This window comes from Schistocerca serialis, unplaced genomic scaffold (genome assembly GCF_023864345.2).
Source record: "Schistocerca serialis cubense isolate TAMUIC-IGC-003099 unplaced genomic scaffold, iqSchSeri2.2 HiC_scaffold_1351, whole genome shotgun sequence".
NCBI classification, from domain to species: Eukaryota; Metazoa; Arthropoda; class Insecta; order Orthoptera; family Acrididae; genus Schistocerca; species Schistocerca serialis.
In genome coordinates this window covers 3958600-4030688 of record NW_026047571.1, presented here as the reverse complement: position 1 = coordinate 4030688, position 72089 = coordinate 3958600, and the positions used below count along the sequence as shown (strand labels likewise).

Sequence of the window (72089 nt, the reverse complement as noted above, 5' to 3'; positions counted from 1 at the left end):
CGTAACTGAAATCGTCACAATTTACGCATTTCTCTCGGAAACGTTTACATTTATCGTCTGGCAACTAATGCGAGAGACGAGGTTTTCGGACGTACCACTCTGTATGAAGTAGAAGGTTCTAAGTTGTTGCAGTCACCAAGAAAGGATCACAGAAATTCAAGTTTTAGTTTTTGATAATTCAGTTTCTGGCCGGTTTTGCTGCCTTATTGTTGACCTAGGACCTTTAGATTTAGCATGAAACGAACTTTGGCAGCCACATTACACGAGAAAAAGGGAGAAGTGGTAATGCGTAGAAAAAACCGCAGAAAACCTAACGTTTTCTACATTTGTTTTCGAAATGACGTAAGTGAAAATCTTCACAATGGACGCATTTCTCTCGGAAACGTTTGCATTTATCTTCTGGCACCTAATGCCGCGTGATGAGGTTTGCGGTCGCACCACTCTGTACGAAGAAGGAGCTTCTAAGTTGTTGCAGTCACCAAGAAAGGGACTGAAAAATTCAAGTTTTAGTTTTTTAAAATTCAATTTTTGGCCGGTATTGCTGCCTTGTAGTTGACGTACGACCATAAGATTTTGCATGAACCGAACCCTGGCAGCCACATTACACGAGAAAAAGCGAGAAGTGGTAATGCGTAGTAAAAACCGCAGAAAACCTAACGTTTTCTACATTTGTTTTCCAAATGACGTAACTGAAAATCTTCACAATGGACGCATTTCTCTCGGAAACGTATACATTTATGGTCTTCCAACTAATGCCGCGTGACGAGGTTTGCGGTCGCACCACTCTGTACAAAGTAGAGGCTTCTAAGTTGTTGCAGTCACCAAGACAGGAGCACAGAAATTCAAGTTTTAGTTTTTGAAAATTCAATTTTTGGCCGGTTTTGCCGCTTGTAGTTGACCTAGGACGATAAGATATTACATGAACCGCACCCTGGCGGCCACGTTACACGAGAAAAAGCGAGAAGTGGTAATGCGTAGTAAAAACCGCAGAAAACCTAACGTTTTCTACATTTGTTTTCGAAATGACGTAACTGGATATCGTCACAATTTACGCATTTCTCTCGGAAACGTTTACATTTATCGTCTGGCAACTAATGCCGCGTGACGAGGTCGGCGGTCGCACCACTCTGTACGAAGTAGAAGCTTCTAAGTTGTTGCGGTAACCAAGAAAGGAGCACAGAAATTCTAGTTTTAGTTTTTGATTATTAAGTTTTTGGCCGGCTTTGCAGCCTTGTAGTTGACCTAGGACCTTAAGATTTTGCATGAACTGAACTCTGGCAGCCGCATTACACAAGAAAATGCGAGAAGTGGTAATGCGTAATAAAAATCGCAGAAAACCTAACGTTTTCTACATTTGTTTTCGAAATGACGTAACTGAAAATCGTCACAATTTACGCATTTCTCTCGAAAACGTTTACCTTTATCGTCTGGCAACTAATGCCTCGTGACAAGGTTTGCGATCGCACCACTCTGTACGAAGTAGAAGCTTCTAAGTTGTTGCAGTCTCCAAGAGATGGGCACAGAAATTCACGTTTTTGTTTTTGAAAATTCGGTTTTGGCCGCTTTTGCTGCCTTGTAGTTTACTTAAAACCTTAAGATTTTGCATGAACCGTACCCTGGCAGCCACATTACGCGAGAAAAGCCAGAAGTGGTAATGCGTAGTAAAAACACGCTTAAAACCTAACGTTTCCTACATTTCTTTTCGAAATGGCGTAACTGGATATCGTCACATTGGACGCGCTTCTCTCGGAAACGCTTACGTTTATCGTCTGGCAACTAATGCCGCGTGACGAGGTTCGCGGTCGCACCACTCTGTACGAAGTAGAAGCTTCTAAGTTGTTGCAGTCACCAAGAAAGGTGCACAGATTTCAAGATTTAGTTTTCGAAAATTCAGATTTTGGCCGCTTTTGCTGCCCTGTAGTTGACCTATTAGCTTAAGATTTTGCATGAACCGAACTCTGGCAGCCACATTACACGAGAAAAAGCGAGAAGTGGTAATGCGTAGTAAAAACCGCAGTAAAACCTAACTTTTTCTACATTTGTTTTCGAAATGATGGAACTAGAAATCGTCACATTGGACGCATTTATCTCGGAAACGTTTACATTTGTCGTCTGGCAACTAATGCCCCGTGACGAGGTTTGCGGTCGCACCACTCTGTACAGAAGCTTCTAAGTTGTTGCAGTCACCAAGAAAGGAGCACAGAAATTCAAGTTTTAGTTTTTGAAAATTCAGTTTCTGGCCGGTTTAGCTGACTTGTAGTTGACCTAGGACCTTTAGATTTTGCATGAACCGAACTTTGGCGGCCACATTACACGAGAAAAAACGAGAAGTATTAATGCGTAGTAAAATCCGCAGAAAACCTAACTTTTCCACATTCGTTTTCGAAATGACGTAAGTGGAAATCTTCACAATGGACGCATTTCTCTCTGAAACGTTTACATTTATCGACTGGCAATAAATGCCGCGTGACGAGGTCGGCGGTCGCACCACTCTGTACGAAGTAGAAGCTTCTAAGTTGTTGCAGTCATTAAGACAGGAGCACAGAAATTCAAGTTTTAGTTTTTGAAAATACAATTTTTGGCCGCTTTTGCAGCCTTCTATTTGACTTAGGACGTTAAAAATTGTATGAACCAAGCGATGGCAGCCACATTACACGAGAAAAAGCGAGAAGTGGTAAAGCGTAGTAATAACTGCAGAAAACCTAACGTTTTCTACATTAGTTTTCGAAATGACGTAACTGAAATCGTCACATTTGACGCATTTCTCTCCAAAACGTTCACATTTATCGTCTGGCAACTAATGCGCGAGAAGAGGTTTGCGGTCGTACCACTCTGTACGAAGTAGAAGCTTCTAAGTTGTTGCAGGCACCAAGAAAGGAGCACAGAAATTCAAGTTTTCGTTTTTGAAAATTCAATTTTTGGCCGGTTTTGCTGCCTTGTAGTTGACCTAGGACCTTTAGATTTAGCATGAAACGAACTTTGGCAGCCACATTACACGAGAAAAAGCGAGAAGTAGTAATGCGTAGTAAAAACCGCAGAAAACTAAACTTTTTCTACATTTGTTTTCGAAATGACGTAACTGGAAATCGTCACATTGGACGCATTTATCTCGGAAACGTTTACATTTGTCGTCTGGCAACTAATGCCACGTGACGAGGTTTGCGGTCGCACCACTCTGTACAAAGTAGAACCTTCTAAGTTGTTGCAGTCACCAAGAAAGGAACACAGAAATTCAAGTTTTAGTTTTTGAAAATTCAGTTTCGGGCCGGTTTAGCTGACTTGTATTTGACCTAATACCTTTAGATTTTGCATGATCCGAACTTTGGCAGCCACATTACACGAGAAAAAGCGAGAAGTGGTAATGCGTAGTAAAATCCGCTGAAAACCTAACGTTTTCTACATTTGTTTTCGAAATGACGTAGGTGAAAATCTTCACAATGGACGCATTTCTCTCGTAAACGTTTACATTTATCGTCTGGCAACTAATTTTGCGTGATGACGTTTGCGGTAGCACGACTATGTACGAAGTAGAAGCTTCTAATTAGTTTCAGTCACCAAGAAAGGAGCACAGCAATTCAAGTTTAGTTTTTGAAAATTCAGTTTTTGGCCGCTTTTGCTGCCTTGTAGTTAACCTAGGACCTTTAGATTTTGCATGAACCGAACCCTGGCAGCCACATTACACGAGAAAAAGCGAGAAGTGGTAATGGGTAGTAAAAACCGCAGAAAACCTAACGTTTTTCACACTTGCTTTCGAAATGACGCAACCCGAAAATCGTCACATTGGACACATTACTCTCAGAAAAGATTACATTTATCGTCTGGCAACTAATGCCTCGTGACAAGGTTTGCGATCGCACCACTCTGTACGAAGTAGAAGCATCTAAGTTGTTGCAGTGTCCAAGAGATGGGCACAGAAATTCAAATTTTGGTTTTTGAAAATTCAGTTTTTGGCCGCTTTTGCTGCCTTGTAGTTGACTTAAAACCTTAAGATTTTGCATGAACCGTACCCTGGCAGCCACATTACACGAGAAAAGCCAGAAGTGGTAATGCGTAGTAAAAACCGTTTAAAACCTAACGTTTCCTACATTTCATCTCGAAATGGCGTAACTGGATATCGTCACATTGGACGCGCTTCTCTCGGAAACGCTTACGTTTATCGTCTGGCAACTAATGCCGCGTGACGAGGTTTGCGGTCGCACCACTCTGTACGAAGTAGAAGCTTCTAAGTTGTTGCAGTCACCAAGAAAGGATCACAGAAATTCAAGATTTAGTTTTCGAAAATTCAGTTTTTGGCCGCTTTTGCTGCCCTGTAGTTGACCTATTAGCTTAAGATTTTGCATGAACCGAACTCTGGCAGCCACATTACACGAGAAAAAGCGAGAAGTGGTAATGCGTAGTAAAAACCGCAGAAAACATAACATTTTGTACACTTGTTTTCGAAATGACGTAACTGAAAATCGTCACAACGACGCAAATCTCTCGGTAACGTTTATATTTATCGTATGGCAACTAATGCCGCGGGTTGAGGTTTGCGGTCGCACCAATCTGTACGAAGTAGAAGCTACTAAGTTGTAGCAGTCACCAAGAAAGGAGCACAGAAATTCAAGTTTTAGTTTTTGAAAATTCAATTTTTGGCCGGTTTTGCTGCCTTGTAGTTGACCTAGGACAACAAGATTTTGCATGAACCAACTCTGGCAGCCATATTACACGAGAAAAAGCGAGAAGTGGTAATGCGTAGTAAAAACCGCAGAAAACCTAACTTTTTCTACATTTGTTTTCGAAATGATGTAACTAGAAATCGTCACAATGGACGCATTTATCTCGGAAACGTTTACATTTGTCGTCTGGCAACTAATGCCGCGTGACGAGGTTTGCGGTCGCACCACTCTGTACAGAGTAGAAGCTCCTAAGTTGTTGCAGTCACCAAGAAAGGAGCACAGAAACTCAAGTTTTAGATTTTGAAAATTCAGTTTCTGGCCGGTTTAGCTGACTTGTAGTTGACCTAGGACCTTTAGATTTTGCATGAACCGAACTTTGGCGGCCACATTACACGAGAAAAAACGAGAAGTGGTAATGCGTAGTAAAATCCGCAGAAAACCTAACTTTTTCCACATTTGTTTTCGAAATGACTTAAGTGGAAATCTTCACAATGGACGCATTTCTCTCTGAAACGTTTACATTTATCGACTGGCAATAAATGCCGCGTGACGAGATCGGCGGTCGCACCACTCTGTACGAAGTTGAAGCTTCTAAGTTGTTGCAGTCACCAAGAAAGGGGCACAGAAATTCAAGTTTTAGTTTATGAACATTCAGTTTTTGGCCTCTTTTGCAGCCTTTTATTTGACCTAGGACCTTAAGATTTTGCATGAAACGAACCCTGGCAGCCACATTACACGAGAAAAAGCGAGAAGTGGTAATGCGTAGTAAAAACAGCAGAAAACCTTACGTTTTCTACATATGTTTTCGAAATGACGTAACTGAAAACCGTCACAAAGGACGCATTTCTTTTGGAAACGTTTACATTTATCGTCTGGAAACTAATGCCGCGTGACGAGGTTTGCGGTCGCACCACTCTGTACAAAGTAGAGGCTTCTAAGTTGTTGCAGTCATTATGACAGGAGCACAGAAATTCAAGTTTTAGTTTTTGAAAATACAATTTTTGGCCGCTTTTGCAGCCTTCTATTTGACTTAGGACGTTAAAAATTGTATGAACCAAGCGATGGCAGCCACATTACACGAGAAAAAGCGAGAAGTGGTAAAGCGTAGTAATAACTGCCGAAAACCTAACGTTTTCTACATTAGTTTTCGAAATGACGTAACTGAAATCGTCACATTTGACGCATTTCTCTCGAAAACGTTCACATTTATCGTCTGGCAACTAATGCGCGAGAAGAAGTTTGCGGTCGTACCACTCTGTACGATGTAGAAGCTTCTAAGTTGTTGCAGTCACCAAGAAAGGAGCACAGAAATTCAAGTTTTAGTTTTTGAAAATTCAGTTTCTGGCCGGTTTAGCTGACTTGTATTTGACCTAATACCTTTAGATTTTGCATGATCCGAACTTTGGCAGCCACATTACACGAGAAAAAGCGAGAAGTGGTAATGCGTAGTAAAATCCGCAGAAAACCTAACGTTTTCTACATTTGTTTTCGAAATGACGTAAGTGAAAATCCTCACAATGGACGCATTTCTCTCGTAAACGTTTACATTTATCGTCTGGCAACTAATTTTGCGTGATGAGGTTTGCGGTAGCACGACTATGTACGAAGTAGAAGCTTCTAATTAGTTTCAGTCACCAAGAAAGGAGCACAGCCATTCAAGTTTAGTTTTTGAAAATTCAGTTTTTGGCCGCTTTTGCTGCCTTGTAGTTAACCTAGGACCTTTAGATTTTGCATGAACCGAACCCTGGCAGCCACATTACACGACAGAAAGCGAGAAGTGGTAATGGGTAGTAAAAACCGCAGAAAACCTAACGTTTTTCACATTTGCTTTCGAAATGACGCAACCCGAAAATCGTCACATTGGACGTATTACTCTCAGAAAAGATTATATTTATCGTCTGGCAACTAATGCCTCGTGACAAGGTTTGCGATCGCACCACTCTGTACGAAGTAGAAGCTTCTAAGTTGTTGCAGTCTCCAAGAGATGGGCACAGAAATTCAAGTTTTGGTTTTTGAAAATTCAGTTTTTGGCCGCTTTTGCTGCCTTGTAGTTGACTTAAAACCTTAAGATTTTGCATGAACCGTACCCTGGCAGCCACATTACACGAGAAAAGCCAGAAGTGGTAATGCGTAGTAAAAACCGCAGAAAGCCTAACGTTTTCAACATTTGTTTTCGAAATGACGTAACTGAAAATCTTCACAATGGACGCATTTCTTTCGGAAACGTTTACATTTATCGTCTGGCAACTAATGCCGCGTGATGAGGTTTGCGGTCGCACCACTCTGTACGAAGAAGGAGCTTCTAAGTTGTTGCAGTCACAAAGAAAGAGGCTGAGAAATTCAAGTTTTAGTTTTTGAAAATTCCATTTTTGACCGGTTTTGACGCCTTGTAGTTGACCTAGGACCATAAGATTTTACATGAACCGAACCCTGGCAGCCACATTACACGAGAAAAAGCGAGAAGTGGTAATGCGTAGTAAATACCGCAGAAAACCTAACGTTTTCTACATTTGTTTTCGAAATGACGTAACTGAAAATCGACACAATTTACGCATTTCTCTCGGAAACGTTTACCTTTATCGTCTGGCAACTAATGCCGCGTGACAAGGTTTGCTGTCGCACCACTCTGTACGAAGTAGAACTTCTAAGTTGTTGCAGTCACCAAGAAAGGGGCACAGAAATTCAAGTTTTAGTTTATGAACATTCAGTTTTTGGCCTCTTTTGCAGCCTTTTATTTGACCTAGGACCTTAAGATTTTGCATGAAACGAACCCTGGCAGCCACATTACACGACAAAAAGCGAGAAGTGGTAATGCGTAGTAAAAACAGCAGAAAACCTCACGTTTTCTACATATGTTTTCGAAATGACGTAACTGAAAATCGTCACAAAGGACGCATTTCTCTCGGAAACGTTTACATTTATCGTCTGGAAACTAATGCCGCGTGACGAGGTTTGCGGTCGCACCACTCTGTACAAAGTAGAGGCTTCTAAGTTGTTGCAGTCATTAAGACACGAGCACAGAAATTCAAGTTTTAGTTTTTGAAAATACAATTTTTGGCCGCTTTTGCAGCCTTCTATTTGACTTAGGACGTTAAAAATTGTATGAACCAAGCGATGGCAGCCACATTACACGAGAAAAAGCGAGAAGTGGTAAAGCGTAGTAATAACTGCAGAAAACCTAACGTTTTCTACATTAGTTTTCGAAATGACGTAACTGAAATCGTCACATTTGACGCATTTCTCTCCAAAACGTTCACATTTATCGTCTGGCAACTAATGCGCGAGAAGAGGTTTGCGGTCGTACCACTCTGTACGAAGTAGAAGCTTCTAAGTTGTTGCAGGCACCAAGAAAGGAGCACAGAAATTCAAGTTTTCGTTTTTGAAAATTCAATTTTTGGCCGGTTTTGCTGCCTTGTAGTTGACCTAGGACCTTTAGATTTAGCATGAAACGAACTTTGGCAGCCACATTACACGAGAAAAAGCGAGAAGTAGTAATGCGTAGTAAAAACCGCAGAAAACTAAACTTTTTCTACATTTGTTTTCGAAATGACGTAACTGGAAATCGTCACATTGGACGCATTTATCTCGGAAACGTTTACATTTGTCGTCTGGCAACTAATGCCACGTGACGAGGTTTGCGGTCGCACCACTCTGTACAAAGTAGAACCTTCTAAGTTGTTGCAGTCACCAAGAAAGGAGCACAGAAATTCATGTTTTAGTTTTTGAAAATTCAGTTTCTGGCCGGTTTAGCTGACTTGCATTTGACCTAATATCTTTAGATTTTGAATGATCCGAACTTTGGCAGCCACATTACACGAGAAAAAGCGAGAAGTGGTAATGCGTAGTAAAATCCGCAGAAAACCTAACGTTTTCTACATTTGTTTTCGAAATGACGTAAGTGAAAATCTTCGCAATGGACGCATTTCTCTCGTAAACGTTTACATTTATCATCTGGCAACTAATTTTGCGTGATGACGTTTGCGGTAGCACGACTATGTACGAAGTAGAAGCTTCTAATTAGTTTCAGTCACCAAGAAAGGAGCACAGCAATTCAAGTTTAGTTTTTGAAAATTCAGTTTTTGGCCGCTTTTGCTTCCTTGTAGTTAACCTAGGAGATTTAGATTTTGCATGAACCGAACCCTGGCAGCCACATTACACGAGAAAAAGCGAGAAGTGGTAATGGGTAGCAAAAACCGCAGCAAACCTAACGTTTTTCACATTTGCTTTCGAAATGACGCAACCCGAAAATCATCACATTGGACGCATTACTCTCAGAAAAGATTACATTTACCGTCTGGCAACTAATGCCTCGTGACAAGGTTTGCGATCGCACCACTCTGTACGAAGTAGAAGCTTCTAAGTTGTTGCAGTCTCCAAGAGATGGGCACAGAAATTCAAGTTTTGGTTTTTGAAAATTCAGTTTTTGGCCGCTTTTGCTGCCTTGTAGTTGACTTAAAACCTTACGATTTTGCATGAACCGTACCCTGGCAGCCACATTACACGAGAAAAGCCAGAAGTGGTAATGCGTAGTAAAAACCGCTTAAAACCTAACGTTTCCTACATTTCTTTTCGAAATGGCGTAACTGGATATAGTCACATTGGACGCGCTTCTCTCGGAAACGCTTACGTTTATCGTCTGGCAACTAATGCCGCGTGACGAGGTTTGCGGTCGCACCACTCTGTACGAAGTAGAAGCTTCTAAGTTGTTGCAGGCACCAAGAAAGGAGCACAGAAATTCAAGTTTTAGTTTTTGAAAATTCAATTTTTGGCCGGTTTTGCTGCCTTGTAGTTGACCTAGGACAACAAGATTTTGCATGAACCAACTCTGGCAGCCACATTACACGAGAAAAAGCGAGAAGAGGTAATGCGTAGTAAAAACCGCAGAAAACCTAACTTTTTCTACATTTGTTTTCGAAATGATGTAACTAGAAATCGTCACAATGGACGCATTTATCTCGGAAACGTTTACATTTGTCGTCTGGCAACTAATGCCGCGTGACGAGGTTTGCGGTCGCACCACTCTGTACAGAGTAGAAGCTTCTAAGTTGTTGCAGTCACCAAGAAAGGAGCACAGAAACTCAAGTTTTAGTTTTTGAAAATTCAGTTTCTGGCCGGTTTAGCTGACTTGTAGTTGACCTAGGACCTTTAGATTTTGCATGAACCGAACTTTGGCGGCCACATTACACGAGAAAAAACGAGAAGTGGTAATGCGTAGTAAAATCCGCAGAAAACCTAACTTTTTCCACATTCGTTTTCGAAATGACGTAAGTGGAAATCTTCACAATGGACGCATTTCTCTCTGAAACGTTTACATTTATCGACTGGCAATAAATGCCGCGTGACGAGGTCGGCGGTCGCACCACTCTGTACGAAGTTGAAGCTTCTAAGTTGTTGCAGTCACCAAGAAAGGAGCACAGAAATTCAAGTTTTAGTTTTTGATTATTAAGTTTTTGGCCGGTTTTGCTGCCTTGTAGTTGACCTAGGACCTTAAAATTTGGCATGAACTGAACTCTGGCAGCCGCATTACACAAGAAAGAGCGAGAAGTAGTAATGCGTAGTAAAAACCGCAGAAAACCTAACGTTTTCTACATTTGTTTTCGAAATGACGTAACTGAAAATCTTCACAATGGACGCATTTCTCTCGGAAACGTTTACATTTATCGTCTGGCAACTAATGCCGCGTGATGAGGTTTGCGGTCGCACCACTCTGTACGAAGAAGGAGCTTCTAAGTTGTTGCAGTCACAAAGAAAGGGGCTGAGAAATTCAAGTTTTAGTTTTTGAAAATTCCATTTTTGACCGATTTTGACGCCTTGTAGTTGACCTAGGACCATAAGATTTTACATGAACCGAACCCTGGCAGCCACATTACACGAGAAAAAGCGAGAAGTGGTAATGCGTAGTAAAAACCGCAGAAAACATAACGTTTTCTACATTTGTTTTCGAAATGACGTAACTGAAAATCGTCACAATTTACGCATTTCTCTCGTAAACGTTTACCTTTATCGTCTGGCAACTAATGCCGCGTGACAAGGTTTGCTGTCGCACCACTCTGTACGAAGTAGAACTTCTAAGTTGTTGCAGTCACCAAGAAAGGGGCACAGAAATTCAAGTTTTAGTTTATGAACATTCAGTTTTTGGCCTCTTTTGCAGCCTTTTATTTCACCTAGGACCTTGAGATTTTGCATGAAACGAACCCTGGCAGCCACATTACACGAGAAAAAGCGAGAAGTGGTAATGCGTAGTAAAAACAGCAGAAAACCTTACGTTTTCTACATATGTTTTCGAAATGACGTAACTGAAAATCGTCACAAAGGACGCATTTCTTTTGGAAACGTTTACATCTATCGTCTGGAAACTAATGCCGCGTGACGAGGTTTGCGGTCGCACCACTCTGTACAAAGTAGAGGCTTCTAAGTTGTTGCAGTCATTAAGACAGGAGCACAGAAATTCAAGTTTTAGTTTTTGAAAATACAATTTTTGGCCGCTTTTGCAGCCTTCTATTTGACTTAGGACGTTAAAAATTGTATGAACCAAGCGATGGCAGCCACATTACACGAGAAAAAGCGAGAAGTGGTAAAGCGTAGTAAAATCCGCAGAAAACCTAACGTTTTCTACATTTGTTTTCGAAATGACGTAGGTGAAAATCTTCACAATGGACGCATTTCTCTCGTAAACGTTTACATTTATCGTCTGGCAACTAATTTTGCGTGATGAGGTTTGCGGTAGCACGACTATGTACGAAGTAGAAGCATCTAATTACTTTCAGTCACCAAGAAAGGAGCACAGCCATTCAAGTTTAGTTTTTGAATATTCAGTTTTTGGCCGCTTTTGCTGCCTTGTAGTTAACCTAGGACCTTTAGATTTTGCATGAACCGAACCCTGGCAGCCACATTACACGACAAAAAGCGAGAAGTGGTAATGGGTAGTAAAAACCGCAGAAAACCTAACGTTTTTCACATTTGCTTTCGAAATGACGCAACCCGAAAATCGTCACATTGGACACATTACTCTCAGAAAAGATTACATTTATCGTCTGGCAACTAATGCCTCGTGACAAGGTTTGCGATCGCACCACTCTGTACGAAGTAGAAGCTTCTAAGTTGTTGCAGTCTCCAAGAGATGGGCACAGAAATTCAAGTTTTGGTTTTTGAAAATTCAGTTTTTGGCCGTTTTTGCTGCCTTGTAGTTGACTTAAAACCTTAAGATTTTGCATGAACCGTACCCTGGCAGCCACATTACACGAGAAAAGCCAGAAGTGGTAATGCGTAGTAAAAACCGCTTAAAACCTAACGTTTCCTACATTTCATCTCGAAATGGCGTAACTGGATATCGTCACATTGGACGCGCTTCTCTCGGAAACGCTTACGTTTATCGTCTGGCAACTAATGCCGCGTGACGAGGTTTGCGGTCGCACCACTCTGTACGAAGTAGAAGCTTCTAAGTTGTTGCAGTCACCAAGAAAGGAGCACAGAAATTCAAGATTTAGTTTTCGAAAATTCAGTTTTTGGCCGCTTTTGCTGCCCTGTAGTTGACCTATTAGCTTAAGATTTTGCATGAACCGAACTCTGGCAGCCACATTACACGAGAAAAAGCGAGAAGTGGTAATGCGTTGTAAAAACCGCAGAAAACATAACATTTTGTACACTTGTTTTCGAAATGACGTAACTGAAAATCGTCACAACGACGCAAATCTCTCGGTAACGTTTACATTTATCGTATGGCAACTAATGCCGCGGGATGAGGTTTGCGGTCGCACCAATCTGTACGAAGTAGAAGCTACTAAGTTGTTGCAGTCACCAAGAAAGGAGCACAGAAATTCAAGTTTTAGTTTTCGAAAATTCAATTTTTGGCCGGTTTTGCGTCCTTGTAGTTGACCTAGGACAACAAAATTTTGCATGAAACAACTCTGGCAGCCACATTACACGAGAAAAAGCGAGAAGTGGTAATGCGTAGTAAAAACCGCAGAAAACCTAACTTTTTCTACATTTGTTTTCGAAATGATGTAACTAGAAATCGTCACATTGGACGCATTTATCCCGGAAACGTTTACATTTATCGTCTGGCAACTAATGCCGCGTGACGAGGTTTGCGGTCGCACCACTCTGTACAGAGTAGAAGCTTCTAAGTTGTTGCAGTCACCAAGAAAGGAGCACAGAAATTCAAGTTTTAGTTTTTGAAAATTCAGTTTCTGGCCGGTTTAGCTGACTTGTAGTTGACCTAGGACCTTTAGATTTTGCATGAACCGAACTTTGGCGGCCACATTACACGAGAAAAAACGAGAAGTGGTAATGCGTATTAAAATCCGCAGAAAACCTAACTTTTTCCACATTCGTTTTCGAAATGACGTAAGTGAAAATCTTCACAATGGACGCATTTCTCTCTGAAACGTTTACATTTATCGACTAGCAATAAATGCCGCGTGACGAGGTCGGCGGTCGCACCACTCTGTACGAAGTAGAAGCTTCTAAGTTGTTGCAGTCACCAAGAAAGGAGCACAGAAATTCAAGTTTTAGTTTTTGAGTATTAAGTTTTTGGCCGGTTTTGCTGCCTTGTAGTTGACCTAGTACCTTAAGATTTTGCATGAACTGAACCCTGGCAGCCACATTACACGAGAAAAAGCGAGAAGTGGTAATGGGTAGTAAAAACCGCAGAAAACCTAACGTTTTTCACATTTGCTTTCGAAATGACGCAACCCGAAAATCGTCACATTGGACGCATTACTCTCAGAAAAGATTACATTTATCGTCTGGCAACTAATGCCTCGTGACAAGGTTTGCGATCGCACCACTCTGTACGACGTAGAAGCTTCTAAGTTGTTGCAGTCTCCAAGAGATGGGCACAGAAATTCAAGTTTTGGTTTTTGAAAATTCAGTTTTTGACCGCTTTTGCTGCCTTGTAGTTGACTTAAAACCTTAAGATTTTGCATGAACCGTACCCTGGCAGCCACATTACACGAGAAAAGCCAGAAGTGGTAATGCGTAGTAAAAACCGCTTAAAACCTAACGTTTCCTACATTTCTTCTCGAAATGGCGTAACTGGATATCGTCACATTGGACGCGCTTCTCTCGGAAACGCTTACGTTTATCGTCTGGCAACTAATGCCGCGTGACGAGGTTTGCGGTCGCACCACTCTGTACGAAGTAGAAGCTTCTAAGCTGTTGCAGTCACCAAGAAAGGAGCACAGAAATTCAAGATTTAGTTTTCTAAAATTCAGTTTTTGGCCGCTTTTGCTGCCCTGTAGTTGACCTATTAGCTTAAGATTTTGCATGAACCGAACTCTGGCAGCCACATTACACGAGAAAAAGCGAGAAGTGGTAATGCGTAGTAAAAGCCGCAGAAAACATAACATTTTGTACACTTGTTTTCGAAATGACGTAACTGAAAATCGTCACAACGACGCAAATCTCTCGGTAACGTTTACATTTATCGTATGGCAACTAATGCCGCGGGATGAGGTTTGCGGTCGCACCAATCTGTACGAAGTAGAAGCTACTAAGTTGTTGCAGTCACCAAGAAAGGAGAACAGAAATTCAAGTTTTAGTTTTTGAAAATTCAATTTTTGGCCGGTTTTGCTTCCTTGTAGTTGACCTAGGACAACAAAATTTTGCATGAACCAACTCTGGCAGCCACATTACACGAGAAAAAGCGAGAAGTGGTAATGCGTAGTAAAAACCGCAGAAAACCTAACTTTTTCTACATTTGTTTTCGAAATGATGTAACTAGAAATCGTCACATTGGACGCATTTATCCCGGAAACGTTTACATTTGTCGTCTGGCAACTAATGCCGCGTGACGAGGTTTGCGGTCGCACCACTCTGTACAGAGTAGAAGCTTCTAAGTTGTTGCAGTCACCAAGAAAGGAGCACAGAAATTCAAGTTTTAGTTTTTGAAAATTCAGTTTCGGCCGGTTTAGCGGACTTGTAGTTGACCTGGGACCTTTAGATTTTGCATGAACCGAACTTTGGCGGCCACATTACACGAGAAAAAACGAGAAGTGGTAATGCGTAGTAAAATCCGCAGAAAACCTAACTTTTTCCACATTCGTTTTCGAAATGACGTAAGTGAAAATCTTCACAATGGACGCATTTCTCTCTGAAACGTTTACATTTATCGACTGGCAATAAATGCCGCGTGACGAGGTCGGCGGTCGCACCACTCTGTACGAAGTAGAAGCTTCTAAGTTGTTGCAGTCACCAAGAAAGGAGCACAGAAATTCAAGTTGTAGTTTTTGAGTATTAAGTTTTTGGCCGGTTTTGCTGCCTTATAGTTGACCTAGGACCTTAAGATTTTGCATGAACTGAACCCTGGCAGCCACATTACACGAGAAAAAGCGAGAAGTGGTAATGGGTAGTAAAAACCGCAGAAAACCTAACGTTTTTCACATTTGCTTTCGAAATGACGCAACCCGAAAATCGTCACATTGGACGCATTACTCTCAGAAAAGATTACATTTATCGTCTGGCAACTAATGCCTCGTGACAAGGTTTGCGATCGCACCACTCTGTACGAAGTAGAAGCTTCTAAGTTGTTGCAGTCTCCAAGAGATGGGCACAGAAATTCAAATTTTGGTTTTTGAAAATTCAGTTTTTGGCCGCTTTTGCTGCCTTGTAGTTGACTTAAAACCTTAAGATTTTGCATGAACCGTACCCTGGCAGCATCATTACACGAGAAAAGCCAGAAGTGGTAATGCGTAGTAAAAACCGGTTAAAACCTAACGTTTCCTACATTTCTTGTCGAAATGGCGTAACTGGATATCGTCACATTGGACGCGCTTCTCTCGGAAACGCTTACGTTTATCGTCTGGCAACTAATGCCGCGTGACGAGGTTTGCGGTCGCACCACTCTGTACGAAGTAGAAGCTTCTAAGTTGTTGCAGTCACCAAGAAAGGAGCACAGAAATTCAAGATTTAGTTTTCGAAAATTCAGTTTTTGGCCGCTTTTGCTGCCCTGTAGTTGACCTATCAGCTTAAGATTTTGCAAGAACCGAACTCTGGCAGCCACATTACACGAGAAAAAGCGAGAAGTGGTAATGCGTAGTAAAAACCGCAGAAACATAACATTTTGTACACTTGTTTTCGAAATGACGTAACTGAAAATCGTCACAACGACGCAAATCTCTCGGTAACGTTTACATTTATCGTATGGCAACTAATGCCGCGGGATGAGGTTTGCGGTCGCACCAATCTGTACGAAGTAGAAGCTACTAAGTTGTTGCAGTCACCAAGAAAGGAGCACAGAAATTCAAGTTTTAGTTTTTGAAAATTCAATTTTTGGCCTGTTTTGCTGCCTTGTAGTTAACCTAGGACATTTAGATTTTGCATGAACCGAACCCTGGCAGCCACATTACACGAGAAAAAGCGAGAAGTGGTAATGCGTAGTAAAAACCGGAGAAAACCTAACGTTTTCTACATTTGTTTTCGAAATGACGTAACTGAAAATCATCACAATTTACGCATTTCTCTCGGAAACGTTTACCTTTATCGTCTGGCAACTAATGCCGCGTGACAAGGTTTGCTGTCGCACCACTCTGTACGAAGTAGAAGCTTCTAAGTTGTTGCAGTCTCCAAGAGATGGGCACAGAAATTCAAGTTTTAGTTTTTGAAAATTCAGTTTTTGGCCGCTTTTGCTGCCTTGTAGTTGACTTAAAACCTTAAGATTTTGCATGAACCGTACCCTGGCAGCCACATTACACGTGAAAAGCCAGAAGTGGTAATGCGTAGTAAAATCCGCTTAAAACCTAACGTTTTCTACATTTGTTTTCGAAATGACGTAACTGAAAATCTTCACAATGGACGCATTTCTCTCGGAAACGTTTACATTTATCGTCTGGCAACTAATGCCGCGTGATGAGGTTTGTGGTCGCACCACTCTGTACAAAGAAGGAGCTTCTAAGTTGTTGCAGTCACAAAGAAAGGGGCTGAGAAATTCAAGTTTTAGTTTTTGAAAATTCCATTTTTGACCGGTTTTGACGTCTTGTAGTTGACCTAGGACCATAAGATTTTACATGAACCGAACCCTGGCAGCCACATTACACGAGAAAAAGCGAGAAGTGGTAATGCGTAGTAAAAACCGGAGAAAACCTAACGTTTTCTACATTTGTTTTCGAAATGACGTAACTGAAAATCATCACAATTTACGCATTTCTCTCGGAAACGTTTACCTTTATCGTCTGGCAACTAATGCCGCGTGACAAGGTTTGCTGTCGCACCACTCTGTACGAAGTAGAACTTCTAAGTTGTTGCAGTCACCAAGAAAGGGGCACAGAAATTCAAGTTTTAGTTTATGAACATTCAGTTTTTGGCCTCTTTTGCAGCCATTTATTTGACCTAGGACCTTAAGATTTTGCATGAAACGAACCCTGGCAGCCACATTACACGAGAAAAAGCGAGAAGTGGTAATGCGTAGTAAAAACAGCAGAAAACCTTACGTTTTCTACATATGTTTTCGAAATGACGTAACTGAAAATCGTCACAAAGGACGCATTTCTCTCGGAAACGTTTACATTTATCGTCTGGAAACTAATGCCGCGTGACGAGGTTTGCGGTCGCACCACTCTGTACAAAGTAGAGGCTTCTAAGTTGTTGCAGTCATTAAGACAGGAGCACAGAAATTCAAGTTTTAGTTTTTGAAAATACAATTTTTGGCCGCTTTTGCAGCCTTCTATTTGACTTAGGACGTTAAAAATTGTATGAACCAAGCGATGGCAGCCACATCACACGAGAAAAAGCGAGAAGTGGTAAAGCGTAGTAATAACTGCAGAAAACCTAACGTTTTCTACATTAGTTTTCGAAATGACGTAACTGAAAACGTCACATTTGAAGCATTTCTCTCGAAAACGTTCACATTTATCGTCTGGCAACTAATGCGCGAGAACAGGTTTGCGGTCCTACCACTCTGTACGAAGTAGAAGCTTCTACGTTGTTGCAGGCACCAAGAAAGGAGCACAGAAATTCAAGTTTTAGTTTTTGAAAATTCAATTTTTGGCCGGTTTTGCTGCCTTGTAGTTGACCTAGGACCTTTAGATTTAGCATGAAACGAACTTCGGCAGCCACATTACACGAGAAAAAGCGAGAAGTAGTAATGCGTAGTAAAAACCGCAGAAAACTAAACTTTTTCTACATTTGTTTTCGAAATGACGTAACTGGAAATCGTCACATTGGACGCATTTATCTCGGAAACGTTTACATTTGTCGTCTGGTAACTAATGCCACGTGACGAGGCTTGCGGTCGCACCACTCTGTACAAAGTAGAACCTTCTAAGATGTTGCAGTCACCAAGAAAGGAGCACAGAAATTCAAGTTTTAGTTTTTGAAAATTCAGTTTCGGGCCGGTTTAGCTGACTTGTATTTGACCTAATACCTTTAGATTTTGCATGATCCGAACTTTGGCAGCCACATTACACGAGAAAAAGCGAGAAGTGGTAATGCGTAGAAAAATCCGCTGAAAACCTAACGTTTTCTACATATGTTTTCGAAATGACGTAAGAGAAAATCTTCACAATGGACGCATTTCTCTCGTAAACGTTTACATTTAACGTCTGGCAACTAATTTTGCGTGATGAGGTTTGCGGTAGCACGACTATGTACGAAGTAGAAGCTTCTAATTAGTTTGAGTCACCAAGAAAGGAGCACAGCAATTCAAGTTTAGTTTTTGAAAATTCAGTTTTTGGCCGCTTTTGCTGCCTTGTAGTTAACCTAGGACCTTTAGATTTTGCATGAACCGAACCCTGGCAGCCACATTACACGAGAAAAAGCGAGAAGTGGTAATGGGTAGTAAAAACCGCACTAAACCTAACGTTTTTCACATTTGCTTTCGAAATGACGCAACCCGAAAATCGTCACATTGGACGCATTACTCTCAGAAAAGATTACATTTATCGTCTGGCAACTAATGCCTCGTGACAAGGTTTGCGATCGCACCACTCTGTACGAAGTAGAAGCTTCTAAGTTGTTGCAGTCTCCAAGAGATGGGCACAGAAATTCAAGTTTTGGTTTTTGAAAATTCAGTTTTTGGCCGCTTTTGCTGCCTTGTAGTTGACTTAAAACCTTAAGATTTTGCATGAACCGTACCCTGGCAGCCACATTACACGAGAAAAGCCAGAAGTGGTAATGCGTAGTAAAAACCGCTTAAAACCTAACGTTTCCTACATTTCTTTTCGAAATGGCGTAACTGGATATCGTCACATTGGACGCGCTTCTCTCGGAAACGCTTACGTTTATCGTCTGGCAACTAATGCCGCGTGACGAGGTTTGCGGTCGCACCACTCTGTACGAAGTAGAAGCTTCTAAGTTGTTGCAGTCACCAAGAAAGGAGCACAGAAATTCAAGATTTAGTTTTCGAAAATTCAGTTTTTGGCCGCTTTTGCTGCCCTGTAGTTGACCTATTAGCTTAAGATTTTGCATGAACCGAACTCTGGCAGCCACATTACACGAGAAAAAGCGAGAAGTGGTAATGCGTAGTAAAAACCGCAGAAAACATAACATTTTGTACACTTGTTTTCGAAATGACGTAACTGAAAATCGTCACAACGACGCAAATCTCTCGGTAACGTTTACATTTATCGTATGGCAACTAATGCCGCGGGATGAGGTTTGCGGTCGCACCAATCTGTACGAAGTAGAAGCTACTAAGTTGTTGCAGTCACCAAGAAAGGAGCACAGAAATTCAAGTTTTAGTTTTTGAAAATTCAATTTTTGGCCGGTTTTGCTGCCTTGTAGTTGACCTAGGACAACAAGATTTTGCATGAACCAACTCTGGCAGCCACATTACACGAGAAAAAGCGAGAAGTGGTAATGCGTAGTAAAAACCGCAGAAAACCTAACTTTTTCTACATTTGTTTTCGAAATGATGAAACTAGAAATCGTCACATTGGACGCATTTATCTCGGAAACGTTTACATTTGTCGTCTGGCAACTAATGCCGCGTGACGAGGTTTGCGGTCGCACCACTCTGTACAGAGTAGAAGCTTCTATGTTGTTGCAGTCACCAAGAAAGGAGCACAGAAATTCAAGTTTTAGTTTTTGAAAATTCAGTTTCTGGCCGGTTTAGCTGACTTGTAGTTGACCTGGGACCTTTAGATTTTGCATGAACCGAACTTTGGCGGCCAAATTACACGAGAAAAAACGAGAAGTGATAATGCGTAGTAAAATCCGCAGAAAACCTAACTTTTTCCACATTCGTTTTCGAAATGCGTAAGTGAAAATCTTCACAATGGACGCATTTCTCTCTGAAACGTTTACATTTATCGACTGGCAATAAAAGCCGCGTGACTAGGTCGGCTGTCACACCACTCTGTACGAAGTAGAAGCTTCTAAGTTGTTGCAGTCACCAAGAAAGGAGCACAGAAATTCAAGTTTTAGTTTTTGAGTATTAAGTTTTTGGCCGGTTTTGCTGCCTTGTAGTTGACCTAGGACCTTAAGATTTTGCATGAACTGAACTCTGGCAGCCGCATTACACAAGAAAAAGCGAGAAGTGGTAATGCGTAGTAAAATCCGCAGAAAACCTAACGTTTTCTACATTTGTTTTCGAAATGACGTAAGTGAAAATCTTCACAATGGACGCATTTCTCTCGTAAACGTTTACATTTATCGTCTGGCAACTAATTTTGCGTGATGAGGTTTGCGGTAGCACGACTATGTACGAAGTAGAAGCTTCTAATTAGTTTCAGTCACCAAAAATGGAGCACAGCAATTCAAGTTTAGTTTTTGAAAATTCAGTTTTTGGCCGCTTTTGCTGCCTTGTAGTTAACCTAGGACCTTTAGATTTTGCATGAACCGAACCCTGGCAGCCACATTACACGAGAAAAAGCGAGAAGTGGTAATGGGTAGTAAAAACCGCAGAAAACCTAACGTTTTTCACATTTGCTTTCGAAATGACGCACCTCGAAAATCGTCACATTGGACGCATTACTCTCAGAAAAGATTACATTTATCGTCTGGCAACTAATGCCTCGTGACAAGGTTTGCGATCGCACCACTCTGTACGAAGTAGAAGCTTCTAAGTTGTTGCAGTCTCCAAGAGATGGGCACGGAAATTCAAGTTTTGGTTTTTAAAAATTCAGTTTTTGGCCGCTTTTGCTGCCTTGTAGTTGACTTAAAACCTTAAGATTTTGCATGAACCGTACCCTGGCAGCCACATTACACGAGAAAAGCCAGAAGTGGTAATGCGTAGTAAAAACCGCTTAAAACCTAACGTTTCCTACATTTCTTTTCGAAATGGCGTAACTGGATATCGTCGCATTGGACGCGCTTCTCTCGGAAACGCTTACGTTTATCGTCTGGCAACTAATGCCGCGTGACTAGGTTTGCGGTCGCACCACTCTGTACGAAGTAGAAGCTTCTAAGTTGTTGCAGTCACCAAGAAATAAGCACAGAAATTCAAGATTTAGTTTTCGAAAATTCAGTTTTTGGCCGCTTTTGCTGCCCTGTAGTTGACCTATTAGCTTAAGATTTTGCATGAACCGAACTCTGGCAGCCACATTACACGAGAAAAAGCGAGAAGTGGTAATGCGTAGTAAAAACCGCAGAAAACATAACATTTTGTACACTTGTTTTCGAAATGACGTAACTGAAAATCGTCACAACGACGCAAATCTCTCGGTAACGTTTACATTTATCGTATGGCAACTAATGCCGCGGGATGAGGTTTGCGGTCGCACCAATCTGTACGAAGTAGAAGCTACTAAGTTGTTGCAGTCACCAAGAAAGGAGAACAGAAATTCAAGTTTTAGTTTTTGAAAATTCAATTTTTGGCCGGTTTTGCTGCCTTGTAGTTGACCTAGGACCTTTAGATTTTGCATGAACCGAACTTTGGCGGCCACATTACACGAGAAAAAACGAGAAGTGATAATGCGTAGTAAAATCCGCAGAAAACCTAACTTTTTCCACATTCGTTTTCGAAATGACGTAAGTGAAAATCTTCACAATGGACGCATTTCTCTCTGAAACGTTTACATTTATCGACTGGCAATAAATGCCGCGTGACGAGGTCGGCGGTCGCACCACTCTGTACGAAGTAGAATCTTCTAAGTTGTTGCAGTCACCAAGAAAGGAGCACAGAAATTCAAGTTTTAGTTTTTGAGTATTAAGTTTTAGGCCGGTTTTGCTGCCTTGTAGTTGACCTGGGACCTTAAGATTTTGCATGAACTGAACTCTGGCAGCCGCATTACACAAGAAAAAGCGAGAAGTGGTAATGCGTAGTAAAAACCGCAGAAAACCTAACGTTTTCTACATTTGTTTTCGAAATGACGTAACTGAAAATCGTCACAATTTACGCATTTCTCTCGGAAACGTTTACCTTTATAGTCTGGCAACTAATGCAGCGTGATGAGGTTTGCGGTCACACCACTCTGTACAAAGAAGGAGCTTCTAAGTTGTTGCAGTCACAAAGAAAGGGGCTGAGAAATTCAAGTTTTATTTTTTGAAAATTCCATTTTTGACCGGTTTTGACGCCTTGTAGTTGACCTAGAACCATAAGATTTTACATGAACCGAACCCTGGCAGCCACATTACACGAGAAAAAGCGAGAAGTGCTAATGCGTAGTAAAAACCACAGAAAACCTAACGTTTTCTACATTTGTTTTCGAAATGACGTAACTGAAAACCGTCACAATTTACGCATTTCTCTCGGAAACGTTTACCTTTATCGTCTGGCAACTAATGCCGCGTGACGAGGATTGCTGTCGCACCACTGTGTACGAAGAAGGAGCTTCTAAGTTGTTGCAGTCACAAAGAAAGGGGCTGAGAAATTGAAGTTTTAGAATTTTGAAAATTCAATTTTTGGCCGGTTTTGCCGCCTTGTAGTTGACCTAGGACGATAAGATATTACATGAACCGCACTCTGGCGGCCACATTACACGAGAAAAAGCGAGAAGTGGTAATCCGTAGTAAAAACCACTGAAAACTAACGTTTTCTACATTTGTTTCCGAAATGACGTAACTGAAAACCTTCACAATGGACGCATTTCTCTCGGAAACGTTTACATTTATCGTCTGGCAACTAATCCCGCATGTTCAGGTTTGCGGTCGCACCACACTGTACGATGTAGAAGCTTCTAAGTTGTTGCAGTCACGAAGAAAGTGGCTGAGAAATTCAAGTTTTAGTTTTTAAAAATTCAATTTTTGGCCGGTTTTGCCGCCTTGTAGTTGACCTAGGACCATAAGGTTTTACATGAACCGAACCCTGGCAGCCACATTAGACGAGAAAGAGCGAGAAGTGGTAATGCGTAGTAAAAACCGAAGAAAACCTTGCGTTTCCTACATTTGTTTTCGAAATGACGTAACTGAAAATCGTCACTATGGACGCATTTCCCTCGGAAACGATTACATTTATCGTCTGGCAACAAACGCCGCGTGACGAGCTTTGCGGTCGCACCACTCTGTACAAAGTAGAGGCTTCTAAGTTGTTGCAGTCACCAAGACAGGAGCACAGATATTCAAGTTTTAGTTTTTGAAAATTCAGTTAGTGGCCGGTTTTGCTGCCTTGTAGTTGACCTAGGACTTTTAGATTTTGTATGAACCGAGCCCTGGCAGCCACATTACACGAAAAAAAGCGAGAAGTGGTAATGCGTAGTAAAAACCAGAGAAAACCTAACGTTTTCTACATTTGTTTTCGAAATGACGTAACTGAAAATCGTCTCAATCGACGCTTTTCTCTCGGAAACGTTCACATTTGTCGACTGGCAACTCATGCCACGTGATGAGGTTTGCGGTAGCACCACTCTGTGCGAAGTAGAAGTTTCTAAGTAGTTTCAGTCACCAAGAAAGGAGCACAGCAATTCAAGTTTTAGTTTCTGAAAATTCAGTTTTTGCCCGCTTTTGCTGCCTTGTAGTTGACCTCGGACCTTAAGATTTTGCATCAACCGAACTCTGGCACCCACATTACACAGGAAAAAGCGAGAATTGGTAAGGCGTAGTAAAAACCGCAGAAAACCTAACGTTTTCTACATTTGTTTTCGAAATGACGTAACTGAAAATCGTCTCAATGGACGCATTTCTCTCCGAAACGTTCACATTTATCGTCTGGCAAATAATGCCTAGTGACGAGTTTTGCGGTCGCACCACTCTGTACGAAGTAGAAGCTTCTAAGTTGTTGCAGTTACCAAGAAAGAGGCACAGAAATTCAAGTTTTAGTATTTGAAAATCCAGTTTCTGGCCGCTTTTGCTGCCTTGTAGTTCATTTAGGACCTTTAGATTTTGTATGAACCGAACCCTGGCAGCCGCCTTACAAGAGAAATGCGAGAAGTGGTAATGCGTAGTAGAAACCAGAGAAAACCTAACGTTTTCTACATTTGTTTTCGAAATGACGTAACTGAAAATCGTCTCAATGGACGCATTTCTCTCGGAAACGTTCACATTTATCGTCTGGCAAATAATGCCACGTGACGAGTTTTGCGGTCGCACCACTCTGTACGAAGTAGAAGCTTCTAAGTTGTTGCAGTCACCAAGAAAGGGGAACAGAAATTCAAGTTTTAGATTTTGAAAATTCCATTTATGGCCGGTTTTGCTGCCTTGTAGTTGACCTAGGTCCTTTAATTTTTGCATGAACCTAACCCTGGCAGCCACATTACACGAGAAAAAGCGAGAAGTGGTAATGCGTAGTAAAAACCGCAGAAAACCTAACGTTTTCTACATTTGTTTTCGAAATGACGTAACTGAAAAATCGTCACAATTTACGCATTTCTCTCGGAAACGTTTACCTTTATCCTCTGGCAACTAATGCCGCGTGACGAGGTTTGCGGTCCCACCACTCTGTACGAAATAGAAGCTTCTAAGTTGTTGCAGTCACCAAGAAAGGAGCACAGAAATTCAAGTTTTAGTTTTTGAAAATTCAGTTTTTGACCGCTTTTGCAGCCTTGTAGTTGACCTAGGACCTTAAGATTTTGCATGAACCGAACTCCGGCAACCACATTACACGAGAAAAAGCTAGACGTGGTAATGCGTAGTAATAACCGCAGAAAACATATCGTTTTCTACATTTGTTTTCGAAATGACTTAACTGGAAATCGTCACTATGGTCGCATTTCCCTGGGAAACGTTTACATTTATAGTCTGGCAACTAATGCCGCGTGATGAGGTATGCGGTCGCACCACACCCTATGAAGCAGAGACTTCTAAGTTGTTGCAGTCAGCAAGAAAGGAGCACAGAAATTCAAGTTTTTTAGTTTTAGAAAATTCAGTTTTTGGTCGATTTTGCAGCCTTGTACTTCACCTAGGACCTTATGATTTTGCATGAATCGTACTCTGGCAGCCACATTACACGAGAAAAAGCGAGAAGTGGTAATGCGTAGTAAAAACCGCATAAAACCTAGCGTTTTCTACATTTGTTTTCGAAATGACGTAACTGGAATTCGCCACATAGGACGGATTACATTCAGAAACGTTTACATTTATCGTCTGGCAACTAATGCCGCGTAACGAGGTTTGCGGTCACAACACTCTGTACGAAGTAGCAGCCTCTATGTTATGCAGTCACCAAGAAAGGGGCACAGAAATTCGAATTTTAGTTTTTGAAAATTCAGTTTTTGTCCGCTTTTGCTGCCTTGTAGTTGACCTAGGACCTTAAGATTTTGCATGAACCGAACTCTGGCAGCCACATTACACGACAATATGCGAGAAGTGGTAATGCGTAGTAAACACCGCAGAAAACCTAATGTTTTCTACATTTGTTTTCGAAAAGACGTAACTGAAAATCGTCACATTGGTCGCATTTCTCTGTGAGACGTTTACATTTATCGTCTGGCAACTAATGCCGCGTGATGAGGTATGCGGTCGCACCACTCCGTATGAAGCAGAAGCTTCTAAGTAGTTGCAGTCACCAAGAAAGGAGCACAGAAACTCAAGTTTTAGTTTTTGAAAATTCTGTTTTAGGCCGCTTTTTCAGGCTTGTAGTTGACCTAGGACAATTAAGATTTTGCATGAACCGAAATCCGGCAGTCACATTACACATTACACATTGCCCTAGGGCCTTAAGATTTTACATGAACCGAACTCTGGCAGCCACATTACACGAGAAAAAGAGAGAAGTGGTAATGTGTAGTAAAAACCGCAGAAAACCTAACGTTATCCACATTTGTTTTCGAAATAACGTAACTGAAAATCGTCACATTGGACGCATTTCTTTCGGAAACGTTTACATTTGTCGACTGGCAACTAATGTCGCGTGATGAGGTATGCGATCGCACCTCTCTGTACGAAGTAGAAGCTTCTAAGTTGTTGCAGTCACCAAGTAAGGGGCATAGCATGGCAAGTTTTAGTTTTTGAAAATTCAATTTTTGGCCACTTTTGCTGCCTTCTAGTTGACCTAGGTCCTTATGATTTTGCATGAACCGACCTCTGGCAACCACATTACACGAGAAAAAGCGAGAAGTGGTAATGTGTAGTAGAAATCGCAGAATACCTAACTGTTTCTACATTTGTTTTCGAAATGACGTAAGTGAAAATCGTCACAATGGACGCATTTCTCTCTTAAACGTTTACATTTATCGTCTGGACACTAATGTCGCGTGATGAAGTATGCGGTCGCACAGCTCCGTACGAAGTAGAAGCTTCTAAGTTGTTGCAGTCACCAAGTAAGGGGCACAGAAAGTCAAGTTCTAGTTTTTGACAATTCCATTTTTGGCCTCTTTTGCTGCCTTGTATTTGACCTAGGACCTTGAGATTTTGCACGAAGCGAACTCTGCCAGCCACATTACACGAGAAAAGGCGAGAAGTGGTAATGTGTAGTAAAAAGCGCAGAAAACCTAACGTTTTCTACATTCGTTTTCAAAATGACGTAATTGAAAATCGTCACAATGGGCGCATTTCTTTCGGAATCGTTTACATTTAGCGTCTGGCAACTAATGTCGCGTGATGAGGTTTGCGGTCGCACCACTCTGTACGAAGTAGAAGCTTCTAAGTTGTTACAGTCACCAAGTAAGGGGCACTGTAAGTAAAATTTTAGTTTTTGAAAATTCACTTTTTTGCCGCTTTTGCTGCCTTGTAGTTGACCTAGGACCCGAAGATTTTGCATGAATTAACTCAGGCAGCCACATTAAACGTGAAAAGGCGAGAAGTGGTAATGTGTAGTAAAAACCGGAGAAACCCCAATGTTTTCTACATTTGTTTTCGAAATGACGTTACTGAAAATCGTCACAATGGATGCATTTCTCTCGGAAACGTTTACAGTTATCATCTGGCAACTATTGTCGTGTGATGAGGTATGCGGTCGCACCACTCTGAACGAAGTAGAAGCTACTAAGTTGTTGCAGTCACCAAGTAAGGGGCACAGAAAGTCAAGTGTTAGTTTTCGAAAATACAATTTTTGGCCGCTTTTGCTGCCTTATAGTTTACCTACGACCTTAAGATTTTGCATGAATTGAACTCTGGCAGCCATATTATATGAGAAAAAGCGAGAAGTGGTAATGTGTGGTAATAACCACAACAAAAATAACTTTTCTACATTTGTTTTCGAAATGACGTAATTGAAAATCGTCACAATGGACGCATTTCTCTCAGAAACGTTTACATTTATCGTCTGGCAACTAATGTCGCGTGATTAGGCGTTCGGTCGCAACACTCTGTATGAAGGAGAAGCTTTTAAGTTGTTGCAGTCACCAGGTAAGGAGAACAGCAAGTCAAGTTTCAGTTTTTGAAAATTCAATTTTTGGCCTCTTTTGCTGTCTGGTAGTTGCCCAAGGACCTTAAGATTTTGCATAAACCGAACTCTGGCAGCCACATTACACGAGAAAAAGCGAGAAGTGGTAATGTGTAGTAAAAAGCGCAGAAAACCTAACGTTTTCTACATTTGTTTTCGTAATGACGTAACTGAATATCGTCACAATGGACGCATTTCTCTCGGAAACGTTTACATTTATCGTCTGGCAACTAATGTCGCGTGATGAGGTTTGCGGTCGCACCACTCTGTACGAAGTAGAAGCTTCTAAATTGTTGCAATCACCAAGTGAGGGGAACAGAAAGTCAAGTTTTCGTATTTAAAAATTCAATTTTTGGCCACCTTTGCTGCCTTGTAGTTGACCTAGGACCTTAAGATTTTGCATGAACCGAACTCTGGCAGCCACATTACACGAGAAAAAGCGAGAAGGTGTAATGTGTAGTAAAAACCGCATAAAACCTAACGTTTTCTACATTTGTTTTCGAAATGACGTAACTGAAAATCGTCCAAATTGACGCTTTTCTCCGGGAAACGTTTACATTTATCGTCTGGCAACTATTGTCGCGTTATGAGGTATGCGGTCGCACCTCTCCGTACGAAGTAGAAGCTTCTAAGTTGTTGCAGTCACCAAGTAAGGGGCACAGATAGCCAAGTTTTAGTTTATGGAAATTCAATATTTGGTCGCTTTTGCTGCCTTGTAGTTGACCTAGGACCTTTATATTTTACATGAACCGTACTCTGGCAGCCACATTACACGAGAAAAAGCGAGAATAGGTAATGTGTAGTAAAAACCGCAGAAAACCTAACTTTTTCTACATTTGTCTTCGAAATGACGTAACTGAAATTCGTCACAATGGACGCATGTGTCTCGGAAACGTTTACATTTATCGTCTGGCAACTAATGGCACGTTTTGAGGTATGCGGTCGCACCACTCTGTACGAAGTAGAAGCTTCTAAGTTGTTGCAGTCACCAAGTAAGGGGCACAGATAGCCAAGTTTTAGTTTATGGAAATTCAATATTTGGTCGCTTTTGCTGCCTTGTAGTTGACCTAGGACCTTTAGATTTTACATGAACCGTACTCTGGCAGCCACATTACACGAGAAAAAGCGAGAATAGGTAATGTGTAGTAAAAACCGCAGAAAACCTAACTTTTTCTACATTTGTTTTCGAAATGACGTAACTGAAATTCGTCACAATGGACGCATGTGTCTCGGAAACGTTTACATTTATCGTCTGGCAACTTATGGCGCGTTTTGAGGTATGCGGTCGCACCACTCTGTACGAAGTAGAAGCTTCTAAGTTGTTGCAGTCACCAAGTAAGAGACACAGCAAGGGAAGTTTTGGTCGCTTTTGCTGCCTTGTAGTTGACCTAGGACCTTTAGATTTTACATGAACCGTACTCTGGCAGCCACATTACACGAGAAAAAGCGAGAATAGGTAATGTGTAGTAAAAACCGCAGAAAACCTAACGTTTTCTACATTTGTTTTCGAAATGACGTAACTGAAAATCGTCACAATGGACGCATTTCTCTCGGAAACGTTTACATTTATCGTCTGGCAACTAATTTCGCGTGATGAGGTACGCGGTGGCACCACTCTGTACTAAGTAGAATCTTCTAAGTTGTTGGAGTCACCAAGTAAGGGGCACAGAAAGTCAAGTTTTAGTTTTTGAAAATTCAATTTTTGGCCGCTTTTTTTGCCTTGTAGTTGTCCTAGGACTTTAAGATTTTGCATGAACAGAACTCTGGCAGCCACATTACACGAGAAAAAGCGGGAAGTGGTAATGTGTAGTAAAAACAGCAGAAAACCTAACTTTTTCTACATTTGTTTTCGAAATGACGTAACTGAAATTCGTCACAATGGACGCATTTGTCTCGGAAACGTTTACATTTATCGTCTGGCAACTAATGGCGCGTGTTGAGGTATGCGGTCGCACCACTCTGTACGAAGTAGAAGCTTCTAAGTTGTTGCAGTCACCAAGTAAGATGCACAGCAAGGGAATTTTTGGCCGCTTTTGCTGCCTTGTAGTTGGCCTAGGACCTCATGATTTTGCATGAACCGAACTCTGGCAGCCACATTACATGAGAAAAAGTGAGAAGTGGTAATGCTCTGAAAGTGAAAACCAAGACGACTTTAACATAACCTCCACTGTAATCACAAATGCTGTCTATTATAGTAGAATTTCAAAATGTCCAAATTTTATTTATCACTTACCAAATGTCAGTCCCTAATTCACCCATTTGACAAACATCAAGATACAGTTATAGAGGAACAAGAAGATCGTAAGTTATCTGTGGGCCGAGCTCACATACGATGTTAATGGAATTTTTGAAATACCTGGAGAACAGAACAGGAGCCATGTAAATAAATTTGCCTTATCATCACCTGTTTAATAAACATGGAGTCAATACTCTATTGTAAAACAAATATGAGAGTGATATGTGAATTACTCAAATGGACGCTGATGAAAACTAACATCAAAATTAACACATGTACACTATGTACCAAAAGGAAAATTCAATTCAGAAATCATCACCAAAACATAGCTTCAGCTGGCAAAATACAAAGTACTGCTGATGGATAAACTTAAAAGAATAGAAAACTATTACAAGCGCGGGGAACATATGAATTCCTTCATTAGATATGGAAGTGGCATTAGTTTGGGAAGGCTGGAAAGGAGTGGCAGCATGCTCAGACCCATCTATTGTAAGCGTGATAGGAGGCAGAGATGAAAGATGTTGGAGAAAGTAGGAAGTCAAAGGTAGGCACTACAGCAGCATCATATTGAAGGGAAAGTGTGACAATCCAACACTACTACTACCTCTGCTCACTCTTTTACCTGCTTTCTCGCTAACCTTTGTTTCATCTTTTTCTCAACAGCTAGGTCGTTCACAACCTGGCCTCAGACACTGCCCTCACTTCAACTTTGTCCACCCTATCTAACTGCCCTCCTAAAGAAAGAATACAGAAGTTCTGGAAGTGTGTGATATCTTCTTCTTCTTCTTCTTCTTCTTCTTCTTCTTCTTCTTCTTCAAGTGCTTCTATCAGTGATACTCAGAATTTCACCATCAGGAAGTAAGTGCAAGGGTGGATCAAATATATATCGGAATATTTGTTTTGTGTGCCTTTTTGTAAACGAAGAGTGGTGCGATCTCTCCTCGTTGTTGCTTTGGTTTCCAATGGCTGTTCTCCACAGCTAGATTGACTGAAGAAACAGTAACGTCAGAGCGAAAGGTAGGGACCTCTGTTGCACAACACATTATAATAAAGTTTGTCACAATAAAGGTTGTAAAACTGTTCAAATTTTTGGAAAGACTTGCAGCACATTTCAGAGACAACACCCTGAGAAAGACTCAAGAGTATGCATGGCACAAACATTTGTATCAGGACAAGAAGCAATTGGAAGGCAGCTCACCAACTTCGCACAAGGACTAGCATGACATAACATCCACACTGTTTGCCAGCTTACTGAAGACAACCACTGAATAACAGTTGCTCAAATTGCTACTGGACCAAACAAAACATCATGACAATGCTTGACCGAACACAGCTGCCCAAACTCAACAAAAAAATCAGAAACTGTTGTGGACCACAGTAGAACATGCTCTCTACAGTCTGGACTTAACGCCCCACATGTTTCATTTGTTTGGACCACTAAAAAAAGCAGTCTGCACACATTTGACAATAATGGTGCTGTCAAAGCTTTCATGGACAACTGGCTGCTGCCACAGCCACATTCATTTTACAGAAACAGATCAAGACACTGTCTAACCACAGGCAAAAATGTGTTTCCAAGTCAGTTGACCTCTCAGAAAAGTAATTTTGTGTGTATGAATTTTTCTAAAGCTTAAATAAACTTAAGAAAATTCTGGTTTATATTTAATTAACTCTCTTACTGAGCATCCTGTCACATATATATTTTCTATGACATATGGAACTGAAGAAATTAGTAAGAGAATTCTAGTGAACTACAAATATATACAAGCTGTAAAATATGATTGGATAACATGAAATGTATCAATTTTGATGCATCAAGAAAACCTACACATCACAGCTTCATTCTCTTAATCCTGCTATGAGCAAGTTAACAGTTACTTCCATGATACCAATCGCAACTTGGGAAGTTCACTTGTTTCTAGGAACAACTAAGAATGAACAGAGATATGGAAAGGAGAGAGGTTAGGGTTCAGCAACCCATACACAATGAGATCTACAGTCTGGGCAAAATAAATCTGGCACAGAAAATAATCATAGTAAGACTGATGTGGGATTACAGCTTTTATGCACTACAGTACCTGTTTGGTACCATTTTGCCACTAAGTTTTCCATTGTACACTTTGCTGGAGATTTTACCAAAATACTTCCAGACAATCTCTTACACTAACACTCCTGCACATGTTATCCATGAACTTTTTTGTTTGTTTGTGTGTGTTGTACTCATCTAGTCAGTAAACACATGAGCTCGTCTTACTCACTCAAACATAATGACACACGCAAGTACTCAACACAGCATGAGGGAGAGACACTTGCAGACATGTACTCACAATCGATTGGTGCAGCAAAATCACGGTTTCCAGCTTTTTTATGATGAGCAGCCCCCTGTTTATTAACAACAGTCAGTTCCGTGTCAAGTCTTACAAATATTTGCTGTTGCCTTGAAGAAATCATCAATGCATACCTACAGCAAGACAGCCAAATGAGACCTGAAACTCCATCCGTTTCCTTAAGGGGTACAAGGCAATTTTTAAAAAATCTCATTTGAAGACAAGATGCTTTCCAAGCATTCTTAAATACGAGACATTTATGTTTTATTCACAAATTTGTTGGCAGCTACGTGCACAGCGTAAGCAGACTATAATCATGATGATTTTTTGAATCTCACTACAAGTATAACATTCATTCTTACTTTTCTGAATTTCTCATTAATTAACTAAGAGAAATGATAGTTACCAAATAATATGGACTCAAATTTGTTAATAAAAATTTATCTATTTATTTTTAATTACTATCTGCATGAAAATCCAAGTACTCACAAATTAAATTTTGTTACACAAATGTGAAACATCAGTTGGAAAAAACAAAACGTTATTTGAATCTAGAGGTTTATTTATTTACTCAAGCCAGAAGCCATACAAAATTCTACCATATTATGTGATACCACTAAAACCACAATTTACATGGTTTACATAATCAGCTACATGATCTTGGCCCACAACTGGGCCACAGCAACTGCACTGCCTTCAGTCTTCATCAGCTACCCATCACTACACGACTGCACAACTCAGGGCAGCATAAGCAGTGGCACAGGTGATCCATTCTTTGTTGTCCGCATTTTACAGAGCCATTCCACTGGAAAATTTCCATTTGACAAGATTGTCCCTGGATTTACAAACACCCGATCTTAGCTTCTTTAGTCATCTTGGCTGACCAATCTAAAGTACTTCCAGATGGTAGAAACACAGGAAGTTTACCCACCTTTGAAGGGTGTCACATCTACCTGCCCACAGTTGTTCTCTGCCAGAGCATAGAGACATATATATAGTGTGGACATTTAAGTAAAGAAACTATTTCTGGAGTTCACCCTGTATCTTGGTGGTTTATGGCCATGGAGTATATAATTTTTTTATCAATTAACAAAAAGTATTTTGCATGTGTCATTTTCACACTAACACTAATTAAATATAAAAAGTTTGCCATTAGGTCGCGACAATGGTAAGTAGCGGACGAAAGAAACAGATTGCAGACGTCAGGCAGTTAGCTTGGACCTCAGTCAACAAAGCCTCATTCAAACATTAGTCGATTTTTGTCTGCATCGTAAAGTTGTTCTTGATTGAAGATGTCAGTTTATGAGCCTAATTCTCGTCATTTGCAGGTGGTGTTACGATTGTGCTTCAATATGAAGGAAACACAAGCTGAGCCTCATCGAATGCTCTCAAGTACATATGGTAAGGACGCTATTAGTGAAAGAACGTGTCCTGAGTGCTTTCAACACCTCAAGAACGGTGATTTTATCGTCGTAGGTCGGCATAGGGGTGGGAGAGAGAATGTTTTCGAAGATGCAGAATTGGAGACATTGCCGAGTGAAGACTAGCGTCAAACTCAAGAAGAATTGGCACGATTAGTGGGGGTGGGGGGGGGTGACACAGAAAGCCATTTCAAAACATCTCAATGCTATGGGCATCATTCAGAAAGAAGGAACTTGGGTTCTGCGTGAGCTGAAACCAAGAGACGTTGAACGGCATTTGTGTGTTTGTGAGCAATCGCTTCAGAGACAAAAACGGAAGGGATTTCTGCATCGCATTGTGACCGGGTACAAAAAATGGGTTCATTACGATAACCCTAAATGCAAAAAATCATGGGAATATCCCGGCTTCCATGTAGATGGCCAAACCGAATATTCGCAACTCCAAAACCACACTCTGCATTTGTTGGGACCAGCTCAGCGTTGTGTAGTATGAGGTGTTAAAACCAAGTGAAACCATCACAGGTGCTCGTTATCGAATGCAATTAATGTGTCTGAGTAGAGCATTAAAAGACAAACTGCCGCAATACATGGAGAGGGACGATGAAATGATTTTGCAGCACGACAACGCTTCATCCCTCGTTTCAAAGGAGGTCAAAAACTTGGAAATGTTAAAATGGGAAGTCCTACCCACTCGCCGTATTCTCCAGACATTGCTCCCTCTGACTATGACCTGTTAGGTCATGTGTAACCAATTTGATTCATTAAAGCATCAAATATTGGGGGAAAAAAGGCAGAAGCAAAGTTTTACACCTCGTATGATTCAATATTTGTTAATTTCCATTTCCTTTTTTCAATAAATATATTTAAAAAACAGGATGCCGAGATCTGAACCAATCTTTCAATGATTTTGCACCTAAATTATACTTGCTTTATACTTGTTAGTGTCCAGAAATCATCTAATTTTAATAGGACATTTAAATTTTTTGTATGTCTTATTGCTTTACGAATCTCCTGTCCTGGCACTGACCTTCAAATCTTACAAGTCTGCCAAAAATTTAAGATGACCAGTCCTTAACATCCCATTGTAAAGACATCTTCAAATTTGAAGCTTCTATTCTGAAGCTTCTATTTTGAAGAAAATCTCTGCACTCTCTTTGCTCTTTTGCAAGCACTGCACGCTGAGTACAGGACCCTCTTCCATAACTATCATTGTCGATCTACAACTAGCAACAATACAGTCTGCAAATGACAAATTACATTGACCTAAGCAATTTTGTGAAAGGGCAGATTATTAGGGTCCAGCGACTCTGATTGAGCACCTCTGAAATGGTGAAGCTGGGTAGCCATTAGTGTTGTGTGAGCATTTATGGAAAGTGGTTGACGGACAGTGAAACAACAATTAGACAACATGGTGTTGGATGTCCCTGCTGCATCACAGAATGTGTAGGTCAGAGGCTTGCCCAATCTGTAAATCAGGGTAGGTGCAATCTGTGGCAGAACTGATGACAGTAGAAGACTGGTGCAAGCTGAAGTGTTTCGGAGCACACCATTCAGTGGGGGGACATTCACATGGACTTACAGGGCAACTATGGTAGTAATCAAAGGCACCCTGACAGCTGAGAACATTATTGTGCACCTCCAGCATGTCTTCGCACTTCGTGGCCTCATCTAGCAGAATAACTGACGGTGTCACAAAACGAGAACAGAGCTACATTCGTTTTAGGAGCACAATAGTGAATTTACATTCATGTCTCGGCACCAAATTTGCCTGATGTGAACCCATAGGAACACGTGGGGGCACTTTTTGTCACCTTTCTTGGCTTATCTTGGGTCATACAAAGTCTAAATTATGAAGAAGAGAGCAGACATCGTACACCTTGCAATGCTTTAGTCTCTCCCACTGAAAATAGGTATTTTAGTCACACTAGCAACAAGTAAACAACATACATTTCTGCTCTGAATTTTACTACTGTCTGATCCATTAGCTACACTTACTGATAATGTTTGTGTTCTTTAAACAACCTTTCTTGTGGTTCTGACATGTCAGTTCCTTCTGACAAACTGATGAGCCCTTCATATTACCATACTACTGAAAATAATTCCAGATCATCTCCTGTATATTTTCAAGTTACCAGACTTCAGCGATTACTTAACAAGTCTTCAGGTCACACTATCAGATCCCTTTTGCCTAATTACATACATTACATTAAACTGGATATGTTGTTACCCACTAGTTACCCTATCAAGCATTTACAGGGTGGCTTCCTACATTCATAAAGAAAAGTCTTTTCTGAACACGACTGTGTCATTTCAGATAAAACTCTCAACTTTTAATAGTGTCTCTCCCACTTGTCTTCAGGGATAAAATGAGTGCCCAACACACACACACACACACACACACACACACACACACACACTAATGACAAACTGCAAGAAGGTACCTGATGAGTAAAAGCTATAGAAAGAACACTGTCATGTTATCTTTCTGCTCTAAAAGCAGAAACACTCTTCCAAAACACTTCCCAATATCTACTGCTCCCAATCTTTTCAATTTTATTTTATTTTTAGGTCAATTTGACCTAATACTGAACCGCTATTTAAATATTTCTTGTGAATGTTTCCCAAATTAATCCATTTATTGAAGTGCATCAATGTATCATCTGACCACATTCTGTATATCTTGTGTGATGTCAACTATTTTTTGCTTTTCCCCCACAAGCAAACCAATTTGTTCTGTAAAGCTGTCTTACTGGTGCCATTTTTATACATTCTACTTTTTTATCCAATAGCTGAGATAACTGAGTATGGATAACCTCAAAAGTTTATTCCTTAACGAAACAATTAATTGGCATTTTTGTTTCATTTACGATGCACCACACAGCATTCAGTGCCATAAATATGAGGAGAATTCAATATGTAATGCAACAAACATTTCTTTCTCCACAAATTTTGGTCGAGATATGCGCAATTTGTTGTGGGAAATTGTGGAATATTACCACTTCTGCCACCATAGCTCATCAAGTTTGATAGGTGGCAGTACTGTGTGTAGTCTTCAAAATGGTGTCTGTAACAGAGGAGTATTCCGAGCAGGGAGCTGTCACTGCGTTTCTTGTGGCAGGATGTCTACAGAGACCTGGTAGTGAACAAAAGCACGGTGAGTCATTGGGCAGGCATTCGTCACCATCGCAACAAGGTTAAGCAAACCTATCTAATCTCCCACGTGCCAGCAGCTGCACACAGCTAGGACTCCTACAATCTAGGAACTTGCACTCTCAGTCGAGTTGGGTGACTGTTCACAATCAAAACATTTCACTGTTCAACTGGACATCTGTTGATAGTGATGTCACAGTCATCCACTAGATGGGTTACTCAAAGATGTGTGCCCACTGGATTCCACACCACCTAACAGAAGACCATAAAGAGCAAGGAAGGACCATCTGTGGAGAACTGCTTGCGTGTTACGAGGCTGATGACAATTATGAAACTTCCTGGCAGATTAACTCTGTGTGCCCGACCGAGACTCGAACTCGGGACCTTTGCCTTTCACGGGCAAGTGCTCTACCAACTGAGCTACCGAAGCACGACTCACGCCCGGTACTCACAGCTTTACTTCTGCCAGTACCTCGTCTCCTACCTTCCAAACTTTACAGAAGCTCTCCTGCGAACCTTGCAGAACTAGCACTCCTGAAAGAAAGGATATTGCGGAGACATGGCTTAGCCACAGCCTGGGGGATGTTTCCAGAATGAGATTTTCACTCTGCAGCGAAGTGTGCGCTGATATGAAACTTCCTGGCAGATTAAAACTGTGTGCCCGACCGAGACTCGAACTCGGGACCTTTGCCTTTCACGGGCAAGTGCTCTACCAACTGAGCTACCGAAGCACGACTCACGCCCGGTACTCACAGCTTTACTTCTGCCAGTACCTCGTCTCCTACCTTCCAAACTTTACAGAAGCTCTCCTGCGAACCTTGCAGAACTAGCACTCCTGAAAGAAAGGATATGTCTCCGCAATATCCTTTCTTTCAGGAGTGCTAGTTCTGCAAGGTTCGCAGGAGAGCTTCTGTAAAGTTTGGAAGGTAGGAGACGAGGTACTGGCAGAAGTAAAGCTGTGAGTACCGAGCGTGAGTCGTGCTTCGGTAGCTCAGTTGGTAGAGCACTTGCCCGCGAAAGGCAAAGGTCCCGAGTTCGAGTCTCGGTCGGGCACACAGTTTTAATCTGCCAGGAAGTTTCATATCAGCGCACACTTCGCTGCAGAGTGAAAATCTCATTCTGATGACAATTTTTTGTCAAACATCATCACAGGCGATGAAACATGGGTTCGTCACTCTAAACCGGAAACAAAACTGCATTCCACAGAGTCGTCCCATGCCACTTCTCTGAGGAAAAAGATCAACGCCGTACACCCGGCCATTAAAGTCACGGCGACAATGTTCTGGAATTCTGAAGGGATTATTCTGCTTATGTCCTCCCTTGCGGTGCAACAATTAACTGACATTTATTGCGCTACACTCAGGAAATTGAAGAAACGACTTTAGGGTGTACGTCGCCACAAAAATGCAAACAAAATTCTACTTCTCCATGACAATCCAAGACCTAAAACAAGCCTATATCCAAGAGGAGCTGCTCACGAAACTGCATTGGACTATTGTTCCTTATACAGCCTACTGAAAATCTCACACATTCCGACTTCCATCTGTTTGGCTCAATGCGGCTTGCACTCCGCAGGAAGTATGTGGAAGATGGTGCAGTTATTGGTGCAACAGGATATTCACTCCGATGTCAACCAGTAGAGTGGTACACGCAGGCATACAGGCGCTCCCAGTAAACTGGCATAAGCCCATCGCATTGCCCATGGATTATTTTGAGAAACATGGTTTTACGGAGAAACATGTTTTTACAACCAAGAGAATGGGAAACAATATCGTTACTGGCATCTTAAATAAGAAAGTTGCTTCCAGGAAAAATTTTGTTGCATTACTTATTGAATGCCCCTCATATTTCCAGTACAGTAACACTTTTTGTTAAGTAAATAAAAACTTTTCTTTAACTATTGTACATAGCACAATCATTAAATCTTAGCATGAAATACACTGGCTGTGCAAGTAAGTTTTAATTGTGTGGTAAAAATTGAACTGCTGTTCTTTAAACATTTTTGTTGTTTAAATGTTCAGTGTATTTTTCTTCTTATTTTCTTGCATGTACGAGTACGTGTTAGCAGTGCATGAGGAAGCGCAATGGAAAACAACATTGTAAAACTTTATACATACTTTTGAAGACTTTCACAAGGGCTGGATTGGGTTGGAAGGGGGCAAGTGAAGACTAGGTTAGTCGAACACTTTTTTATTCAGAACACACATTTGAAGAAAGGAAATGTGAGTAGGGATCTTGGCTAGAATCAGACAGCCACTGATCTGATATTGCAGTAATATTTGACTAATGGTGTATGGAGCATTTGTTTAAGTGCATCTAAGGAAAATATTTAGCCAACATAGTCTGTACACTGAAACCTTAGCAGGGTTTTTCCTTTAATATAGTAAAGTTGTGTCACAATCATGGCTGAATAGGAAATACAGATAACTGCTGATCATTAGAATGTACCACTCGCTCTCTTTAAATGTGTTTCTGTACTGTGTTACAATCAACATTGCGTTCTGAACTTATTTTGTGTGTAAGTGTCGTTAATATGAAACCACTGGTCGTTAAACCGGCCCCAACAATTATGATCTGTTAACTGAATGCATCATGTGCCGATGTACAACATTCAATGCTCATACAACAGCCATGCGCAATTACTAATCTGATGTGGCCCTAAAATCATCATTGCACTGCCATGGTATAGTATTAATAAAGGCTGCTTGAAATGGGTAAGGTTTTATTGTACATGGGAGTGGCAACTCATTAAATAGTGAAGGTGCAAATGCGCAATGTGGATATGCAGATTGCCTTAACTGAAAGTGTCTAAATTATGGTTTGAAGTTTTCTTTCCAAGTTACATCAGAAAAATCTCTTCAGTGTTGACCAACCCTAGAATCACAGTGCCATTCTATAGCATCACATCTCCAGTTTATTAGTACACATTGTAACTGCATCTTTTATACGTGTTTGAACAAACAATAAGCTAATAAGTATCACAATAAATTCTGCATCAGTAAGCAGTATGTGCATTATTATTGAAACAGCTATGAGCCCTAATGCAAATGTTTTGTGCATTATATACTCATAGTTATGGGTGTAGTCGAATTAAGTCGAGTGATGCTGAGGGAATTAGATTAGGAAATGAGACACTTAAAGTAGTAAAGGAGTTTTGCTATTTGAGGAGCAAAATAACTGATGATGGTCGAAGTAGAGAGGATATAAAATGGAGACTGGCAATGGCAAGGAACGTTTCTGAAGAAGAGAAATTTGATAACATCTAGTATAGATTCAAGTGTCAGAAAGTCATTTCTAAAAGTATTTGTATGGAGTGTAGCCATGTATGGAAGTGAAACATGGACGATGAATAGTTTGGACAAGAAGAGAATAGAAGCTTTCGAAAAGTGGTGCTACAGAAGAATGCTGAAGATTAGATGGGTAGATCACATAACTAATGAGGAAGTATTGAATAGGATTGGGGAGAAGAGACGTTCGTGGCACAAAGTGACCAGAAGAAGGGATCGGTTGGTAGGACATGTTCTGAGGCATCAAGGGATCACCTATTTAGTATTGGAGGGCAGCGTGGAGGGTAAAAATCGTAGTGGGAGACCAAGAGATGATTACACGTAGCAGATTCAGAAGGATGTAGGTTGCACAGGATATAGTAGCATGGAGAGCTGCATCAAAGCAGTCTCAGGGCTGAAGACCACAACAACAGTTATGGGTACTTATTAACAGTGTTACTAGGCACATATCATCCTTGTATTTGACTTCACGACAATGCATGCTGATAGCCAACATACAAATCTTGCTTTTTTGATTAATTTTCATGGTACTTAATGTTTTCATCTGTTTAGGGTTATATGTATTTTATGTACACGAAAATGCGTGTGTATTATGGAGCTACTGAGTGCACTTAGGCTCCCATACTGTGTAACACACTATTAACAAGTTGTCAGCTTTTTTTATGTTCCATGTTACCTCATTAATTATTTACAGTGCAGGCATATACTAACTGCTCAACAATTATTCAAGATTGTCATGTTTTGTATTCTACATGCCAAATTCTCACAGAACCAATAAATGTGTGTTCTGTTCGAGCTAATGATGGTGGCGGCTGAGTATGCATAAAGTGTGCTTGCTTGTGTCAATGTGTGCATTTTCTTTGATGAAAAAGGCTTTCGCCGACAGCTGCATGTGTAACAGTCTCTTCATTGGTCTTTATGTTGTGCCTGACCGCAGCTCAATGGATCATCTTTACATTAAGTAGCAATCTATCCTATCTGTTGTATAGTTCTTATTACAAAATGGAGTTTCTAGTGTTTAGTTATCATATATACGATGTCCTAGGAGGAATGGTCATTTGTCAATGATCTATCAGGAATGATCATTTGAAGCACAAGAGTCTTGTAAACAATTCTTTTATGTTTTGTAATAAATGTGCAGAGTCGTTTACATTAATTCCACAATGCTTAAAACTTGTGGCAAGAATTGAACATGATTTTATCCAGATTTAAGCTGTGTGTGTGTGTGTGTGAAAAAAGGCACGAAAACATTACGTTGTAATTCTCACTATTGTGAACTATGTTGTGCACAATGAAGACGCACATAATTCAGTGCTTGTAACAATCTATGGGCACAATTATCTCGTAACTATTACTATCAATATTTTTCAAATCACACACTAAGAAAAGTTCATGACGAAAACATTATCTGACACTTAAAGTAAATCACATAATCAGGACCTCACAAGTTATTCCAAAGACTCAGAAGAACTCCAAACAGCATATGCAGTACAACAAGAATGATTGCAATTTTCATCTTTGAAAAATTCATGAAGATGATTTTATTTTCAGCCACCTGAAATGGAAGGAATGTATGTATGTATATTTAGATTTACTTCATACACAGAACAATGATTTTTCCTCTTACTATTAATAGAAGGTAATCTAGCTATCCATACAGCAGAATCATTCTGCAATCAGCTTCAAACGCTGGTTCTCGAAATTGTCTCAATAGTGTTCTCCAGAAACAATGTCATCTTTCCTTCAGCGATTCCCATTTGAATTCCAAAAGCGCATCTATAATCGACGTAATGCTTTTCTCTCTGAAACGGTTACATTTATCTTCTGCAAGCCCTTGTCGCGTGCTGCAATATGCGGAGACACTTCAAGCAGCACAGTAGAACACAGTAGAAGCATCTAAGTTGATGCAATCGGCCAGTAAGAAGAGCTACATATCAAACTTTAGTTATCGATTACTGAATTATTTGCCAGTTTGGTGCCTTGGACATGACCAAGGACCTTAAGATTTTGCATGAACCGAGGACTGGCAGCCACGTAACACGAGAATATGTGAAAAGTGTTAATATGTAGCAAAAACCTAAGAAAATACTCCCGTATCCGGCATTTACTATCGAATCGACGTAATGCCATTTCGTCACATTGGTCGCTTTTCTCTCTGAAACGGTTACATTTATCGTCTGCAAGCCTCTGTGGCGTGCTGCGGTATGCGGAGACACTTCAAGCAGCACAGTAGAACACAGTACAAGCATCTAAGTTGATGCAATCGGCCAGTAGGAAGAGCTATATTTCTAGTTTTAGCTATCGATTATTGATTTATTGGACGGTTTGGTGCCTTGGACATTACCGAGGACCTTAAGATTTTGCATGAACCGAGGACTGCCATGACCCCCGACCGCCGAATCATGAGTACCATGCTAACTAGTTCCTGTGGAATACAGACCTTGACTTCACCATGGCTGTCTCCCCCTTTACACAAGAGGCCCCCACGAAGGCAATAGCCAGTAACGACATCGCCATCCGCCAACTGCTGCCGAATCGGTCCCCACCTAGGGTCCTCATCCTGTTTGTCAGCTAAGTCGCAGAAGAAACGGTGTGTCTCGGAGAGAAGGAAATTCACCCCAAGATCCGTCTCCACGTGGCCCTTGCCTTCCCCAGACTCTCCCGCGAACATACGGCTGAGAGCGTTGGCCACTTCATTGTCACTGCCCCTAATATGTCGAACCAGGAGATAAAGTCATCTTAACTTCGGCATGATTTTTAGCGAACTTATTAATCAAAGATCAAGTTCTGGCACTGGCCAAATAACTCGCGGAGGCTCATTTGTTTCAGTTCAGTTGTATTGCTCACCTGTTCTCCAGATAAAGTTGTGTAGTTTATATCTCAGAATATTGTCTGCCGTTGATGTCTGTTGTGTTAGAGATAATTGGCAGCAGTCGACGCATGCATACTGGGAGCAGAGCACCACGGGGGCAGAGAGATATTTAAGGCCATGTCCTCTCCTTTACATCTTGGGTTATGTTGTCACTTTTGCGTGATTCCATCTTTCTGGTGGAGGATTATAGCATCCGAAATTCAGTTGCATTTCAAAGTTGAGTATATTTCTATGTCATTTCCTGTCTCGTGGATCTCTCGTATTGATCTGAATCCTTTGTCTGCTCATGTCTATCGCCAATTCACACGAAATTTTGAAGCAACCTCATTTTAGGGGTATTGTCATATGATCATGTTCTAGTTGTAATCATTGTAAGAATATTGTTGATTAATCAACTGAGTAAGCAAGTTTGAAGATCGGTTTGGTCAAAATTAAAGCACCTCCTTAATTGTTTTAGTCATTTGTATATAGTTTTGTTTAGGAATGTTGGCTAGCCAAACGTTAAAAAATCTGTGTTCTTACGCTTAATCTGTTTCTCAGCTGATTGGAAGCAATGACAGTTCTTCTGGGAATTCTATGGACATTTGTACTATTTACGTAAAGCTAATTAAGTATATTTGCCTAGTCATATCCAAATTTCAAGTTTTATGGGTCTTGTTCCATGTAAAGAAATTTATTTATTATTTTTCCAACTGATCTGGCCTTATAAGGCAGTCTCCTGTATTATTGTGATTGTGATTTTATAATGCTTTCGATTGTAATAAAATATGTAGCAAGTACAACAGATTACTATTGTGATTTTGGTGTGTCACTACCATAACTCATTTCATAGAGGATGAAATGTTTCATGAAATATTTAATTATGAATGCATTTTTAAAGCTAAATATATTGAAACCTGAATTTGGCTTCTCGGTTGAAGTAAAAAAAAAAAAAAAAAGTCTCTCTGTTTTTGATACATTCAACCCATAAAAGGGGTAGAATATTGGATGAAATGTTTTATGAAAATAATTCAGTGTGAAAGAATTTTTAAAGCTAAATCTATGAAAATTGTGTTATAGAAAAATACGTGTTTCACTGTTTTTGGAACTACAACCTCCCATGAGGTGCAATAAGGGCACACATATTCAATGACTCATCGCCTTCCAGCCCAACCTGCAAAGTATACGAACTTGAAATTTGATGAAGGTGTAAATCTTACGATGTAAGCATCATTTAAGAAGAGATTGTTCGAAATTCCGCTCCTAAGGGGGTGAAATATGGGTTGAATGGGTTTTTTAAAATATGTCCCTATTGAAGCTAGAACTACAAAACTACGAAAAATGGCATTTGGTTTCTTTGTCAGAAACAAAAAAAAACAGGTTTTAAGCATTTTCCGAAATTCTTCCATTAGGGGAATAAAATAATTACTGAAGGTTTTTTGAAAAAAAATCATTATTAAAGAACTACTAGAGCATTTTTAAAGCTGCATCTATGAAAATTGGATTTGAATTCTCGGTTGGATGTAAAAAAAGTGTTTCGTTGTTTTTGGAAATTTAACTCACCAATAGCGTGAAATAGGGGACGAAAAGTTTTATGAAATATTTCACTATGAAAGCATTTTTAGAACTAAATCGATGAAGATTTGAATTGGGCTCCTCAGTTGTAAATAGAAGAATACATGTTTAATTGTTTTTGAAAATTCAACCCCTAAAAGGTGTGAGATGTTTCTGAAAACGTTTCATTGTGAAAGCACTACTAAATATATCTCAGAATTCGTATTTGGCTCCTCTGTTAGAATTTTTCAATGTTGCACTGGTTTTGGAACTTCAATCCTAAGGGGATGAAAAATTTTAATGAAATATTTATTGCGTTATATTAAAATATTTTAAGTCTGCATCTATGAAAACCGGTATTTCACTTCTTAATTAGATATAAAGAAATATGCGTTAGGGAATGAAAGATTCTACGGAGATATCACCACAAGACTACAAACGGCTTGATTAACAAAAACCTTGGACTTCAGCTATCGGCATTGCTTTTTGGTCATAAGAACATTCAGTAAAAGACCATGCTTCAATGGCGTTGAAAAGTTAAGAAAGTGTTGCAATTTACAAAAGACATAAAAAACGATTAAAGAAAAAAAATTCTTTGCAGACCATACGGTCTTCGCAAGTAAAGAAGCGGATGATAAGCTAGCTCTTTATGCAAATGAGTTGGTCAGTTTAAGTTCCGTGACATGTCATGTAGCAGGAACCAAATCCAATAGTTGCTACGATTGGCTAAAGGGAAAGTTTTGCTGAATCAAGGGAAATCGCTTCTACAAGTGGCTAAGAATCTCGTAATGAATAAAAATTATGTATTGAGGATTCCAAGGTGGGAGACGCAAAATTCCTCCCCCCCCCCCTCTCGCCTCCCCCCCCCCTCCTCCCATTGCTATCTTCCTTTTCCTATGGCAAAAAGAAACGAGAGAAATTTCCGCTGTGAAACAATTTGCAAACAAGAGAACGGCCCTTGAAATTTAACGCTTCAAGGTTTTAAGCCCTGCTCTTTCTGTATGTTGATTAGAAACTGTTAACCCACATGTGAAACCTGAGTACATAATCCCTGTGACATTTGATCAACGGTGTTCCTTAAGGACAGGTCGTGATTGAAAACGTTCGAAAATTCAATATCTTTGTAATTGCATTTTTTAAGGGTGTACTTGTCTAGACTCTTGGAACGGAAAGGTTTTTTTTAATCCTCGCGTTACAAAAGTTTCTACAGCCCATTGTTTGAAGCAGTGTCACGGCTGCCATGAGCCGCCCGGCGTAGCCGCGCTGTCTCAAACGCCTTGTCACGGTTCACGCAGCTCCCCTCGTTGGATGTTCGAGTCCTCCTTCGGGCATGGTTATGTGTGTGTGTGTGTGTGTGTGTGTGTGTGTGTGTGTGTGTGTGTGTGTGTGTGCGTGTGTTGTCCTTAGCATACGTTACTGTAAGTAGTGTGTAAGCATAGGGACTTGTGAAGTGTCAGGCAAATCCAACACCTTCCATGAAAACCCTGACATGATAAGCAAATCCAGTAGTATGTCACATAGCTCCGAATAAATCGTGACATTAAATTAACGAAAGTAATACGAGTAACGAGTGAGGAAATGCAATATCACAGACTAACACAAGAATGCCTAAATGCTTGTCATACCTTCCCACCATGAGACAGACGCAGTTCCGAGGGGAGAAACGAGAACAGAAGCCGAGAGCAGAACCGTGTTAAGCTGGAAGGCCCTACGATAAGGGACGGACGGACACCCACGTCGCCAGCTAAATGCTAGGACCACACCACCCGCAAGTTTTAGCGTGAGACTTTTTCGCGTCTCTGTTACGTTAGGACCACCCCCCCCAGCCCATGTTAAAAGATAGAGCCCTCCAGAAGGACAGTACAGATCTTACGATAACGCTAAAAGGAACACACCAGCTGCAAGTTTTAACGTGAGACTTTTTCGCGTCTGCTACGTTGCAAACTTTAAAAACATTGCCCCACCACGAAAAGTATAATGTTTCTCATTGGATAGACAGAATTTTTGTAGGCAGAGCTTAAGGTTAACATTGAGGCCCTGATTGGTAAGATGAAAACACAGCCAGATAGTTTTTTTTTAAACCAACTTCGGTAAATTGTAGTAAGGAGAAGTTAGGGAGAGTTACTTCCGAGACGGCGAGGTGAGCGGAGCTGTGCTGCCCGTCGCCCCCTGACGAACACCGACAAGGTAATGAACGCACGCGATGCCACATAACAGCGCATAAAGCTTCTCTCAGAACTGCAGAAGTCTCATCTGTTACATCCCTTTTTTGCGTAATACTAGTGTCGATCGTCAATTAAAGCTCATGGTGTTCACATTTGCCACTTGAAGTAAAAATCTGAAACGCGATGATTTTTCTGTTTTATAGTTATTGAGAAGCCACATCAGCCACTGTAATTTACGACAAGTTAGATAAGTAATTAAAGATAATTGAGGGTCACTGTAGACCATTTTGATAGTTTTCTCTCTTGTGAAACTTAATTTAAACCTACATTATAGATGTGATATGGCATAGGTCATACTTCGATACATTGTAGAACTTGGAAACCCATTCAGGGAATATTCGTTCACATTTTTGTTGGTTTTTACCATCCTGTATTAAAACATCTCCTTTTATCAATAGTGCAATTTATAAACAATGTTTTGTGATTAGAATAAAATTTCCAGTGGTAAACTTAACTGCTTTTTCGACGTTATTTTACCAGCTAACTAAAAATAGGAAAGCCTTGAACCCCTTCCACTAAATTTAGTTAGTATTAAGATTCTTTTACAGGGAGTGCAGTGGAGCTGACGCTGAAATCATTAAGTATTTGGTTATATTATCGCTAGTCTCACTGAACTCTTCTGAATTCTACATGTCATGTGTGGTCTGGCGTCTCCTTACCAGCAACAGGTCCCAGGTTCAAACTAGTCAATACCCTAAAAAACACGCTCAGAGCGTCGTTGCGCGAAAGTGGTAGGGAGACACGATATAGAACAAGCAGACACCACGCAGAATGTTTAGAGACTGATGGTTCAAATAGCTCTGAGCACTTTGGGACTCAACTTCTGAGGTCATCAGTCCCCTAGAACTTAGAACTACTTAAACCTAACTAATCTAAGGACACCACACACATCCATACCTGAGGCAGCATTCGAACCTGCGACCGTAGCGGTCACACGGATCCAGACTGAAGCGCCTAGAACCGCACGGTCACACCGGCCGGTTAGGAACTGACGACCTCAGCAGTTAGGTCCCACAGGAGCTTACCACAGACGGACAGTTGCCATGGGACACTCTTGAGTCGGAAACGCTTGCTCAGGAAGAAGGCCTACACTACGCTTGTCCATCCGCTTTTAGAATATTGTTGCGCGGTGTGGGATCCTTACCAGATAGGACTGTCGGAGTTCAAAGAAGGGCAGCACGTTATATCGCGAAATATGGGAGAGAGTGTCACTGAAATGATAGAGGATTTGGGATGGGTATCATTAAAACAAAGGCGTTTTTCGTTGCGACGAAATTCCAGTCACCAACTTTCTCCTCCGAATGCGAAAATATTTTGTTGACACCGACCTACATAGGAAGAAACGATCACCTCGATAAAATAATGGAAATCAGAGCTCGTACGGAAAGATATAGGTGTTCGTTCTTTCCGCGCGCTATACGAGATTGGAATAATAGAGAATTGTGAAGGTATATGAAGATAGTAACTGCCTCGAAAGAACAGGTACCACTGATGACCGTGCAGCTTCTCTAGAATAAATGATAATTAATTGAAACGCTCAGCTGCCGACAGGTGTTGATGTACCTCGGGGTACACATTTTCAGCTGTCCCCATCGAGGTATATCAACACCTGTCTGCAGCTGAGGGTTTCAATTAATTATCATTTATTCTAGAAAAGCTGCACGGTAATCAGTGGTATCTGTTCCTTCGAGAACAGTTACTATCTTCATATATGTAGTTAAAGGCTACCCAGCCATTAACCTTCGTCTGTGCGAATGCGCAAAGATTGCCCGAACTCTTACGGGAATCGTCACCTTAGTGTGCCCGAGTAATGAGTGGATGGGCAAATACCTATTACGTACATTACGTATGTTGATTGTGGACAGTTGGGAATGTGGGTCTCACGGGAAGCGTGCAAGGGTTAAGTCTCTGCAGTCGTGCTATTCATCTGTGTCCTCGGTGGCTCAGATGGATAGAGCGTCTGCCATGTAAGCAGGAGATCCCGGGTTCGAGTCCCGGTTGGGGCACACATTTTCAGCTGTCCCCATCGAGGTTGTATCAACAACACCTATCGACATCTGAGGGTTTCAATTAATTATCAATTCTGAAGGTAATTCGATGAACCTTCTGCCAGGCACTTAAATGTGATTTGCAGAGTATCCATGTAGATGTAGATGAAAACTCGTCCCGTGTCGCACGTGCTCAAAACGATTCATACTACAGAATGCATGCAAACAGACTCGCCGAAAATACTGACGAATAACGATTGCTGCATATCCAAGTTACACAGATCGGCCTTTCCTGCCAAGAAGAACAGGGAATTGCTATGTAGGAACAATTCGAGCTAGACGTAGGGCTCATAAGCACTCCTTGAATTGCAGACTAAACGTAAATAACGAAAACGCATTTTTGGTAAAAATTGGTCAAAACATAATCCTGTGCCCTCCGTATTGGATTAGCCGCTTTGAATATTGAAAATCTGACTTCAGCTTCCTGTTCAGCAACATTAAAAATATATATGTAACACTCAGTTCATGCAAATCGAAGTAATAATATAACTAAAAGCTTTCTCTAAACTTTGAACACTTTTTTTTTCGAGAAACGTTTATTTCTCAGAACGGCATGCAGCATAAACTAAAAGTGATTCAACCTCTTAACTTCTACCTCGGACCCCGAAAAGTAAACATTTTTCTTAGGAGCTTATAGCTATAATATGACATTTGTTAATATTAACTAATTTTTGTGTGGGCATAAGGAGTGAAACAAACCCCCAAAAATCGAACTCAAAGTTCGAATTAGCACTGTATCGTTAAATTTAAGGTTGTTTCATTGCGGTTCGGTATGCGCTCCCATAAATTTTATGTAATATCGACTGATGTTATCCATTTTTAATTTCAGAGAAATAATGTGGTATCAACTGATGTTATCCATTTTTGATTTCAGGTAACATCTGAGGGGCCACACTGCACGCACTCTGCGTACTTCAGACTCGCAGGCCCTTGATCAAATCATAATTACGGGCGCCATTTTTTTTTTACTGAAAATCTAAAATATAGCTCATAGTATGATCACTCGTAATTCCCAAACAGATCCTTCGAATGTATTTTCATTGTCTCAAAAAAATTTCCAAATGTACCATTTTTTGCTCATTTGAATGAGAACCTGGCCGTAATGGCGGAATATAGTCACGAGATTTTTTTCGGAGACGTTGTACGTTCGCGAGAAGAATTTCGTTCCACGCGCGTCGATGGACATTCCACAGATATTACTGTGTGTGTGTGCTACTCAGTCGTGCCATTTGAGTGTACATCTTTGCATAGTTTTCCTTTCACGATGTAAACAGTGCTCGGCTCAGTTGCTAACTGTCCATTGAGTGATTCCGAAGGTGTCGGATGTGCGGTGCGTTCGGTCTGCTAAGAAAGCAACAGACTGGCGTGGTGCGATGGCAGAAGCAGACACTGAGGGAGCTAGCTGTAGGGATGCCAGCGAACAATTTATGCCAAGTAAGACGAAGAGAACTATTCTAAAATTATGAGCCGTCTCGAAAGTGTTTATCATTAGTAAATCTTGTAGTTGAGACTGACAATCAATCTACAATAACTGACATATTTGCCTAGAGAGAGATACAGGAAATCCCCGCTCCTGATGAAATTTTGGTTGTGATGACAGGCCGCTGGGTAGTGTAGCCCGAGATCTAAGTTAGGTTGTAGGGAGGTAATTTGATTGAGAGTTGTTTATGCCAACGATTATGAATGCCGAGTAAACGTTGTGCGAGCAGATTGCCCTGTAGCGTAGCGTAGCCTAGTGTTTCCGTCCGCGCCATATTTAACACATTTTCTCTAGCTGTGTACAAAAGTCGCACAACAGCCACGAAAACTACGTTTCTGGTGGGGTGAGGGGAGAGTCCACTATGTAACTTTCGGAAATACAGAAGCGTCCGATCTTACCCGTCGGCTTTGACCCATGACGTCACAAATACCGCGGAAACGACTATAAACAATTCCAATATGGCGGATATAAAAACATCGCATACGTATTGTAAACACTGAAATACACAAGTTTCACAAAAAGCCTAATGACTGTAACGGGACAAGCGTGGGAAATTAGGGGTTTTTGGGTGCGGAGAAACTAAATATACAGAAATGTAGCCACCTACCGCCATTCAAAACCACGCAAAACAACGAAATAAATCAACATCACAAAACTGACCAAATACCAAAAAACACATTCCTATCCATAATCGGACACTTCCCTTAACCTATATAGCTCAACAGAACCTACCGATCACATCCCCCAATAGAAAACTAAGAAACGAAAGCTTCCCTTACACCTACATACATCGGCACTTATGCAGTTTAGCAGGTACGGAAAAAATTTTTCATTTTTTTTCAAAATTTGATCATCATGTGTCGTTATGCGGTGGGGGGAGTCTGCAGTGCCCCCCCATCCCCCCACAGGCTTCATTAGTGTCAAATCAATATTTTCGAATCATAGGCGGCCGCTGCCGCGGCCGCATTCCAAAAAAAAACTCCCAACCTAACCTCAAGTGGGCTACGCTACAGATCAATATGTTCATCAAATTGCTTCATATTACGTATACATGTTCATTAGTGTCAAATCAATATTTTCGAATCATAGGCGGCCGCTGCCGCGGCCGCATTCCAAAAAAAAAACTCCCAACCTAACCTCAAGTGGGCTACGCTACAGATCAATATGTTCATCAAATTGCTTCATATTACGTATACATGTTCATTAGTGTCAAATCAATATTTTCGAATCATAGGCGGCCGCTGCCGCGGCCGCATTCCAAAAAAAAACTCCCAACCTAACCTCGTATTCAGGGCTACGCTACAGATCAATGTGTAGGTCCCTTACGTCACGGGTCAAAGCCGACGCGTGAGATCGGATGTTTCCAACCTATACCCAATACACAAAACATACATAAATAACAAAAAAAAAAAACGGAACTTACCTCAAAAAAGTTCCAGCTCCACAAACTAGATTGGCCACCACAATCACACACAAATGCACACACGCACGCACGCACACACACACACACACACACACATACAAAAACACACACACACACACCAACGAAAAAATACTGAACTAAAATAAAAACCCAACCCACCCAAACGTCAACCCCCTCCCCCACAACTCCAAAATACAACACACAAACACTATACAACAAAATAAACCACCCACCCACCTACCCAGCCCACCCTAACTAACCACTTTCGGTCTATACATTTTACCTACAGCCCTTAAAAAAACCCGAAGAATGCAATAGCCCTCTGGGACACTCTTCCGCCAACAGTACTCATCTAAATGAGACTGAAGGTTGGAAGAGCGCTCTTCCCCCTCCCAAGAACTGACTTAACCGCTCCCCACATCCCCTCAATTGCGTTAGTGCAAGCCCCAGTATCATAATTCTCAAACTCTAGACTGTGGTTCACTACTAAATGATTAAATCCCCTCTCACCCAACCCACTATATGAAGAAAACGCATCTGAAACTACTGTGGACCCCGGCTCTACATACTCCTCAATTAACCCCACTAATTCAGGCTTCGACCTCCCCTCCACAACCCTAAAAACACATTCAGTACCCCCACCCCCCTGAACAACAGCCCCCCACACCCAAAGACCAGCCACAGACTTCCCCCTCCCATACTTCCTTTTAGCAAACTGCGACTCATCCACCTCCACAAGCACCCCATGCCCACCCAACTTACCCCTGTACTTAATAAATTCGGAACACACCTCACGACAAAAGGAATACCAGTCTAAAACAGTCCTCTCACTCACACCAGTCTCAAACGCGCAAAAACTCTGCCCGCAACTATAACAAAAATAATACGTAATAAGCACAATCTCACGCATGGCCAATCTAGACTTCTCGAACCAGGTACCACGCCTTACAGAACGCCATACGCCATCTTTCCGGCAACACCACATGTATCCGTCCCTGGTCCGAGAGTCCGGAACTTTCACCAATTTCATAGGTTCACGGCACACACCGCACTTCACGACCTCGGCAATTAAGCTAAATAGCTGAAGAAATTTAATCAGCTCTAAAGCTGTCTCCCCCATCATCGCCCTCAACCGAACACTGTTAAGGCGGTCTTTCATATCCATTCCTGAACAAAAAACCACAACCAAATACACTCAATAACAAACTCACCCGACGTACAGCAATGAGCATTAAATTAACCATTAACTCACTAATAGAAATTCCGCTTCAAATCCAACACCTGAGCAACAGAAAACTGACCCCACCACACGAAACAAACGAAACAAACGAAAACCATGAACACACCACCAGAGAGCACGACAAACAAAAACAAGACATCTACAAACACGCCACAATCGCAAATCAAACTCCGCGCCGTAATGACGTCACACACCACAACACGCTTACGTCACGGGTCAAAGCCGACGGGTAAGATCGGACGCTTCTGTTGACCCTAACTTTCAGTACAATTTTTAGTAAGCGCCGAAACTAGCCGAAATAGAAGCGTAATTTTAACTATATTTCCGTTTGTGGGAAAATAGTGGTTCTCCTCTTTCGGCATCAACTGTAATATGCAGGCGACTTATTAGAGTTTTTTTAATTCTGAATCATGATCTCAATAGACGCTGAGCTTTTATTTGCGTTACTCTATTCGTGGTCTATAGTAAACAATGCAACGGTCAATTCTTTGAAGTGCGACATGTGTCTGCAATGTTCGTAAGGCCAAGTTTGTATATATTCGGTGTCAGTTTTTTTATTTTTTTTTTTTGCCATATACTGTATAATTAAGGCGAGGAGGATAATGTTCAAGGAGCACTGCATTAGCAGTCTATGGAGAAATTGAGGATTTGGATCTGATGAACGGCATGCTCGGGCAGTTGGTGCAATTAGGTTGTCCACTGCGTAATTCGGACACAATGATCATTGCCTCTCCCTAGTAACCAGTGGACTCGGGTGCTAATCCTGGTCTGGCACAAATTTTCAACAGTGCCCATTGACTAAAGTCAGTGCCCATTGTCAGCTAATTTCATTGTTTCGGTGTTCAATTGTAATTTGTTCACGATACGCCGTCTAGCTTTTTCATGGATAACAGCTTTGGAAAGCGTACAGGTTATATTGATATTCGGTCGTCGTTAGTCCAAAGCTAGTATAGTGATTTTTAAACACAGTTGTAGTGCATATTAAGCCTACACACGTATTTGTGTCCTGTGTTTCTTTACCAAGAACTTCTTCGTAGGTAATTTCCCTATAGTGGTATTTTGTTTAAGTATTTATAGCCTGCAGGCTTGGATGAAATATGAAACACATGTCCGAAGTTTCTGTTGATGCTGCAGATACTGTTTTATCCGTACTACGGGCACAAACTCTTCATCTAATACAGGACACAATTTGTCTCGAGATTTAGCAATTTTTCGTAATATCGGCCTAGCTTCGATATATTTTTCTCTAATTCTTGTTTGGATTTAATCTTAAAATACACTAACTCTCCCACCAATTATTCGATAAATGATTTCATCCCTTTCGTAGCCTACAGTTCCTAAACGGTCGATAATATTAATAATTTCCTTTCTCACTTTTATTTCCTGTAGAATCTCCTGTTTATGGTTATTGCTAACCTGTTTCACGTTCTCACTTTTATTATTTTTATTTTTCTAGTTTTGTGTCTGGTAGCCAAGTTTTCTTTGAATTCGGTTTTTAATTCTGAAATAGTAACAGTTAAAGGTCAAGTGAAGATTGCGATCTATTTGAGGAGAGTGGTTCGGAGATCTTTTATATTAGACGTACACAGGTCATGGAGATCCGTATCTATATAAAATTACTTCAAGTGTAATGTAGCCCATTCTCTTGTCATGATCTCGGCTGTATCGTAGCGCATTGTCTCGGTTAGGTTGGAGATTTTGGTTGAGAGTTGCCGAAGTCAAAGAAAGTGATTACGAAGTCAAGACTGTGCTAACAAAACGATCTGTAGCGCAGTCCAAAATGTTCTTTCGGTCCTTCTAAAATCTCTTTTAATTAAAAATAACTAAAGCCGCAAGATACAAAGACAAAAACTATTACGTAATAGAGCAATCCCAGACTACTGTGGTGTACGTTATGTACGTATACTAATTTACTGTCAGTGAATACATATTTTTTACTCATTTGCTGGATTCCAGTTTTCCGCTTTTTGCGGCGAAAAACCTTTTCCTGCGAAGGGCCCATTAGCTTGTCGGTTATATTCGTGACTTTCTCGACGGTCAGTTATTTCATGGTAGTCTATCCACCGGCGTCATTGTTAGCATCGAATATAGATATAAGTATTAGGAAGTCTAATATGAAGCCAACGCATGAGTATGTCTAATGATGAATAAGAAAAATAGGATTGCGGGTTAGCTACTACAAGCAGCATAGTGAACGCGTTATTGTGGCCAAGATAGACACGAAGCCCAAGCCCACCACAGTAGTACAAGTAGTCCGCAGATGAAGAAATTGATGAAATGTGTGATAAGATAAAAGAAATTATTCACATAGTGGAGGGAGATGAAAATTTAATAGTAATGGGTGACTGGAATTCGATAGTAGAAAAAGGAAGAAGAGGAAGCGTAGTAGGTGAATATGGAATGGGGGTAAGAAATGAGAAGAAGCCTCCTGGTAGGTTTTTGTCCAGAGCATAACTTAATCATAGCTAACACTTGGTCCAAGAATCATGAAAGAAGGTTGTAAACATGTAAGAGACCTGGAGATACTGCAAGATTTTAGATGGATTATATAATGGTAAGACAGAGATTTAGGAACCAGGTATTAAATTGTAAGACATTTCCAGGGGAAAATGTGGACTCTGATCACAATCTATTGGTTATGAACTGTAGATTAAAACTGAAGAAACTGGAAAAAGGTGGGAATTTAAGGAGATGGGACCTGGTTGAACTGACAGAATCAGAAGTTGTAGAGTGTTTCAGGAAGAGCATTAGGGAACGATTGACAGGAATGGGGGAAAGTAATACAGTAGAAGAAGAATGGGTAGCTTTGAGGCATGAAATAGTGAAGGCAGCAGAGGATCAAGTAGGTAAAAAGACGAGCGCTAGTAGAAATCCTTGAGTAACAGAAGATATATTGAATTTAACTGATGAAGGAGAAATGACAAAAATGCAGTGAATGAAGCAGGCAAAAAGAAATACAAACGTCTCAAAAATGAGATCGGCAGGAAGTGCAAATGGCTAAGCATGGATGGCTAGAGGACAAATGTAAGGATGTAGAGGCGCATATCACTAGGGGTAAGATAGATACTGCCTACAGGAAAATTAAAGTAACAGCATAGGTCGGTGTGGTGGGAGAACTCATGGGAAAATTCCTGCAATAGTGGGTGTTAGAGCTGCAACTTTTTTAGATTGAAGTCAGCTGATAGGTATTCCTGCTTAAGGGAATTCTCTCTAACAAAAGAACCACTTTTGACAAAGCTTAGGCATCCGAGTAATGAGGGAATTAGTATATTTCATCAAAATGTACAAGGATTAGAGATAAAGTTAGTGAACCGCTTATAGATGTTGACTAAGAAATTATTGGTATATCTGAACACTTCTTCATTAAGGAGGTAATTCAGAGGCTTCCTTTACCCGGATACAGGTTGGCTGGCAGCTTTTCTAGGAGCTGTTTGCAGTGTGGGGGAGTAGCCATGTATGTGGAAAACGGCATCCCATTAGAGTCAATTGATGTTTCAAAGTACTTCACTGAAAAGGTGTTTGAATGTTGTGTAGGTGTGGTTAAATTTAATGGAGCTAAACTTCTAATTGTTGTTATTTATAGATCACCAGACGCCGATTTCACAACATTTTGCTAAAGTTAGAGGAGGTTCACTTTATAGGAAATACAAAAAGTTAGTTATATGTGGTGACTTCAATATTAATTGTGTAAGTGATTCTGCAAGGAAACGGATGCCGGTAGACCTCCTTAATTCATATAACCTTATGCAATCCTTGTTCTTTCCAACGAGAGTGCAAGGGAATAGTAGAACAACCATAGACAACATTTTTGTTCATTCCTCATTACTAGAAGGACATTGTTAGCAAAAAGGTGAATGGCCTTTCAGATCATGATGCACAAATTATAACTCTAAAAGATTTTTGTGCTGCAACATATGATAAATATAGTTATCAACTGTGTAGGAAAGCTGATCCAGTTGCTGCAGAGACCTTTGTAAACCTTATCAAGGAACAAGAGTGGCAAGATGTTTATAGCGCTGAGACAGTAGACGATAAATATAGTGCTTTTCTCAAGACTTTTCTCGTTCTCTTTGAAAGTTGCTTTCCGTTAGAACGTTCAAAACAGGGTACTAGCACAAACAGGCAGCCTGGGTGGCTGTCTATAGGGATAAGAATATCTTATAGAACAAAGTGGCAATTATATCAAAACGTTAGAAACAGTCAAAATCTAAATGCAGCAGCCCATTACAAACAGTAATGTAAGGTGCTTAAAAATGTTATTAGGAAGGCAAAAAGTAAGTGGTATGCAGATAAATAGCTAAGTCTCAGGATAAAATTAAAACCATATGGTCAGTCGTAAAGGAAGTGGCTGGTCTGCAGAGACAGGTCGACGGAGATTGACTTAATAAGTAAATCACTAAAGACCAAGAACTCTCATGGATATGGCGGGGTATCTAGCAGAATACTGAAGTATTGTTCTGTGTATGTTAGCCCAGTACTTAGCCATATCTGTAACTTTTCCTTTAGTAGTGGTCGGTTTCCTGACCGATTAAAGTACACTCTAGTGAAGCCACTTTATAAAAAGGTAGACAGGGATAATGTTGACAACTGTAGAGCTATTTCCATGCCATCGGTGTTTGATAAAGTTATCGAGAAGGTTGTATATATAAGGTTACTGGAGCATTTAAATTCACATAATTTGCTGTCAAATGTACAGTTTGGTTTAAGAAATGATTTAACAACTGAAAATGCCATATTCTCTTTTCTCTGTGAGGTTTTGGACGGATTAAATAAAAGGTTGCGAACGCTAGGTGTTTTCTTTGATTTAAAGAAAGGTTTTGACAGTGTTGACCACAAAATATTACTCCAGAAGTTGGACCATTATGGAGTAAGGGGAGTAGCATAGAATTGGTTTTCCTCTTACTTTAAGAACAGAAAGCAGAAGGTAATTCTCCGCAATATTGAGAGTGGTAGTGATGTTCAGTCGCAATGGGGCTCTGTTAAGTGGGGCATTCCCCAAGGGTCGGTGCTGGGGCCACTGCTGTTTCTTATTTATATAAATGATATGCCTTCTAGTATTACAGGTGATTCAAAAATATGTTTGCTGATGACACCAGTTTGGCAGTGAAGGATCTTGTAATATTGAAACAGTATCAAATAATGTAGTTCATGAAATAAGTTCGTGGCTTGTGGAAAACAATTTGATGCTAAATCACAGTAAGACACAGTTTTTACAGTTTCTAACTCACAATTCAACAAGGACCGATATTTTGATCAGACAGAATGGGCATAATATAAGCGAGACGGAACAGTTCAAGTTCCTAGGCGTTCGGATAGATAGTAATCTGTTGTGGAAAGCCCATGTCCAGGATCTCGTTCAGAAACTAAATGCTGCTTTATTTACCATTAGAACAGTATCTGAAATAAGTGACAGTTCAACACGAAAAATAGTCTACTTTGTATATTTTCATACGTGTATGTCGTATGGTATTATTTTTTTGGGGTAATTCTTCTGATTCAAAAGGTATTTTTGGCTCAAAAACGGGCTGTTCGAGCTATATGTAGTTCGAGAACCTCTTGTCGGCCCCTATTCAATAGTCTGGGATTTCTGACATTGCCCTCACAGCATATATTTTCTTTAATGTCGTTTGTTGTTAGCAATATTAGGCGATTCCCAACAGTTAGCAGCTTTCACTCAGTTAATACTAGGCAGAAATCAAATCTGTATGTGGAATGCACTTCCTTGACTCTTGTGCAGAAAGGAGTGCAGTATTCTGCTGCATCTATTTTCAATAAGCTACCACAAGAATTCAAAAATCTTAGCAGGAGCCCAAAATCTTTTAAGTCTAAACCGAAGAGTTTCCTCATGGCTCACTCCTTCTATTCTGTCGAGGAGCTCCTGGAAGAGCTAAAAAATTAAGCTAATTCCAGTGTTACATTGTTGATTTTCTTTATTTATACTTACGACTTGTTGCCTGATTATGTTTTTATATTTCATTTTAGCTGTTTCTACTATCGTGTTATAATTTCATATATTGACTCGTTCCATGACCATGAAGATTTCTCCTTAATTTGGTCCCACGGAACAATAAGTAAATAAAAAAACCTTTGGAGAAAAGAGATCCACTTGTATGCATATCAAGAGCTCAGATGGAAACCCTGCTATAAGCAAAGAAGGTAAAGCAGAAAGGTGGAAGGAGTATATAGAGGATCTATACAAGGGCAGTGTACTTGAGGACAGTATAATGGAAATGGAAGAGGACGTAGATGAAGATGAAATGAGAGATGATATACTGCGTGAAGAGTTTGACAGAGCACTGAAAGACTTAAGCCGAAACAAGGCCCCGGGAGTAGACAACATTCCATTATAACTACTGACACCCGTGGGAGAGCCAGCCCTGACAAAACTCTACCATCTGATGAGCAAGATGTATGAGACAGGCGAAATACCGTCAGACTTCAAGAAGGATATAATAATTCCAATCTCAAAGAAAGCGGGTGTTGACAGATGTGAAAATTACCGAACTATTTGTTTAGTAAGTCACAGGTGCAAAATACTCACGCCAATTCTTTACAGACGAATGGAGAAACTGGTAGAAGCCGATCTTGGGGAACACCAGTTTGGATACCGTAGAAATACTGGAACACATGAGGCAATACTGACCCTACGACTTCTCTTAAAAGCTAGATTAAGGAAACGCACACCTACGTTTCTAGCATTTGTAGACTTAGAGAAATCTTTTGACAATGTTGACTGGAATACTCTTTCAAATTCTGAAGGTGGCGGTGGTAAAATAGAGGGAGCGAAAGGCTATTTACAATTTGTACAGAAACCAGATGGCAGTTGTAAGAGTCGAGGGACGCGAAAGGGAAGCAGTGGTTGGGAAGGGAGTGAGACAGGGTTGTAGTCTATCCCCGATGTTATTCAATCTGTTTATTGAGCAAGCAGTAAAGGAAACAAAAGAAAAATTCGGAGTAGGAATTTAATTCAATGAAGAAGAAATTAAAACCTTGAGGTTCGCCGATGACATAATTCTGTCAGAGACAGCAAAGGACCTGTAAGAGCAGCTGAACGCAATGGAGTGTCCTGAAAGGATGATATGAGCATCAATAAAAGCAAAACGAGGATAATGGAATGTAGTCGAATTAAGTCAGGTGGTGCTGCGAGTATTAGATTAGGAAATGAGACACTTGAAGTAGTAAATGAGTTTTGCTATTTGGGGAGCAAAATAACTGATGATGGTCGAAGTAGAGAGGATATAAATTGTAGGCTGGCAATGGCAAGGAAAGTGTTTCTGAAGAACAAAAATTTGTTAACGTCAAGTATAGCTTTAGGTATCAGGAAGTCTTTTATCCGAGTATTTGTATGGACTGTAGCCAAGTATGGAAGTGAATCATGGACGATAAAGAAGAGAATAGAGGCTTTAGAAATATGGTGCTACAGAAGAATGCTGAAGATCAGATAGATAGATCATATAACTAATGACGAGGTATTGAATAGTATTGGGGAGAAGAGGAGTTTGTGGCACAACTTGACTAGAAGAAGGGGTCGGTTGGTAGGACACGTTATGAGGCATCAATTTAATATTGGAGGGCAACGTGGAGGTTAAAAATCGAGGAAGGAGATGAATACACTAAGCAGATTCAGAAGGATGTAGGTTGCAGTGGGCATTGGGAGATGAAGCTTGCACATGATACAGTAGCATGGAGAGCTGCATCAAACCAGTCTCTGGACTGAAGACTACAACAACAAAAATATGAAGGCACCTGTCTCATGTGTAACCTTCAACAGATTTGGGACAGACAAGAGGGTCAGATTATATTATATGTACTTTCCGTTGCAATTGATCCATAATGAGGAGATACTCAGTGGGAAACTAATATGCTAATTTACCTTCCACAGATCGCAAGTAGACTGATCATGGGCATGGAATGAGGAATGAAAATTTTGACATAATTGTGATTGCACTCGCATTAGTTGACACCCCCCCCCCCCCCCCCCGCCTCTCTCTCTCTCTCTCTCTCTCTCTCTCTCACTCACTCACTCACAATCACGCGCGCCCTAGTTCTCCTAAAAAAATTCAATTCATTAATAGTGTCGGAGAAGATGGTTTAATAAATCCTTTAGGCTCCTCTTAAACTGAAATTTGTCAGTAGTAAAGCTTTTTATGGCTGCTGCCAAGTTATTGAAAATTCGTTTTCCTGAATGATGGAGACTTTCTTGCACCAAAGTAATTAGCTTCCAAAATTTTGTGGAGATTATACATGTTTCTAGTAATGACTGCTTGAAATGAGCTGTTGATTTGAAAATATCCATTTGTTTTTAAAGACAAATTTCAAGGGGAGAAGGTATCTTCTATCTCCGCCATGTTAAATTGATCTATTTCCACGTCCCTTATCTCAAGCTGTGTTATATTAACGGTAAAACATAAAACATTTCCTACATGCATTTCCACTATTTTCCAACAAGCTGACTATTTTTCATGAATAATATATTAATAGTGAAATTTTAGGAAAAATTTAGAAAGACAAGTTTTATGGGCAAATTTCAAAAATAAAAAGGCAACAGTGTTCTTTATAATAAAGCTTCTCCATGGATTTTAATTCCTACTCCGAATTTTTCTTTTGTTTCCTTTACTGCTTGCTCAATAAACAGATTGAATAACATCGGGGATAGACTACAATCCTGTCTCACTCCCTTCCCCACTACTGCTTCCCTTTCATGCCCGTCGACTCTTCATGCCCTCCAGTAAGACAACTGACCGTTAGAATTCCATGGTTCTAGGATAAATGGTTTGAGAGGAAAGGTACATTTAGTTAGAAAAGTTACGGAAAATTTAAAGTTGTATTGCACTTAGCGACGTACATGCATTCATTTAAATTCATAGTTTCTTTCACTGCATGTGTCATAGATTCCTCTCCTGTTTATTGCAAGCAGCGCACTGTAAAGTTTTTTTTTTTAATTTTTTACATCTCTCGTAAAGCTTTTCGTTCCTTTGCAATAGTACGCATGCCGTACAAAAACAAAACATTTGTTTCATGATACTCACTATTTTATTTCTTGCAAGTCTTCTAGAACTTCTCTCGAAAACTTTGTGGGTAGATCTTGGCATTTGTTTTGTTCAGAAACGAAAAACACCCATGACACGCTATTACTGTAGCAAACAACTGACTACGAGACAAGAAAAAATGTATTCAATAGGTGAAAGCTCAAAGCAACGGGAAAAAATGTCCCTAGGCTTATCATCTCAACGAAGAGCTGTCACAAAGAAACAAGTGGGCATGCTTTACATAGCAAGCTGCCATTTAAACCGACATTTAGGACCTTCAAATAAGGATTTGGACTAAAATACTTTTATATTCGCACTAAGTGTAACTCAAACTGGTACAATCACCAATAAAAAAATTATTTTCATTGTTTTCGAGGTACCTTCTGCCCTTCGGAATAAATATATTGCGAATCAGTAGTTAATATGTCTAGTTCTTATTGCGAATCAGTAGTTAATATGCCTAGTTCTCCAAACAGGAGACGGCTAGAAACTTTCGAAATGTGGTGGTGTAGAAGAATGCTAAAAAAGTTTATATCGAATAGCTGATTGGGAGATACGAAAACAGATTAGGGAGCAGAGAAATTAATGGCACAACTCGACAGAAAGTAACGATCGTGGGCAAAGGGCGTATTTCGATTCCACCCGTCCACTTTGACCCATGACGTTTAGCATGACGGTCATTAGTTAGCGTTTCGAAGGATACCAGTCGCCTTATTAAATGTTAACTGTGATTGCCTTCGTTTCTAGAGCAATTTATAATGATCGTTAACTATGATTTTTTTCGTAATATATCGTGATGAACGATGGGAGGAACCCGAGAGCACAGCTTAAATTGTCGTTAAAGAAACGAGTAGCGATTGTATTTTTATCTTTCTTATCCGACACATACGGGAAACTGGGGTAGAATGGGGTACAAAATTGAAAACTTTGATTAAATGTACAAAAGTGATAAATAAGAGAGTTACCAATTTTTATATGAACACCTTATGATGTATTAATCACAAAAATACAAGAACATTGCCATAAAATAAAACAACATTATTTTTCATTCAAAAACAGAAATGTATTTCATTTGCCCCATTCTGCCCTGTGCACGCGGCAGAATGGGGTGGTAAGTACAAGTGATTACAAAACCGTATAAAATTATCGGAAATGCAGAAAATATTGGCTTGCTCGGTATTTATTTAGTTTAAAGTGAATATTAATGTCAAACTACAGCTTTCATGTATTGTATCCTTTTCTTAAGGCTGTTTACAAAATTCACACACGAGGAAAGACTCATCATCTTCTCTATCTGTTCCTGCACGAGAATCGTGTGTCCATTTTTTGCACGTGGAACAAGCGACCCAACCTTCAACTGATTTTGAATAAAACCCACGACAATATAAACATTCACAGTCGGAACTTTTCTCATAATCACTCTCCTTAGTATTGCATTCTGTCCTTTTTTCCATTTATCTTCAGGCCCTTTCTTTTTTTTCTTAATTTTATTCTCTTTTGCAAATAGTTTTTTCTTTGCACTTTCTTCTTTGGCAAAGTTCTTCTTCTATTTTTCCTTAATAATGGCTTCTAACTCTTTTTTTGTACGGCGAATCAGTTAAAACAACAGACTTCCCCATCTTCAGTTTCGCTCTTTTCTTGCTTTCGTTAACTTTTGCACGGGCATCAGAATTTGTAGTGAAATATGAAATGAGGTGTTGTCAGTTGTCATCCAAGAGCATCAAGGATTAGAACAATTAGCCTCAATAACTTTGTCATTCTTAGGCGGCAGTTCATTGTTACAATTCGCTGAAACCTCGCCCGCTTGATTATCCAGCCCGTTGGCGTCGTCTTTTTTAGCTGGTGTGCTAGGTGGAGGCAATTCCAATTGTTCAGATATGATAACCTCTTTATCTGACGACCTATTTTGTTTGATGTCAAATGTGTCTGCCGGAAGGAAGTCTGCATCGGTGAATATGGATGGGTCCGTGGGCCATATTCCATTAGCTTCGAAACAATTAATAGCTGTTTTCATTGTTGCATTTTAGACGAAAGCTGAACCAAAAAGCGTTGAAATTTGAAAGATAGTTACGACTTTCCCTGCATGGCTTCGTAGCCATTTTCGAAGCTCATCACTGTAACGAAGGCTTAAAGGCTTCATAAAAGAAACATCAAGCGGCTGAAGTCTGTGAGAGCAATGTGGTGGTAAAGATAGCAACGAAACGCAACTCTCCCTCGCATAGTTCATAACGTCAATGTATGTAGTATGTGCTGAGTGGCCATCTAATATAAGGAGGACTGGAAAGTCCTTTTATGCCGTAGAAAATTCCACAAATTTTCGAAACCATACAAGGAATGATTTTGTGGCCATCCATGCGGTGCTGTGGACCTCAGCGCAACCTCTTTCTGCCAGTCCTAACTAAATTTTTTTCTGCTTCTTCTTTCGTGGAAAAATAAGTTTGAGGCATGTGAGCTCCGCTTGCTGACGTAATAATGAGGCTGGTTACTGTTTCGCCCCTTTCTGCAGATGTTAACGATCCTACTTGACGTTTCCCCTTGCAAGCTGCGATCTTCGATTGGTTTTTAGGATTAACCGAAACGCCTATTCCATCACAATTAGATATTTGAGAAGTCATTAGTATGTGTTTGCCAGTTACATTTGTTAGCAACGAAAAGAAAAACTATCGACAGCTACTTTATTAAAACCCATGACTATTGCACCAGACGTTGCTTCGGGTTTGCGAACAAACCCGCATTTGCTTCTTCATTGTTTCATGATGTAATAAACATTTCGATTTGTTTTGCTCGACATTTTCGAAAAAGTATCTGGGAAACGTGCGAAAATTGAAAGGCAAAACTGTGCACCTGCCGAAATACGAGTGCGTATACTCATTTGAAACAATTTTCCTAAACCGCTTCTGATACGCTACAAGTTACCGCACAGTTAACAGCAATTGTAGTTGAGCGTTTGCCTGTATCGTATAAAGTACAGCCAGTAAAATATTTTTGTAGGGAGGACACAGCATCTCATCTTGAAAGGAGGTTCATCTGTACGTGTAAAAGTAGCCACGTGTGCCACAGAGAAGTGTGTTGGGAGCCTTACCTTTCATGTTGTATATTAACATTACAGATAATATAAGTAAGCTTACATATTTCGAAAATGGTGCAGATATCGACATTGAGGTAACAAAGTTCGTGGGAAGCGATATGCACATACAGGGGATAGGAAAAATAATGTGAACATCTATACTTACATCTACATGGATACTCTGCCAATCACATTTAAGTGCCTGGCAGATGGTTCATCGAACCACCTTCACAAGTCTCTCTTATTCCAATCTCGTATAGCACCCGGAAAGAATGAGCACCTGTATCTTTCCGTAAGCTCTGATTTCCCTTATTTTATCGTGGTGATCGTTCCACCCTACGTAGATCGGTGTGAACAAAATATTTTCGCACTCGGAGGAAAAAGTTGGTGATTGGAATTTCGTGAGAAGATTCCGTCGCAACGAAAAACGCTTTTCTTTTAATTATGTCCAGCCCAAATCCTGTATCATTTCTGTGACACTCTCTCGCATATTTCGCGATAATAGAAAACATGGTGCCTTTCTTTGAACTTTTTCGATGTACTCCGTCAGTCCTATCTGGTAAGGATCCCACATCTCCCAGCACTATTCTAAAAGAGGACGGACAAGCGTAGTGTAGGCAGGCTCCTTTGTAGGTCTGTTACGTTTTCTAAGTGTCTTGCCAATAAAACGCAGTCTTTGGTTAGCCTTCTCCACAACATTTTCGATGTGTTCCTTCCAGTTTAACTTGTTCGTGATTGTAATACCTATGTATTTAGTTGAATTTACGGCTTTTAGATTAGACTGCAACTACTCTGGTTGTGATTCGTCTTTTCTGCTTCATTAGGGATCTTTCGGGGTCAGTAACGACCTGATATGCGGATATTGAGGGCGTACATTAACTGGCTTCTGTCTTCATTGATTAGTGGCCGCCTTCGAAACGGTTGTACCACTCCTTTAGCCGTGTATTACCCATTACTTCGTCCTCAATCACATGATGGTTTCAACTTGAGAATCGCCGAGCTTGAAGCCAAATGTCATGCATTGGCGTCATTTTGCTGACATTACTAAATCCGACGTGTACCACTTGCAAGTGTTCCGGAGTAGTGGAGAAAATCAGGTATGTGTGCTATGTATGCCTGAAAACATGAGCGCACGCACGCCCTGATACCATTGTTGATTTCAACAGTTACTAGAGATTGGATATTTTTTGAGCAGCTCTCGTATATAGGCCGTCGCCAGTAATGTCAAAAGAGCAAGATACCTGTAGCTACGCCAGTTGTATAGGTAGTTCGAATGGAGCGGTCTATTGTCCGACGAATCTCCATAACAGCTCCGAACCGAATACCCCAGAGCTCGTCCTTCACGTTAGGAATCAAGCTGAGATCGCGAGGGCATAAGTCCGGGGTGTGTGGTGAGTGGTGCGGCTCTTTCCAGCCCCACATAGCGAACAAATCATCACGACTTGCACCAAGCGTGCCGAATATTGTCCTGCAAAATGATGGGCGCGTCCTGCAGAAAGTGACGCCGCTTCTTTCTCTCAGTTGTTTTTCTTCTTTGTAACACGGTCTGTTTCGTTTTCGAGACTAAAGCGCTTAACAGATATTGTTCAAATTTGGCATGGAGACAGTTTGAACCCTAAGAAAGAACATAGCCCACTTTAGAAAGCAAGAAATGTTTTTTTTTTTTTTTACATCGGTGAACGTAAACTACATTAAAACTTACTTATTTTGGTGTATAACTTAAGAATTGTATAAGTACTTCAGTAGTCGCCACGCGGGATAGTCTCTCAAACGAAATTGCTCCCACGTCCAAGGCCTTTCAATATCACGTCTCCCATTCCGCTTGTAGTTCAGAATATTTTGGGGAAGTCTGGGACTTAGCATTCTCACCAGTCTTCACGATATTTTGGAATTTTTTAGTTTCTGTTGAAAATACTTAATTTTTCTCATTTTTCTCTAGTATCTTCATTCCTAATCATTTCTTGCTCTGCAGCCCTTCGAATTTCTTAGAAACCTCATCACTGCCGTCTGAATTTTTTTTGTTTTAACCATGTTTTCGCTTTCATAGCGTAACACAGGAACCGCGACCACTTTACAGAATTTCGGGACAATCTCTTTTTGTACTTTATTGCCCAATGTTCTGATAATGGTGCCACAGACAGCTTAGAATTTGTGAAATTTATTTTCAGTATCAGAGTAAAAATCAGATCTTACAGCGTAGCCTAAATGAAAGATTAAGAGACCTGTTCTAAAGCAAAATTATCCAAAACTAGTTTTAATCTAGAAATTTTAAAGTTGCATTCGTTGCATATTTCGTTCAGGTAGTATGCAGATCTTTGCAGGTCATTTCATTCACTTGAATCATGTCATATACAAACAGAAGCACAATCAGATATTTCTCATTCGTTATCCCAATTCCTTTGTCTTCTCGTAGTTCATGCTTTCATTTATGAAGAATGAAGTCAATGTAAATAGTAAAAATGCTGACATAATCCACTCTTTTAAAAGTATACCGAGCGGGCTGGCGCAGTGGTTAGTACATGGTACGATGATGATGATCATGATGATGATGAAGATTGGTTTGTTGGGTGCTCAACTGCGCGGTTATCAGCGCCTGTTCAAAGCCCTAATCTTTACACAGTCCAATCTCGTCACCTTCACGAATGATGACGAAATGATAAGGACAACACACACACCTAGTCCTCAGGCGAAGAAAGTCCTCAACCCGGCTGGAATCGAACCCGGAATCCCATGTTCCAGAGCAGAAACGCTAGCTACCAGACTCCCATTGGGGAGGACGACGGTCTAAATCCGCGTCCGGCCACCCTGATTTATGTTTTCCGTGATTTTCCTAAATCACTCCAAGTAAATGACGGGATGATTCCTTTAAAAGGACACGTCGGACTTCTTTTACCCTTCCTTGACGCAGTGTCATTTCCTGCTGCGTCTCTGATGACCTCAACATCGATGGCACATTAAATACAATCCTCCTTCCGTCCCTCATTTAAAGGCATAGGTTTAACGCAATAAGTCGGGCGTTAAAAGTTAGAAACTGCGTACACGCCTATGACAGCATAATTTCATGGCGCGAAAATTATCCAGATTATATTAACCGTGCATTTCTGAATGGCAGCACTTGGTGACTTCCAACAAACTTCACACAATTTCGAAAATTTCCGAAACTTTTTTTCCCGCTGACATCCCTGACAGAATGATGAATGGAAAAAAGACTTTTATCACTCCTACATTTTAGCTGCTCATGCAGTAAGGCGTCAGCATTAGGCATGAATTTTGAGTTTATTACTTCTTTACTACTCATTTGTCTGACAGTATCCACATATATCGCTGAATGTACCTGAAATATTATAGCATTGTACAACACCTAGCTCATAAACATTCAGATGTTTTCGAAAAACTAGCTTCTCTTAAAACAGAGCGTCTTCAACTGCAAAAGGCTATGCTTCTTCAGGTGAAGTATTTAACACATTAACTGATACGGAAAGTAAACGAACTTCTGAAGGTGGTTTACATATGGGACTTCCAGTCTTCAGATAGCAATTTGGAGGGGAGAAGGGGGTGGTTGTTACGCGGTCTATTTGAAACTTCACACTTTCCGCAAATTATGCAGTTGTCTGTAATGAAGTACTATCTGAAAGAAGCTACGCTCTGATAAGATATCACTGTAGTGCATAGCATGACAACTTGGTTCAAATGTTCCCGAAATGTAAAATTGTTCGGTTCACAAAACGAAATAACCCTATCCTACGGGTATAGTGTCAGCGAGTAAAATTCTCAATCGCTCAACTCACACGAATACCTAGGTGTAAAAATTTCTAGAGATTTGAAATTGAACCGTCACATAGACGCAGTCTTAGGGAAAGATGGTGGCAGGCTGCCATTCGTTGGTGGAATTCTAGGAAAACACAATATGTGTACAAAAGAAATTGCTTAGAAATCACTCGTGTGACCCATCCCCCAATATTGCTAGAGATTCTTGGATCATAATCAGATACGACTGCCAGGCGATACTGAATGTATACAAAGAAGGGCAGTACGAATGGTCACAGGTTTGTTTGACCCGTTGGAGAGTGTCACAGAGTTTCTGATGAAATTGAACTGGCAGGCGCTTGGAAACAAACGTAAAATATCCAGAGAAAGTTTACTTGAAATATTTCCGGAGGAATCCTTAAATGTTGAATATAGGCGAATGGTAGTCAATAGAGGGAATGATTGCGAATGCACGTTCGATCTGCGTTCGCTTCCCTTAGCTGCGGTTCAAAATGAGCCTAATAATATGCGAGATGTAGTTGGCAGCTCTGTAAATGCTGACCGGTGAGTCGCTTAAAGCCCAGGCAAAATTAATCTCGGAGGGACACATCACGCGCTCAACAATTCAAATAGTATCACAACCGATTAAGCATATCCACTGAGGATCTAGAGCCTGTGACTAGTCTATTGAATATAAAAATGGAAAACTGCAACAACTCACTCTTTGAAATATTTTTAATTCCATTAACTAGTTTTGTAACCTTTTCAGACTCATTTTCAAATGTGGCACACAGAATTTCCGTCTTTATTTCGTTAGAGTGATGCCGGGTACTGGCTCTCTGACGTGGAGACAGAGAACTCTTTAATGTATCGCCATGAGCGACTGTTACATGGCGACATGTGTCGGAAAACAAATTCTTCCACTTACCGTGGCAATGTGGGCGGTATTGCAGTTAATATCCACCTGGCTACTGCCATTTTAATTGTGTATTGGCCAGAGATTAATCGTTTTTCAATGTAAATATAAATCCGAAATTTCACCATCACCATAAGGTTTACTACTGATGTACGTTATAAAGATGTTCAATTAAATGGATAGCATACTTTGCTCGGAAACCGTTTCTTGGTTTTGTGCATATAACACAAGGGCGTGCTGATAAGTAATTACTCCAAATGTTTTATTTGAAAACTCTTAAGCTTTCCAGTTAAAAAACGTTAGTAACATTCTACATCTTTATTCTACATATCTGCAGCCCTCTGCTGCTACAGGGTTCCGATTTGTACCGTGTAACATAGCGGTGTGTGATGTAACTATGTCGGTGCGTGAGAAACATCTCAGAAAACTGAAAGCACGAATTGGAAGAGTTGGTCAGCATTACAACGCCAAACTACAGCCGAGCGCTGCGACGTCTGCAGCACTCCGATGCCGTTCGTTCACTGCCATCGATTGACCTCCACATAGCCCCGACTTGGTCCCATCCCATTTTCGTCTGTCTCCAAAACTTACGGAACACATTCGAGGACGTTTATAGTTCGAGGCCGTGCAAGCAGAGGTGAGGTTGAGGCTCTGTTAGCATAGTCAAATATTCTACAGGGACGATATCAACAAAATCAACATTACACAAAATGAGACTACGTAGTCCGATGACTACAGCTGGAATTTGTTAACTCGTGTAAATACTTGTGTATAAATTTGTAGGGGTATGGAATGGAACGATCATATAAGCATATTTGTAGGTAAAGCGCGTGCGGTTCATTGGTACAATACTGGGGAATTGCAATCAGTACCAGATAGGACGAACAAGGGATATTGAACATATACAGAGAAGGGCAGCAAAAAATGCTCTCAGGTTTGTTTGACCCATAGGAGAATATCACGAAGGTGTTCAAAGAACTGAACTAACGGACAGTTGATGATAGACACAGACTATCCCGTGGAAGAGCAAAGTATCGCGAGGAGGCCTACTTAGAAAGTTTCTAGAACCTACGTTACATGATGAATGTAGGAATATACTGAAACCGCCTACGTATCGTAACTGTAGGAAGCGTGGAGACCAGATTAGACTAAGCACAGCACGCACAGAGGCTTTTGAGCAGTCACAATTCGCACGCTCCATGCGTCAGTGGAGTGGGAATAAGTCCTAGTAACTGGTATAATGGCAAGTTCCATCTGACATGCAGTTCACTGTCGTTTGTAGAGTACAGATTATATGCTGCCTATTTTTTTGTTTAAATTTCGATTACAAGAAAATGGGCGTATTGGAAAATGTCCTAAATAAGTCTCCTCTTCATCGTCATCGTCACCACCACCACCACCACCACCACCACCACCACCACCACCACCATCACCATCGCCGCCATCATGAGTGTTATGCTCTAGGGCAGGTCTTCACATGTACCTCTCCATGCAGTCCCATCATTTGTTACCCTATTGTTTTCTCACAACTATTTTCTGTCCTTACGCTGTCCACCATCTGGTATGTTCTGCGTCGTCTTCTTCTTCTTCTTCTTCTTCTTCTTCTTCTTTTCCTTCTTCTTCTTTCATTCACTATTTCCTCCATACCATCAATAAACAATCTCTTCTCATTTAGTGTCCATGCCAATTGTGTTTCCTCATCCTGCTACCTTTAAAATTTCTCTCTGTTCTCCCACTTAACACCACCTCATTTCTCACTGTGCCTGCCTATTTTATCCCCTATCAACACACTCATATAAAAGCCTCCTGTTATGAAACGTCTCGTTGGCAATTGCTATACGTGTTTTCACCTCCTTATTACTTCTAACGTCGTCCATAATAGCGCGTCGCAGTTATCTAAAAACACTAAATTGATCTGTATCTTCCTGCCTAACATTATAGTTGTTCTTACTTTTCTTGCACTTACCACCGGACATTTGGCCTTTTTCTTATTATTTCTCATTCCAATTTACTCACGTCTCTTGTTTAATTCTTTTAACATTTCAGTCATACTTCTTTCGCTCTCTGCCAATAACACCACATGATCCGCGAGTCTAATACATTATGTTCTCCTAACAACAACCCGCTCCCCTCTATTTCGTTTCAAACGTTTTTGAATGACACGCTCCAAATATATTTACACACTAAGGAAAATAAACGTATCCCGGAGGAATTACCCCAGTGCGATGGAAATCGATACACGTCATGTACGTGTAGGGACAAGTGAATGATTACAGTTGCAGAAAACTGGATGATTAATTCAAGAGAAAGAGCTTCACAAATTGATAAGTCGATAACGTGTTGGTCAAACTCTGGCCTTTACGCGGGCAGTTATACGGCTTGACATTGACTGATAAAGTTAGTGGATGCCCTCCTGACGGATATCGTACCAAATTCAGTTCAGTTGGTTCGTTTCATCGTCAAAATCGCGACCTGGTTTAAAGAACCTCCCCATAGTGTTCCAAACGTTCAAAATTGGTGAGAGACATGGCAATCTTGCTGAGCACTGTATTGTCTGGCATGTTCAAAAACAAACACGTAGATACTATCTCCGTGTGTGGTGCGTAAATTATGGCAGGCACCTCACTTAGTGTCCCGAGCAGAGTTGAAGCCGCCATAGAGACAAAGGGTGGACACACTGCGTATTAATGTCCACTAATAGGTGTCTGTACACTTACTGATAGGACAGTGTATTTCGAAATGTTAGCAGAGGCCAGAAGTTGGAGCATTTGGCTTTCCGCTTAAAGCTTACGTGCGG

At 40.6% G+C, this 72089-nt stretch overlaps 3 non-coding genes across 3 annotated transcripts; 1 reads left to right on the top strand and 2 right to left on the bottom strand.

The window, feature by feature from the left end:
• Window positions 1-36781: 36781 nt before the first annotated feature.
• Trnas-uga (transfer RNA serine (anticodon UGA)) lies at window positions 36782-36856 on the bottom strand. Its single transcript has one exon. It is a non-coding gene; the product is annotated as a tRNA-Ser (tRNA).
• A 226-nt stretch (window positions 36857-37082) lies between these two features.
• On the bottom strand, window positions 37083-37157 carry Trnas-uga (transfer RNA serine (anticodon UGA)). The gene has a single exon. It is a non-coding gene; the product is annotated as a tRNA-Ser (tRNA).
• Window positions 37158-48274: 11117 nt separating this feature from the next.
• On the top strand, window positions 48275-48348 carry Trnat-ugu (transfer RNA threonine (anticodon UGU)). The gene has a single exon. It is a non-coding gene; the product is annotated as a tRNA-Thr (tRNA).
• Window positions 48349-72089: the final 23741 nt, after the last annotated feature.